The 71324-nt window shown below is 44.6% G+C and overlaps 2 protein-coding genes across 9 annotated transcripts in view; both read left to right on the top strand.

The window, feature by feature from the left end:
* The window catches only part of RCOR3 (REST corepressor 3), a 51641-nt gene extending 48382 nt beyond the window's left edge, over positions 1 to 3259 (top strand). For 2 of the 3 annotated variants that reach the window (XM_002917174.4, XM_011222258.3), the window contains 2 exons: positions 1 to 148; positions 617 to 3259. The exon at positions 1 to 148 is cut by the window's left edge and continues 94 nt beyond it. In XM_002917174.4, coding sequence (XP_002917220.1) covers positions 1 to 148; positions 617 to 961 — 493 coding nt within the window. In that variant the 3' untranslated portion in view covers positions 962 to 3259. The remainder of the gene's footprint in view (positions 149 to 616) is intronic. The other variant, XM_011222259.3, reaches the window with a different exon arrangement.
* A 10817-nt stretch (positions 3260 to 14076) lies between these two features.
* TRAF5 (TNF receptor associated factor 5) lies at positions 14077 to 59027 on the top strand. Of its 6 annotated transcripts, none has more exons than XM_019797428.2 (13): positions 20400 to 21882; positions 25426 to 25445; positions 36011 to 36078; positions 39225 to 39443; positions 40567 to 40624; positions 43248 to 43349; positions 45598 to 45762; positions 46384 to 46461; positions 46793 to 46867; positions 49755 to 49847; positions 54093 to 54233; positions 55764 to 55932; positions 56548 to 59027. In XM_019797428.2, exons 2-13 carry the CDS (start codon positions 25437 to 25439, stop codon positions 57123 to 57125), a joined length of 1755 nt encoding a protein of 584 aa, XP_019652987.1. In that variant the 5' UTR covers positions 20400 to 21882; positions 25426 to 25436; the 3' UTR covers positions 57126 to 59027. The 6 variants fall into 6 exon arrangements, with proteins under 6 accessions (XP_011220562.1, XP_011220564.1, XP_019652987.1 ...); XM_034666900.1 differs by lacking the exons at positions 20400 to 21882; positions 25426 to 25445 and adding exons at positions 26761 to 28301; positions 29867 to 30039; XM_011222260.3 differs by lacking the exons at positions 20400 to 21882; positions 25426 to 25445 and adding an exon at positions 14077 to 14225.
* Positions 59028 to 71324: the final 12297 nt, after the last annotated feature.

Genomic DNA, 71324 nt, shown 5'->3' with positions numbered 1-71324 from the left:
GCGTCGGTTTAACTTAGAGGAGGTATTGCAGGAGTGGGAAGCAGAACAAGGAACCCAGGCTTCTAATGGTGATGCTCCTACTTTAGGGGAGGAGACAAAAAGTGCTTCTAATGTGCCATCAGGGAAGAGCACTGATGAAGAAGAGGAGGTGTGTTTGTGTATGGAATTTGAGCTAATATGAGTTGAGGAATCATCATTTTGTGTGGTGTTCTGTAAGGTTAATTTTTCAGAGGACTAGCTAAATGAGCATGAAAGGTTGACAGTGCACTGACTCAGTGGTGCCTCTCTCGTGACTCTTAAGTCCTAATGACATGCTAAGTTCTGATCCTAGAAGAATGGAGAGTGTATTGTTCTTTCATAGTCTTATTTTTATTTCCAGTGTTAAGCTGTTACTAATAAAGATGCCTGTTTGGTAGCTTCGTTGCTTTTTCAGTTTTTGGTTTTTTGTTTTGTTTTGTTTAAAATAAAAGAAGCTTGTGCTTCCAAAAAACACTGGTGTTACGTTTTTGTTTTGTTTTGATTTGTTTTGTTTTTCCTGTGACAGCCCAAACTATATTGTATTAAGTTCATTAGGAACTCTCATCTCATACATGTATTTTTGTTTCCTCACCTCTAGGCACAGACCCCACAGGCTCCTCGGACTCTGGGTCCATCACCTCCTGCCCCATCATCCACTCCAACACCAACAGCCCCCATTGCCACTCTGAACCAGCCTCCACCACTTCTTCGTCCAACACTGCCTGCTGCCCCTGCTCTTCACCGGCAGCCTCCTCCACTCCAGCAGCAGGCCCGGTTCCTCCAGCCCCGGCCAACTTTAAATCAGCCTCCACCACCTCTCATTCGCCCTGCTAATTCTATGCCACCCCGTCTAAACCCAAGACCAGTGTTGTCCACAGTTGGTGGTCAACAGCCACCGTCACTTATCGGAATTCAGACAGATTCACAGTCCTCCCTGCACTAAAATTAAATTGGACAGAGCTACAGTAACTCTTCACCCCATCATTATACCAGTGCTCATCAGACTGATGCAAAAGAGGAGAGAACAGTCCCTCCTAGATACTGAGGCTGCGAACTAGGTCTGTGGCAGTGGGCTAGCATAAGTGGATGTCTAGGAAATTTTTTGGTTCGTGCAACCGAACTAAATGTTATACAACAAAAAGCCTACAGTTAGCCTCCTTTCTAGAGTATACGTTCAGCGACATGATCTCATAAAAGAAAAAAAAAAAAAGATTAAGTATTCTATATACCAAGGTTTTTTTTGTTTTGTTTTTACTGTATTTATTTTATTGAGATTCTTTATATTTCTGCCTCTTCATAGTCAAGGCTCTTAGTACAGAAATATTGACTTAGGAATTGTGAAAACTTCTTAAGTTTCTTAAGGATGTTTGACTTTTTTTCTTTCTTCCTTAATTTAATTTTTAACAACATTTTCCTATGTTAGGAGTGCAAGAATAAATAGCCTGCATTTCAGATTTTGACATATGTTCATTTAATGTATATTTAAGAAATTATAGTGCATATCCCTTTTTTCAAAAAATCTTGCTTTTTTTTCTAAAGGAATTTTAATATATTCCTTTAAAAGAAAGCAATTTAATCAATTGCAAAGCAATTATATGAAACCACAAAGAATGTACTGAACCTACTGACCATCTAACATACAGTTTAGGGTCCTAGTGCAAAGTCCTTGCTTAAAGGTCATTGACCTGTCATCTGTCAGTAATAAGAGGATCAGAATAATAATTTTACATACAAATGAGAACTCAATTTGTTGAAGTACATCGTCTTTAAGTTCCTTGAAAATGGAGTTAATTTCGATTTTTAAAAAAAAATGTTTCTAAATGCTATCTGCTTTTAACTAGTAGTTGCCTATATTTGGGGACTTTAGAAGAGAATTATATTTTGTCAGTTACGTGGAGATAGTGGTTATGGAAGCATTTATTTACAATACCCTTTTTGTGTTTAGGTTCTGATTTAAAATTGCCCTCATACTTATTAATATGGTCTGCATTTAATATAAAGGATGTTTTCTTGATAAATCTCTATTGTACTATTTGGATACATTTGTGTATTCCTTGCAGCCGACCTGTGCTTGTGGGTTTGGTTTAGGGTTAAATCATCAACAATATTTCATAAAATAAATTTAAGAATTTGTTCTGTGTTATCTAAAGATGTATCAGTATATTGTCACAATTGTGCTGTTAACTTAAAATGCTGAGACCCCTTTTTTATAAAGAAGCAAAAACATTTCAAGTCTTAATTGAACACATAAATCATTAAGCACCTACAAAGAATATTTTACAGGTAATAGTATTTCAACAATGTGTTACTAATATTTTTGATACAGTGATTTCATATTGGAATCATGACTTGTGCAAAGGGACAGATCATTTAGATAACTGTACTAGTGGAACTTAAGGCTAAATGTTTGCACATTTATATTCTCATCACTACTTTACGAAATAGTCAACATCTAAAGCCCTTGATTTATGTTTTGAGAAGTCATATATTCCCAATATTGGAAAAATAGCCCCTGCCATTGGCTCTAAAGCCTTAAGGAGCTATTAGATTTAAATTCATTGATTAGTTTTAATTTTGAAGTTTAGACCACTTCTCTTCATAAGGACCTTAAGTTCTCGCACAAACTTTTTTCAGGGTGTGTCTTGTCTTTCTCATTGGATCATCTTAAATAGTCCCTGCCCCTGGATTGTAACTAGATAAAAATCTGATTCAAAATTCTTAATATTCAAAAATTTATACTTATTTTTACTTTAAAAGCCACGGGGGATGGGGGTGGGCAGTTATATATCTTAAAAGAAAATATCTAAAGCATTTTTTTAAAGTACTTAGATTGTCTTGCATATGTGCATACTATACGGCTTTTATTGTCTTGTCTCTTGTCAGTAGACCTTCAGTATACAGTGTGTGGGACATGTCAGTCAAGTTGGTCAGCACCAGCATCTGTCCAGCTGTTAAGTATATTATGATTCATTTAAAAATGTGTTCTATCCCAGCCATGGGCCAAGATGCTGTATCTGAGGGATGTGCTGTGATTTGATTTACGTACACTAGAGCACACAGTAGAAAAATCTGAGCTTCATTAGTAATATGACACATGTATATAGTGAGATGTCTTATTGTGTGCTTTGCATATTTTGTAAATATTTTGCACGTCATTAATTTTCTTTTTTGTTTAAGCAGTGTTTGGCCTGGAAGAGTGATATGCTTGCTGCTTAATCAAAGGATTAAAGAGTTAAAGATGTCTATGTCTTCTATTTTTATATAATTTCATGTTGTATGAAGAATTTAGGACCTCTTCACTGTGAAATTCTAAATATTGATTTTTATAAAAAAGCAAAATCTAGAAATATTTTAATGACCATTTCATAATGTCAAGGTTATCATTTTTGAAAAATCTACACCCAAGTATTTTTTTCATTACATAACTAAAAATAAATCACGCTGTTGATACGCCTGGTAATATTAATGAAAAAATATTTTTTCTATATTCTTTAATTCCAGTGTAATATGGATGGAGGTAAAGGTAAGTTTTGATCAGAACTTTTCCTTAATCAATAATCCTACAATTGAGTAAAATACAATGTAGAATAAAGATGAAAGAATGTAAAATTCTGTCTTAATATAGGCCAGTGTTCTTTTTAGGAATAGATATAGGGAATAAGCAAAAAAAGTGTCAGTCATGATTTTTAAAAATATTAATATTGCCAAGTTTTTTGGTTAAAGTGCTGAGTTTAATTAGTAAATGTGTTGTACTATTTTAATATTTCTTCCTGCTATCAAAAGTAGATTTACTTAGACACATTAATTATGGCTGATCACTTAACACTAGGCTATGAAGGTCTTCTCAAAACAACTATTAATCTGACTTAGACCTCAAAGGAGGATCTGTCTTTCTCTTTGTGGTTCTACACAAAAAATGATGAATACATTCTAACTATAAGAAAACACAAGAAAAATTAACATGTTTGTTTTAGTTTTTTACCCTAGGCATTCATTATAGATATTCATAAGAAGATAACAGAGTAAGTGAATACAGAAAGAATCCAATAATCAAGCTTGAGAAACCATGTGGTATGAAATGTCTCTAAGAAACGACCTCATGTTCTGACAGCATTAATGGGAGTATGTAACCTGCCTTCTCTTAGGACAAAGTAGGTCACAAATGACCCCTCCCAATGTAAGTCTGTATCATAATTTTACCTTAATGAAGGAATGTTCTGTAGCAATAAATTTCAGTAGCAGTGGAGTTTGGGAGTAAAATATTAAAAGGAATGCTCCTGGATGTGTGAGTTTGTATCTGAAAGGCCATGTGGCTAGACTGTTGCTTATTGATAAGGAAATAGGTATTTACAATGTGGTAACTTAAACTTTAGAATCCTAAAACTAGAATTTGGGTGAGCAGAGTCTCTTGAGAAGAGGCTGGGAATGAGAACTAGAGAGATCTAGGAGCAGTCTTCACAATGTAAATGGCATAAAGGTTAACCTCCCAGAATGCTTCACATAATGTCTTTTTCCTCTGGATTATTTTAAGAAAGGTTAAATTTTTATTCTGTATTATTTAGTCTTATTTAAACATACAGGGTATAGTTACCGTAGCTAAGGAGGTCTTGAATAATATCACAACAAAAGTTTTATCTTTTTTTTTTTTTAAGATTTTTTATTTATTTATTTGACAGAGACAGCCAGCGAGAGAGGGAACACAAGCAGGGGGAGTGGGAGAGGAAGAAGCAGGCTCTTAGTGGAGGAGCGTGATGTGGGGCTCGATCCCAGAACACCGGGATCACGCCCTGAGCCGAAGGCAGACGCTTAACCACTGCGCCACCCAGGCGCCCCCAAAAGTTTTATCTCTTGAGCTATCTAGCTTACTGCCCAGAACAGCTTTCATGATTGGTAGAGTTTGGCTTCAAGAAGCCTTTATTCCTAACACATTTTTGTTCATATGTTGTTGCTTTTCCAAAACAGAGTTTGAAAACAGCTATTGAGGGGCTTGTCACTTGGCTTGTATATACAAAAGAGTCCTCCTTGTACTATGGTGACTCTTCCAACCCCATTCAACAAGTTACTTCACATCATGAGCCCCAGTTTATTTTTCTTCCCTTCCAAAATCTTACTGAAATGACAACAAAAAATGAAATAGCCCTTAGCGGTGTGGGAAGGCCAGGGGAGGTGCCACCAGCAGATGGAAACAGATTTATGACAAAACCTAACAATTGAAGAACCTCTCAACTCCATGAAAGCAAAAGCACAGGAAAACATCCTCAGAAGTGTCCCATAATAACCTCAGATTAGAGACAGAGATAGGGGGCAGGCCCCCCAAAATTCCTGCTTCCTGGTATTCATGCCCTTACCCTGACGTGTGGGCTGAATGTAGTGACTTGCTTCTGACCAATAGGATACGGCAAAGGTGATGATGTCACTTCTGTGGTTAGATTAAAAGATTGTGATTTCTGTTCTGTTAGTAGACTATTGCATTCTCTGGTTACACTGCAGCCTTTCTTTGAGAGACCGTGAAGCAGAGAACTCAGCCAAACTGTGCCCCTGATTTCTTACTACAGGACCTGAATTAATGAGTGTTGTTTTGAACTGCTGAATTTAGAAGTAGTACTCGTTATGCAGCAGTAGAAAACCAATACAATAGATGAATATATACCATCTTAACAAAAGAAAATTGGAGTGACTAGACAATATGTCAAAGATTTCAATGCAAAGAATGTTATCAAAGACACAGGTGGTCATTTAATAATGATAAAGGTTCCACATCATCGAGGATCCCTGAGAAATGCAAGAAGTAGGCAAATCCAACCGTTAAAGTCCATAATTTCAATACCCATGTCTCAAAAATTGATAGAACATGAAAACCAAAAATGAGTAAGAATATAGAAGACTTGAACAACACTATCAATCACCTTTACCTCTAATTGAAATTCAAAGATCATTCCACCCAACAACAGAATACACGTGAAATGTTTCCAAGATAGACCATATTCTGTGCCATGAACAAGTTTTAATAAGTGGAGAAGTATTCAAATCTTCTGGAGTTATGTCCTCTGAATACAATGGAATTAGGAATCAGCAACAGTAATCTGTCATTCCCAAATATTTGAAAATTAAACACATTTCTAAACTATGGGTCAGAAAATAAATTACAAGAGAAATTAGTATCTTGAACTGAAAATAAGTAAAAGCACAGTATATAAAAATCTGTTGGATGCTGCAAAGTTGTGCCTAGAAGGAAATTTCTAGCTTTAAATATATTAGGAAGAAAGATTTAAATCATCTAAGCTTTCCACTTTAAAAGCTAGGGGGAAGAAAGTAAACTCAAGCAGAAGAGAAGAAATAAAGATCATAGTTGAAAAATAAATGAAATAGATTAGAAAACAATAGAGGAAAATCTGAAACCAGCAGCAGCTTCCCAAAAAGATCAACAATTGAAAATCTATTAGAGGGGCGCCTGGGTGGCGCAGTCGTTGGGCGTCTGCCTTCGGCTCAGGGCATGATCTCGGTGTTCCGGGATGGAGTCCCACATCGGGCTCCTCCACTGGGAGCCTGCTTCTTCCTCTCCCACTCCCCTGCTGTGTTCCCCCTCTCACTGGCTGTCTCTCTGTCACATAAATAAATAAAATCTTTAAAAAAAAAAAATCTATTTGAAAATATTTTAGATCAAGAATAAAAAGCACATAAATTACCAAAAATCTAGACTGGAAGAGGGGTCATCATTGTGTAAACTGCAAAAATTAAAATAATTTGTAAAGGAATGTTATGACTACTTTATGCCAGCAAATTGGGTGATGCTTATGATATGGACAAATTCTTACGAAAACTGTCTCAAAAAGAAATAGAAAATCTGAATCAAGTAAAGAAACTGAATTTGTAACTTAAAATCTTCACACACACAGAAGTCTTGTCCCAGATAGCTTTACTGGTGAATTCTATTAAATCCTTAAATAAATAATACCAAACCTACACAAACTTGGAAAATACAGGAGGAAGGAACACTTTCCTACTCATTCCACGAGAGCATTATTACTCTGATTCAAAGCCAAATGAAGATAAGAAAACTTCAGATTAATATCTCTAGTGAACAGAGATGTAAAAATCCTTAGGAAGATAGCAGCATCCAGAAAGAATTGCACGGCATAACCCAGTGGTGTTTATCCCAGGAATGCAAATTTGGTTTAACTGTCAGAAATCAGTTAAGGTTGATTTCTTTCTGTCAATAGTGCGGGGTTTCTCAACCTCAGCACTATTGACATTTTGGGCTAGATAATTCTTTTTTATGCATTGTACGATGTATAGCAGAATCCTCAGCCTCTGCACGTGATGCCAGTAGCCTCCTCTCCCCCAACCCCAGTCTGACAATCATAAATGTCTCCAGCCATTAGCAAATGTTCCCCGGGAACAAAATCACCCTCTGATGAGAATCATTGCAGTATATCACATTAATAAAATAAAAGGAAAAGACAGTCATGTCAGTAGACACAGAAAAGACATTTGACAAAATCTACACCCATTCACGATAAAAACTCTCAGAAAACAGAAATATAAGGTAATTTCTTCAACCTGATAAAGGGCATCTACAGGAAGCCCATAAATAATGCCATACTTAACTGAATGCTTTTCCCAAGGATTGAAACCAAGGGAAGGGTGTCTGTTTTCACAACTTCAACATTTAACTGGGCATTCTAGCAAAGCAAAAAGGTGAGAAAAATAAAGGCATGCAGATGGGAAAGAACAAAAATTGTCTTCATGTGCAGATGACATGATCTTGCATGTAAAAAATAATAAACCTCCAAAAACCTACTAGAATAGTAAGTGAGTTTAAGAAGGTCACGGGATGCAAGATCAATCTAAAATCGACTGAATATATAGTAGGAATGAATTATCTGAAAATGGAATTGAGAAAACAATTTTATTCACAATAGTATCAAAAAGAATAAAATATTTAGGAATAAATTTAATAAAAATGTGAAAGACCAGTTCACTGAAATCTATAAAATACTGCTGAGGTAAATTAAAGAAGACCTAAACAAATGGAGGGGTATACCATGTTTATGGATTGGAAGCCTTAATATTGTTAAGATGGTAATTCTCAATTTATAGATTCAACCCAATCTCTATCAAAATCTTAGCAGGATTGTTTTGCACACATTGACAGGCTATTTCCAAAATTTATGTAGCAATGCTGAAGACCTAGACCAGGGGTCAGCAAACTTTTCTATAAATGGCCAGACAGTGAATATTTTAGGCTTTACAGTCCACACCTGTTGCAACTACGCATCTCTACCCACGTACTACAAAACAGCTATAGAAAATATATAGATCAACAGACATGGCTATATGTCAATAAAACTTCATTTACAAAAAACAAATGCCAACCTGAAACTTAGACTAACTAAAACAATTTTGAAAAAGAACAAAACCAGGGGTGCCTGGATGGCTCAGTGTGGTAAGCCTCTGCCTTCTGCTCAGGTCATGATCCTGGGGTCTTGGGATCGAGCCCTGCATTGGGCTCCCTGCCCAGGGGAGTGTCTGCTGGAGATTCTCTCTCTCTCTCTCTCTCAATCTCTCTCTCTCCCCCCCTCCCCCCCCACCCTTCACCTCACTCATGCTCTCTAACTCAAATAAATAAAATCTTTAAAAAACAAAACAAAACTGAGGACTTGCACTAACTGATTACTTGTTATAAAGGGTATAAAGATAGACATATAGACAGTGGAACAGAATAGAGTCCAGAAGTACACTCACACTACATGGTTAATTGGCTTTCAATGAATGTGCAACGGTAGTTCAATGGCAGAAAGGATAGGATATCTGTATGCCAAAAAGAACCCCCAAAACAAAAAACCTTGATCCTTACCTCACACTATCCACAAAAATCAACTTGAAATGGATCATAGGCCTGGAGGTCAGAACTGAAACTATGAATTCCTGGAATAAAATACATCATCAAAAGAATGATAAATAACAGGAAAAAATTGATAATTTGGATTTCTTCAAAGTTTAAAAACATCTTTTCAAAAGATGCAACTAAGAAAATAAAGCAAGTTATTGACAAGGGGGAAACATTTACAGATATATATCTGATTAAAGATTTGTATCCAGGAGCACCTGGATGGCTCAGTCGTTAAGCGTCTGCCTTCGGCTCAGGGTGCGATTCCAGTGTTCTGGGATTGAGCCCCACATCAGGCTTCTCCACTGGAAGCCTGCTTCTTCCTCTCCCACTCCCCCTGCTTGTGTTCCCTCTCTCGCTGGCTGTCTCTCTCTGTCAAATACATAAAAATAAAGTCATAGAAAAAAAAGATTTGTATCCAGACATATAATGAACTCTTAAGAATCTAGTAATAAGAACCCTTAACAAGTCAATAATAAGAGGACAAAAACAACAAAAAACAATTAGAATGGACAGAAAATTTGGACAGACATTTGGATAGAGAAGTCATGCAAATGACAAATGACAAAGGAGTATAAGGAAAATGTCACATCATTAGTCATAAGGAAAACGCAAAGTAAAGCCACAACGAGGCACCTATAACACCAACTAGAACGGCTACTATTAAAAAGATTGGCAATACCAACTGTTGCCGGGGTTGTGGAGAAACTGGGAACTTCTCATATGGCTGGTAGAAATGTAATATGCAGTGATACAGCCACTTTGGAAAACTGGCAATTTCCAACAGATTAAATGTTCATATACAACACGACCCAGTAATTTTCCTCCTAGGTATCTACCTAAAGAGAAGTGAAAATGTATGTCCATACAAAAATTTGTATTTTAATGTTCATGGCAGCATTATTCATAATAACCCAATACTGGAAATAATCCCAATGTCTATCAGCTGGTGAACAGGTAAACAAAATGCAGAGTATCCGTACAATGGTGTACCAATCAGCAATAAAAAGGGAGAAACTATTGATATATGCAACAAACTGAATGACCCTCAAAAACATTATGTCAACTGACACAAAATACTATGTAGTTATTCATATAAATATTTCAGAAAATGCACAACTATAGAAACAGAAAGCAGATCTGCTCTTGCCCGAGTCCAGGACTGGGTGTAGGGATGGACTGTAAAAGGACACACGGGGTGATGAGTTTGTTCTAAAGTTTTATTGTGGTTAAGGTTGCATAACTGTCTGCATTTACTAAAATTCATTGATTGGGTGGATTTTGTGGTATTGAGGGTATAACAGTAAATATGTTTAAAAGAGGGAAAAAATACGTAACTAAAGTGTGTGCAATGGATGCAGCAGCCACAGGACGGTGTATCATAATGAGAGGCCCTCGTTGTGCCTGCTGAGACTTGTGCGTGTTTCTCAGGATAAAGGAGCAAGGTCATAGACTACGTGTGGGAGTCAAGGACATCTGAACTTAGTCAGCTTTCCCAGGATAAGCCCTTTCCTGAGTTTATGCCTTTCCTTCTTAATGCTTCTGTCCTGTTTTCTGTGCAACAGAGGATGTGGCTAACCAAGGTTATAAGAGCTAAGAGCGTTGTTTAAAATCTCTCCATATTGGGGCGCCTGGGTGGCTCAGTCTGTCAAGCACCCAGCTCTTGGTTTCAGTTCACGTTGTGATCTCAGGGTCCTGAGATCGGGCTCCTCGCTCAGTGCTAGGTCTGCTTGAGTTTCTCTCCCTCTGCCCCTCCCCCTGCTCTCTCTCTCTCTCTCTCTCTCTCTCTCTTCCTAAAATAAATAAATAAATCTTTAACAAAATAAATACAATCTCTCCATATAGAGTAGGTACCATTCGCAAAAAGAAAGAGAGAGAGAGAGGAAGGAAGGAAGGAAGGAAAGAAGAAAGAAAGAGATAAAGAAAGAGAAAGAAAGAAATACTGAATAAATGGTTTCCTTGTTACTGACCAATTACAAAGTCTAACAAAACCAGATTGTGCCAATCCAACCCATGATCTTACTTCATGGTTCCTAAAGCTAAATAATAACCTTAAAATATAGTTTTTAATGCCTTACATTGACTATGCAGAGTCAACATGTTAAAATGTTTTTTTCCAAGCACTGATGGGAATTGCATGTGTGAATCTTATTAAAGGAACTGTCAAAATGGACAAAATCCACATTTAGCCAAACATACAGTGAAGACAGCAGGCCTACATTTAAAACAATAAAAATCTAATTTCTCCAAGCAAAAAGGCTGTTGATCACACAAACTATGAACAGAGAAGGGGAGGGTGGAACGTGTATATTGAGTGAAGGATCTTCTGGAACAAATACAGACTATATGGAGATGTATTTTCCGCCAAAACCAGCATACAAATTAATAGCAGCCTTATTCATAATTTCCAATTAATTCCAGTTCATAATTGGAAACAACCAAGATGTCCTTCATTAGGTGAATGTATATCCAGACAATGGATATACCTTTGGAAAAAAGAGTCTTTGGAAAACGAGTCTTTTTTTTTTTTTTAATTGCACCTGTCCTGGGAGAAGCTTCTTGCCTCCAGCACCCTATGCCTCTTTTCTTGTGGTGGTCAGCCTACTGACAGGCGGAGCTGGGTTAAAGATTATTTGATGAAAGCAAAGGGACCACATATCACTGGGTCAAGAATTTAAATACGGAAAACCCACAGATATTCATTCATTTATCGTCTCAGCGCAGAACATACTTAGTGAGCAAGTGAGCATTCTATGTCCTCAGCACTGGTAGGTTTTGCTGCTCTATCATACTTTCCACATGTGGTTCCATTACAGGCAAAGACTTTCCATTGTGACTTACAATGGAAGTTAAAGGTGCACGCTAAGGCCCAAGAAGAATATTTTTGCTTTTTGTCTGATCTCACTGACATCTAGGTGATGGAAGATGTGACATTTTACTGCGCTCCTAACTGCCTATATTAATTGCTCTTGTCACAGAAGGGCAGCATGAGTAAGGTAATACATCCATCTGCTTTTCCAGTAGGTGGCGCCCTCCCAGCTCCATCTGCACAATCTTCCTTTGACAGCCAGGGCTGCAATCTCTTCCCCTATTAATTTATTCAGCAAACGAAACAGCTGAAAGCCACGTCTCTTTGAAGTTTGAGGGTAAACTTAAGGTGTTTATAGGAGCCAGATAAAAAGTTGAGGCCTTTTCTGTTGTGTAAAAATTTAATGTATAGTCTAATCTTGCCCTTATTTTTATAGATGAATTTAGTTTGAAGACCATTCTGTTCATAACATTACAAATATTTTCAGAACACTAAAATTGCTAAAATTTGTCTCTTTCTTAAAGTTGTTTTGTTTGAATTTACACCAACCATTTCTTTGAGGGTCACAGTGGTGTGATGGCTAATAGCACCAGACTTCTCAGGTTGAAATCCCATCTTTCCAAACTAAGGATTTTGCAGTTTGGGGCAAATTGTTCAAGAGACAAGTTTTCTCATCTATAAAATAAGGCTGATGATTAAATGGGTTAATATGAAGAAAGCACTAAGCACAGTACCTGGTGTATAATAAGACAATAAATGTTAGCTATCCTCTGCAAGTATTTAATATTGATTTCATATGTACATTTACATCCTGTCCTTCCTATCCATCTTAAAGATGCTCAAGGAAAGGGATCATGTCTCTTCCATCAGACCTGTTTATTCCCAGGGTCTGTCTTCTCTATTCTCCCAGACACCTTGCCCAGGATTCTGCAATCAACATGAGGAGCTGAGAAATGTCCTTTAGTTTCAGCTAATACCTGTGGAAAATTCCTCTACCTCCTTAGATTCCTAGCCCTGAAGTCATGCAGCCCACGATTAAAGATTCACTATCTGTCCCAGAATCTGATTTCATTATCCTTAAAACTCTGAAATGATTCTAGGGACAAATTGGTTGCTTTATTCAGTTGATGGAGAGGAGGAGGGGGGAGAGGCCATTGAATCACAGTCAATGACAGTACCAGGAGCCCAGAGCATGTCTGATTCCTGCCTGGCTCCTATGCATATCTGGGTAGTGCATTTCACTAATTCTCCCCTTTTACTGATGAGTAATTAAAGCTCAAGGCAGTCAAATAACTTGCCCGAGTTTGCCTAACGGAAAGTGAGGAAGCTAGAATTGGAGTTCTGGTCTATTTCATTCCAAAGTCCATGCTCTTCATGCCCCATCAAACTTCACAGGAGATTTATATATACAGAGGACATATATATATATATATATATATATATATATATATCCTCTTCAGAGGAGATATATATATACACATATATATATGTGTGTATGTGTATATATATATATTTAAGATTTTATTTATTTGTCAGAGAGAGAGAGAGCACAAGCAGGGGGAGCAGCAAGCAGAGGGAGAAGTAGGCTTTCCGCTAAGCAAGGAGCTCCATGGGGGACCTGATCCCAGGACCCTGGGATCATGACCTGACCCGAAGGCAGATGCTTAACCAACTGAGCCCCCCAGTTGCCCCGCAGAGGAGATTTATTAGAGCACAAATATCATTCAGAGCACATGCTCATGGAGAGGGGTATTGTAAGGGAGTCCTGTGTTTCAGAGTCGGGAGAACCGGGTTCAAGTTGTAGCTACAGCACTTGCTGGGGGTCCAGCTTCCGGCACATCACTTCAGGTCACTTCTCTGGACCTCAAATAGCTCATAGGTGAAATGAGGAGGACCAGGCCTACTTCGCAAGGTTGTTTTGAAGATCCAAAGAGATGTTTGGGAAGCCCTTGGTCCAAGGGCAACCTCGACATCTCTAAGGGATTGCTAGACCAGCAGCAAGGAGGAGGGCTGGCAAATCTGCGCTCCTGCTAAGGAAGATGAGGAAGGACTGATTGGAACCAGACCTGAGACCTTGAGCTAATGGGGTCAAAGCATGAAAAAGGGTTGGCTGAGCTTGGCTGTCCCAGGTTGAAGGGTAAGACGTGTGCAGTTCAGAGGCATCTGAGGAAAATCCGAGATGCTTTTTGTTTGTAAATACTTGTGATTCTAGTGAGGGTGGGTTAGATTTCTAACTGCTCGGTAACTGTCGCTCAGCGTTCTACCCAGCACGTTACCGCGCGTCCGCCCTTCCCCCAGGCCTGCGCCCCTCGCCCTGACCGCTCGCGGGTCCCGCCCCAGGCCCCTCCCCTCCCGGTCCCGGGCCCGCCCTCCTTCCTTCCCTGGCCAGGATCAGCAGGCAGGGCTCTGGGGCTGAGAGCCTCGCCCCCGCCTAGCCGCCGGCCCCTGCCTGGAGTAGCCGCGCGCCTGCGGACCCCGCGCCGACGGACCCCCCGCGCGGAGCCACACGTGAGTCCCGGCAGGTCGCCGCCCCGGCGGTGGCAGCGGCGATCAGCCCCCCGGCTGCAGGGCTTGAGTGAGGGGACCGAGGAGCGCTTTTTGGCCTGTCCCGTTTGCTTTGAAACCGAAAGCGCCGCAGCGGCAAGAGACCCGCAGCCTCCTCCCCGCGCCCCGCGCCCCGCGCCCGGCTGCTGGGGCCCCGGGCCTCCCGCCCTGCTCGCGTTCAGCGAGTCCCCCGACTGGGGCTCCGACCAGCGCGGGGAGGGCGCGGGGGGTGGGTGCGACGCGGCCGGGCCAGCCCGCGGGGCAGGTGGCCGCTGCTGCGGGCGAGGGGGTGCGGTAGGGGGTTCGGGAGACAGCTGGGCTCCGCGGCTCGGAGCGGGTTTTCTTAGCAGGGGAAGGGTGTGGTGTGGACGCAACTGGGGGTCCCGAGCTGGGGAGCTGCTCCAGAGCGCGGCTGTGGATTGGATGGACCAGGTTCAGGTTGGGGGACGTAGCAGGCTGTGGGGCTGGGGTTTCAGGCGAGCCCGGTACACACGCACTGCAAACCCTAGGCTCTCCCTCCGTACTCTTAACCACCCCCTCCACTTCTGCAGAACTTCTCCAACCAGAGCCCTCCGGAATGAAACTGGAATATTGGAATGAATGGAAACCTCCCCAAACTGTTCGATGGAGCGTGCTCATTTAGAAATACAACACGAGACAAAACACAACACTGCGCACACACACCCTAAGCTGAGCTCAGAGGGGTCTTGGAGGAAACCAAGGTTTGGGGAGTTGAAGTGAGTTGCCCAGGGACACCCAGAGAATTGGTGGAATCTGGGTTTTCCAGACCAGATTGCCTCGCCCTTGTTCCTGCCCTGCAGGGTTTTGGCCCTTCTGAGAATTTTCAGTGAGCTCTGGGACCGCGCTCTTGTGGTTCACTGCGCTGCGCCGCTCCGCCGCTGCCGACTTTCTCGGCTGGTTCTGCCCCCTCCTGCAGAGTTTCCATATTTGGCTGTTTCAGATTTACTTTCTCCTAACTCACGTTATCTCGCTGTGGCTGGCAGGGCTGCTAGAGCTCGCGGAAGGAGGCGTGGCTCCCTGCCCAGGCTGTCCCTGCAGCCCCACCCTTCTCAGCCCTGCGCTCCGACCCGTGTCCTGTGAGGACAGGCCCCGCGTAACCAATTTAATTCAGTAAATATTTATCGGTCCCAGGTGCTGTGTGGCTGGGGCCAGCAGAATACGGTTTCTCCCTCCAGGGGCGTTTGCATTTTAAAAGGGCTCTGGAAGACAAAATGCAGACGCTGAAGTACTTCTGGGAATAGAACCTGTTCAGGGCGTGTGAGAGAGCTTGAGGCCGGGAAAGGCCAGGTGGGACCTTTCGAATCCAGAGTGCATCTGGCTGCTCTGCCCTCCTCACATGGCCAGCGAGACGGCGTTAGCACTGTGGATGGTCTGGGTGAAAACCTAGCATCTGAACACTTCTCCCCCCAGTTCTGCTGTTTGCACAGGACAGACATTGCTGCAGGAAAGATGGATATGAGACGGAAGCATAAAATACCAAGCCCCTGTCGACTCTTTCTTGTGTTTGTTATTTTTTGTTTTGAACCCTGAGGAATGGGTAGGCACTCAGATCCTGGACTCTCCCTCCCCCGGTCCTAGACAGAAGCCCAAGAAAGTCTCCTATCTGAGCCAGCCTCTGGATGTCCTGCTGGACAGGCCGTGATGGAGGAGCTGATTTTCTCAGGTCCTCTGGGCTGTGGGCTGAGGTCTGTGGCAGTGGGAGGAGGCTGGGCAGTGTTTCCATCTGTCAGCCAGCTATCACCTGGTACCCATTGGCCCTGGGTGGCAGGGCAATGGGAAGAATAGGGAAAGGAGAGGAGGCCCCATCCGCTGCAAGTACCAAGTGCAGTGAGTGGGATATTTCAGTGGGGGATGATTTGCAGAGTGAGGGAGCTGGGTGCCTCTGAGTCAGGCCTGTTAGGCTAGCCATGGGAAAGGCTCACCAGCGTTTACACAAACAGACCCTCTGGGATTATCTCAGCTTCACTGCAGAGGACCCTGAAGAAAAATAATTCCATGTTTATAAAGCTCTTTCCTTTTTAAAGCATTTTCTCATTGCCATTCTCATGTTGTCCTCCATGATATCCTAGTGAGTGAGGCCAACGCAGGATTATTGTCCACATTTCCCAGACGGTGAGGGCAAAGCACTAGTGTAGTAACCCTTTATTTAGGCTCCCGTGCTGGACCAGGTATCTGGTTCCAGGCCCCCACCCTGGTTTCTCAGAGAGCTAAGTCTGCCCACCTCCTCCTCAGCCTGGACTCTGATGATGCATGTCTGGTCTATTCCCAATGACACGGAGCAGGTTCTGGTGACTCTGCCTTGGCCACTGCGTGAACAGACGCCCGCCCCATTAGCTCTGCCCAGCCGAGTGAACTGGGGGGCAAGACCTGTGTCTATTCTTGTTTATGTCCAGGAATCTGGCATAGAGTAGGCTTAAGCAAATGTCTGTGCTGGATTCATTGGGGATGTGGCTCCCTCAGGCTCTGAGCTGCTAGGGGCTGATGGCTGGGGAACCTGTGCTGGGCGGGGCTCTAGACAGGCTGAGCCCTGGGCAGTTTGAAAATAGCCTTTCTCACCTGGTTAACCTCTCCCTGCCTCCCTGAGGGAAGGGAGAGGCAGGTGCTATTCCTTCCACTGAGCTGGTTGCAAAGCTGGGGCTCGGAAGTGACTGGGAAGCTCTCACGGGATGTAGGGACCAGCCAGGACCCCAGCCCAAGTCTTTGGCCTCCAAGTCCTGTGCTCTTGGGTTATTTCAGTGAGAGGAAGTCAGGATTCTGGGTGGGAGGAGCAGAAGGGAACCAGAAAGGCATTCGTCAAAGGCTGCCTGACACCTCTGTCACTGATCCGGGGTCTTTCAGAGCTAATAGACTGAGGGAAGGGGAAGCACTGGCAGACCCAGTCTCTGAAGAGCTTTTTCTGCCCGAGTGGTGGCTTTTACTGAGGCTCCTTTGGGGCAGGAGTCCTCCCCTCAGCAGAGCTATGTGGGTGTCTGTGTGTGTGTTGGGGGAAAGGAGAACATGTCACAGGGGCAGAAGTGATCCCCAGGGTTGGAGGTTCCCGCCACGGCTGAGGCCAGGGTTAGGCCCCACTGAATTTGTTGCTTTGCCCAGAGGAGAGCTTTATTTGGAGGGTCAGACAACAGTGGATCTGCATGGCCCCCGACAGGCCCTGTCTTGTGAGGAAGTGGGCTGGAGGATCGGAGAGGAAATAAAAGTGAAAATACTCATCAGTCCTGACAGAAAAATTCAAAATCCATTTGCAGCGACGGGGATGAATCTGCTTATTGTTATCAGGAGGCAGGTGGTGGTGCGCGCTCAGATCGGGTGGCAGCAAGAGCAGGGGACGTTCGCATGCACCTGCAGGGTCTGTGGCCCCGCGTTGAATCACGGAGCCCGGGTGCGCCCTTCCCGGGAGGCGTGAGCAGGGAAGGGGGACCCATCTCACTCTCAGCAGCTCCCCGTGCCTCATGGCTGGACACGCGCCTCACCAGCTTCTCTGCTCACCAGTTTAGAACACCCCTGGGATTTCCCCCGTGGCCTGTTTTCTCTCAGGGAAAAGGTACTCTCCTGACCCATGGGAGAACATCTTCTCCACCTACACCCCTGATTCAGCCCTCTGCTCCCTCTGACAGGTTCCCTCCGTTGTTCCCTGACCGCTGACTCCTTCCCCTGCTCCACGAGCTCAGCCTCTGTTAAACAGGAAAAACCCATGTTTCTGTACCCCGTCTTCTCTCCCTTTCACTGAGAAGCTTCTGGAAAGAGCAGCCAACACTCGTACTTAGGCTGTGTTCCTCACTCAGCGCCATGCACCTGCCCTGCTGCTCAGATTGCCTGAGGGTTTCTGGGGCCTGGTAATCCTCTGTCGCCAGCCTGCTGCAGCTGTTGCCCATCTCCTTGGAGGGTGCCCCCCTGTCCCCACTGACGCTCCCTTCCTTGACCTCAAGCTTCTCATCCTCCTTCCGCCCTGCAAGTGCTGGTATGAGGCCCAGGCTGTGTCCTCAGGCTGGCCCTCTATCCCCTGCGCTCCTCTCCCTCAAGCCCTCCTGACCTCCCAAGGCCTAAACCAGCTTCCTTGAGGAAAGGTTTCTGTCTCTCCCCCAGCTCTCTTCCTGGCCAGTTTGATTTGTGACACACAAAATCTTCACCATGATGTTTCGGGAGCCCCTTAGACACCTGTCCCAAGCCGTCTGAAGAGAAAGAAGCTCTGAGGTCTCCCTAACCCATGCAGACACCATTCTTCCACGGTAACGTCTGGCCTGTCTCCTCCAGCCGGTTCTGGGCACCAGGGCTGCTCCCTGAGTTCACATCCACTCGACCTCTTTCCTGTACTACCTCAATCGTGCATTTACTCGCGGCCCTGCCCTCCTCCTGTTTCCTCTCACGCCCGCTGCAGAGGGGCCGCCGTAATGCATAGTGGAAATCGTGTGGACTTGCAGAAGCTGGGAGGTCTGGGTTCTAATCTGAATGTATGGCTTGCTGGTTGTAGTTGTATGATCTGGGCAAGTTGCCCAACTTCCAGGAGCCTCAGTGTTTCCACAGAGAGATAGTAATGTCGCTCACTTGAGGCTGGTGGAAGGATTCAATGAGCCAGTATGTACACGGAGCCTGGCATCTGGTGGGTACTCAGTAAAGCTGGTTTTCTTGTTCCATGTGTGTCATAGCAGTAGGGAGTTGTGGGGTCTCTGAGGAGGTGCAAAATGTGTGTCTAGCCTAAAGGCATTCAAATTTAAATTAAAAACTGACAAACAAAAGAACTGCCAAGTGCCAGGGTGGACCATCTAGCCTGGTGCTGTCACTTTGCAATCTCTAGACCAGGCAGACCTCAGTCTCCCGGGGACAGGTGAGCTGGGACGGAGGAGGGCATGGTGGGGAGAAGCTGGGACAAGCCCTTGGCAGGCAGACGCCAGAGAGGAGGGCAGACAGCAGCAGATAATGGGGCCCGGCCCCAGGGAGTAGGTTTCAGGGGCAGGATTCCAGTCTTTAGAATAATCTGTGGGCAGAGCAGCTGCCATCTTGGAGGGAAAACAGTGCTGGGTAGGGAGGTGAACCAGGGACCCAGCAGAAGAAACAGAATGGATTTGGAAAGCAAAATACAGGCACTGGCTTGATTACCAGGAGCAGAGCCGTTCCTTTAGTGGGAGCCAGCTATGCGTCAGAGCAGGGTGTGGAGCGAAGGTGACTGGGTACAAAGCTACCAGCCAGAGCCCTTTCCATGACCCCCTACAAGGGGGGGTGGCTTGGAACAGCCAGGCTGTACACAGAGCCTTCCGTTAGAGGGGCCCTTGATGCTAGAGGATGGAGGCAAGTGGGTGGGGTGAAGCCAAACGGTCGTGAAAGTCCCTCTTCTGCCATCATGACATGAAGATTCTGAGGAAGAGGCTGGGCAGATACCTATGATCCAACCTAGGAAAACTTACCATGCTTCCCTGGGCTAAAGGCAAATAAGTTAACATAAAGTGAAGGCTTCAGTGCTATGGAGTTGCAGAATAAAAGAAGCGATTCGACAGTTGAGTGGGGTTATTCCAGGAAGCCCTCCTGAAGAGTGAGAAGTGGACAGGAGGGATGGGAGGGGATATTGGACTATGGGCAAAGGCATTTCAAAGGGATAAGGAAGGAGTGAATAGTTGCCCTTCATGGATGGGAAGTAGGTTATTCTGGAGCAGACCAACTTCCTCGTATTGAGGTGGTTTATTTGAAAAGCCAATAATTTAGGCTGTTGCTTCAACTGCTCAGTGGTACTTCTGGAGACCTTTCTGAGAAATGTCCGATTCCGTGGATATTAGCTGTGGACAGCCAGACACTAAATTCTTTCAGTCCTTCCTTGACAGTAATTCCGTCTGTGTGATTTCAAGTGGTTCCCTTCACTGATGCTGGATCGTTAGAACAAGTGTAACTTCTCTAGTGCCCGTCTCTTCCACCCCACAGCCGTAATGCTCGATTCTCTCAATGTCAGCTCTGCTTGGCTGTGTCATATGGCTGTAAGGTCTTCTCCATCTGACTTACCTGTTCCTAACTTTTTTTTTTTTTAGATTTTATTTATTTATTTGACAGAGATAGAGACAGCCAGCGAGAGAGGGAACACAAGCAGGGGAAGTGGGAGAGGAAGAAGCAGGCTCCCAACGGAGGAGCCTGATGTGGGGCTCGATCCCACAATGCCAGGATCACGCCCTGAGCTGAAGGCAGATGCTTAACGACTGCGCCACCCAGGCGCCCCTGTTCCTAACTTTCTTCACATCATTTCTTCTGCCTAGAATGCTTCCTGTTTTAATAGACTAATTCATGCCCCTTTTCAAAGAAAACTCAAATTCATCTCTTGTTAGGAATGCCTCCCCAAAACCATACCCAGGTTTAATGATATTCTCTGAGGACTCACAGGACTCAGCATATAGTCACACAGCTATGATTCGTTACAGTGGAAGGATGTAAAGTAAAATCAGTAAAAGAAAAAAGGCATGTGGGGAGAAGTCCAGAAGAAGCCCGGCACAGGCTCCAAGAGTCCTCCCCACCAACAGCGTCACATAGGATCACGTAATTCCTCCAGCACTGAATTGTGACAACGTGTGAAATGTTGTCTATCAGGGAACCTCGTTAGAGACTCAGTGCCCAGGGTATTTATTGAGGATGGGTCATGTAGGCATCCCCTGCCTAACTTATACCAAAATTCCGGACTTCCAGAAGAAAAACAAATGCTCAGCAACAACCGCACTGCTTGCAAAAACAGTTTGGGCCCAGTGCACCACCCAAACCAGTCAGAGAAACCTGCCACAAATCCACCCTCCAAGATGTTAACCAAGGGCCATCCTTAGAAGCAGAACTTTCTAAGGATGGCAGTCTCAAGCCTGCTATGTTACCTGTTTTCTGCATGGCTTCCCTGCATACTTCCACCCATCCGTGCCTAGCTATGGTCATGCTGTGGAGAAAATCACTCCAGAGAGAAGCCAGGAGACCTAGGACCAGTCCAGCATGGCCACCTACCTCTGGTGACCATCTGAACCCCTAGACTCCGTTTTCTTTCCTCATTTGGAAGAGGGGAATTATAATTCTTCTTTGTAGGCCTCAAGGGTGACTGTGAGGACCAAAGAGATGACATAGTGGGTGACTCCATCTGTCCCTCCTGGTCGAGCTCCTACCGTGTGTCCGGTGCTGAGTGAGCCCGTGGGAGCTCAGAGGGAAGCGTGGTGTAGTGGCTTTGAGGGGAGACCAGCCTGGGGTTTAGCCAGCACTTACCACCCATGTCACCTTGGACACGTTTCTATAATCCTAATCGGTAGAACGGGAGCACGGATACTAAGACTAGTGCCCATACCTCATTGGATTGCTGTGCAAAGTGGGAGCGACTCATGTAAAGCTTCTAGCACGTTGCAGGCACCCGAAGGGGCAGCTGTTCATTCACTCGGATACCAAGCGCTTGCTCTGTGCCAGCACCTTGACAAAGGCCCGGCCGAGGCCCTGCTTTCTGTTTGCTGGTGCAGCTTAATACCGAACCGGTAATTACGTAATAAACGAACTGCAGTCACGGGCAGTGCTGTGAAGGGTGAGGAGAAGCACAGGGTGGTGACTAGCACGCCCGGATGAAGAGGGGACCTAACCTGGCCGAGGAGGCTTGTGATGCCCTAGCTGGGTATGAGACACTTAAGCTGGGCCTCAGGAGGGGGTTCGCTCAGCGAGAGGGAGGCGAGGGCGGACAGGCTGTCCCCAGCAGAGGCGGCAGCTGGAGCAGAGGGAGAGAGCCTGCGGGGTGCGGGCTGCATGGGGCGGGTGTGCCGCGTGTAGGGGGAGCGGCGAGGGGGCCAGGGAGGATGGAGAGCAGGGGTGGGGAAGGAGGGGGCTCCCACATGACACTGGGGATGGGGGCAGGACCGTTGCAGCATGTGCTAGGGCTTGAGGACATTAAGAGGATTGGGAGGCCGCAAAAAAGATCGTGTGAGTGACGCAGCTTGGTGCTTTCAGAAGCTCAGCTCGGCTCTGTGTGAAAAATGCTCGCAGGAGCGAGTGGGTGAAGGAGACGAGCTGTCGGAGGCTGTGCGGGGGCCCAGCTGACGGGGTGGCAGCTTGAATCAGGGCGTTGGTTGTGAGGGTGGTGGAGGGAAGGAGGTGGAATGGACCCATCAGGTACACTCAGGGGGCCTCCGTGACTGATAGGATGGGGTGGGGGAGAGGGAAGGCATTGCCCGGACGATGCCAGTTGTCTGGTGACAGCAGGAAGATAAAGAAAGAGTGGGTCTTCACTACGAGGGAGCTCTGGAGACAGAGCAACTTAAGAGAGGGAATGTGCTGGCTTTGGAGTGCCTGCATGACAGTCAGAAGGAGGCGCTGGGTAGGCAGCCGGAATGTGAGTCTAGATGCAGTGGAGGTCCAGGGTGGGGAGAGAGAGACGGCTGGCCGCTGTTAGTTCATATATTGTCTCTGGTGTTGGACAGTGTGGTTTCAGGGAAGCTGAAGGGAGAATGTGTGTTTGGAGGAGGGATTGGGGGACAACAATGTCAGACATTGCTGAGAAGCCAGGAAGATGAGGACTGAAAATGGACCATTGGCATTAATGACCCAGCCATCGCTGCTTTGGGTGGCTTGATGAGGATGTGAGCCAGGCCGGAGTGGGCTGAGGACTGGAATGAAGAAAGGCCAGTGGAAACGGTCACTCCGCTGGGTGAGGGTAAATGAAGAAGTTGGGCTATGAGAGGAAGGAGAGAGCTAGAACTTTCAAGAAATACGAGAGTGAGGATTTTTAGTGTTGCTCTGATCTCTGGAGAGACCTGTGTGAGAGCTGATGGAAGGAGCCAACTGACAGGGAGAAGTTGGCAATGAAGAAGGTGGGGTGGGAGACAATGGATGTCAAGTCAAGTCCCCCAGAGAAGGCAGGAGTGGAGAGGTTGGCCTAATTCAGAGGTCACCTCTAACACATCCCCTGGGAAGGAGAGGGCAGAGCAAGGGGGCCCCTGTGCAGGGAGACACGCAAGTCTGGTGGCAGGAAGTGGAGGTCGTTCTGGTCTGAAGATTTCTATTTTTTTCTGTGCAGTAGGAAGTGGAGTTTCTGTGAGGGGGAGGGGGCCGGTGGTAGGGGGGCGTGGTCAAGGTCTGTGCAGAAGAGAAAGGTTTGAAATAGATACTGAAAACAAGAGAATGAGTTGAAAAGGAAAACCTGGCCTCAAACCCTGTTACCTGTCCGCATGATGAAGCCTCCAGAAAAGGACCCTGGCAAATGTGATGTCAGCTCTCTAGCACCTTGCGAGACACCTGGGTGAGGGCCCCATCCATGTTTATTGATTGAAATATTGGCCTGTCAACCTTTAAAAATCCTTCTTGGCATCTTCCCCTCCTTCCCCGGTACCTGGCTCCGGCTGTAACCCCTCACCAGGGGCTGGTTCACGTTAGTAGGAGTCAGGAGTAAGGCTCAAAGTCAGCTTTTCCAGCCCCGCCTGGCTGGACCCTCCCCTCCTGACCCTGACTGCCCCTCCCCAGGTCGGCCCGCATTATTAGCCAGCTTTGCCCTGTCTAGCTGGAACAGGTGGGATTTCAGGACTTGCAAACAGCTGAGATGAGAAGATTGAGGCCTTGGGAAGCAGGATAGGTGGGAGATGAAGCTCTCCTGTTCCCTGCAGAACACTGTGAGGGAGCCTTGTGGTCTTTCCATCAATGTCTGTGGTGTACCTATCACGTGCACTGTTCCAAGCGTCAGGGCCTCAGCAAACAGAAGAAACCCCTCTGCCCCCACGGAGCTTGTATTCTGGCTGGGAAAGCTCAGCAGTAGGGAAGTAAACCTGTAACACGCCTCATGGTTGTGAGCGCTTTGGAGAAAAATGCCTCAAGGGAGGGGGTGTGTAGTCAGGGAGGTGGGGTTTCCAAGCAGGGCGGTCGCGGGAGGTAGCATTTGAGCCGATACCTGAAGTGTGGGAACAAGCCATTCAGGCCATTCGGGGGGACAGCCAGCAAATAAAGCCTCTTGCACTGGTTAAGAAGCGAGGCCAGTGTGGCTCGAGTGTGTGAACAGGAGGAGAGTGCTAGAAACTGAGTAACAGGCCAGGTCATGCAGGACTCGAAGAACAGTGGCTTTCACCCTAAGAGCAGAGGAGTGGCATATCTGACTTCTGTTTTTAGACAGGTGGCTCTGGCTGCTGGGGTGTGACTGGGCTGTACAGGGAAGGGCAGAGGCAGGAGGCCAGCTAAGAGATTAATGCTGTTTCCAGTGGGGGGACGATGCCGGCTTAGAGCACAGTAGTTGTGCCGAAAGTGCGGAGCGGCAGTTTGAGGTGTTTGGAAGAAGAGCTGGGAGGATCTGTGTGGTGGGTGCAGAGTGAGAAGAGCCAAGGGCGACTCCAAAGTTTTGATCCAAGCAGTAGGGTGTTTGGTGGCACCATTTTCCTGAGGTGGACGAAGGCCGTGCAGGAGCAGGTCGGGTGGGCTCGGCTGTGTTACTACTGAGGTGTCTGGTGAACGAACGTGGAGGTGTGGACCAGGCAGCTGGAATGAGGAGAGGTCCAGGCTGCAGATAGAAATCGGGGCACTTGTCAGCCTCGGATGGCATCTAAGGCGGGAGCCAAGATGAGCTCACCAGGAAAAGGAGCGTAGAGAGAAGAGAAAGAGGTCCAGCACCAGCCTGGGTCCTCTGAGCGATACGGAAATGAGGAGCAGCCAGTGGGGAGGAGGAGGAATGGTCTAGGAGCTGGCCCAAGGGTCCAGCTCTGTGCAGCTCACATGGTAACCTGCTACAGAATCTAGCCCAGAAACTTGCTTAATTAGCAGACTTCTAGCTACTACTGAGAGATCCCAATTCTGAAATACATTATAGGGTAGGCTAAAATGTTGCGACAGGGAGGCTCCCCAAACAGAGTTCTGTTTCCCTGGGGTAAGCTGTCCAAGCCAGCATCTGTACCATGCTCTAGGGCGCGCTTTTAGGGCATACGGTGGTTGTACTTTGCATGTAGTGATGGTCCCCACCTGGACTGAACCGTCTGGGAGACGGGAACTGTCTGGTAATTTGGGGTCCTCCCCCACCCTCCTCCCTCCCCCTCCCACAGTAGAATGAGGCATGGGCCTCTGCATACAACAGGCACTGAATAAATGCTGACTAGGAGTGAAGGATGCTGCTTATTTATGCATCAGGCCCTGTGTGCTAGTGATTTACATGAATTAACATATTTAATCCTATTATTGTCTCATTTTCTAGATGAGGAAGAGATGACCCAGGTAAGTGGATGGCAGAAGGAATTGAACCCCAAGGTCTGATTCCAGAGCTGGTCTCCGGGCTGCGCTGCCTCTCACCCAGACCTCGGTCTTGGCGTCGGGTGGAATGTGATACATTTCCCTTTAGCCATGACACAGAGCAAGGAGCACTGGACTTGGAGTCGGGAAGCCTAGATTGAATTCCTGCTCCACCACATGCTAGCTGTGCAATTTGGGGCAAGTTGCTTGACAGCTCGGACCCCAGGTACAGACGCCATCAGAAACGTGACGATAATATTGCCACAGGGTTAGTGTGAGGACTGGGTGTGATGTGTGTGAACAAACTGCTAAGTGTGTGAGTGTTAGTGTTAGTATTATTATCTTGAAAAATCAAACTGTGGAACCCCTAAAACTACCCAAAAAAGTTGCCAGAGGGGGTATAGGTCGTAGGAAACCCAAACAGGCCTTGCTTCCACCAAAATAGTTCCTCCGTACACTTTTTTATTTACCGATGTCTCTGAGTGAGATTTGGTTTAATGAGTGTCACTGTTCTTTAAAAGCTGTGACACCCTTGGCTTGCTGATCTCTTAAGCCCTTGTACAACTGACTGGCTTAGTTGTTGCGGGGAAAGCCATTCTTTCAAATTCTTTCTCTTTCTCTTGCCCCACCCCCCGGGCTCCCTTCCTTCTGTCCCTCTTCTGCTCTCCTGATCCCAAGAACCCGACGTCCAGGGTTGTGTGAGGGGCTAGAGAGTTCTGTGACAACTCAAGGATGCCTACCCATGTGTGCGCTGGGCATCTGGGGTACACCTGGAGTAGCAGACCTCAGGAAGCTTCTAGGCTATACTGCCACAGTATAGAGCCAGGATGAGAGGGCCACCTCTAGTCCCATCCACTTTCTCCCTGGGCCCGGGCCAGAGCTGGCCTCGCCGCTGGTCAGGAGAGGATTGCTCCTTGCAGAACATCGACCCTACCCCAGCCACTGTCTCTCCCAGCTCTGAGGCACTGGCCAGTGTGTCACACGTCTGTGGTCAGCTTTAGAGATGTGACTTGGCCCAGCTGTGTACGAGTTCATGTGAGAGATGAGGCGCGGCTAGAATGATGTTGCCGGAAGGTCAGCCCAAGGCTTCTGAATCCACCTTGGCTTGTCTGTTGTACATCCGGTCTAGGGAGGTCTCAGGTCTCTCCCCTTTCCGCAGAGCCCCCGTAGGCCATGGACGGTGGGGCCGGGCAAAAGCTTCTGAATTCCAAGCCCAGTCTCAGCCTCTCAACCGTTGTCTGTTGGCTGTGTCTCCAAACTGCCACTGGCTCTGCTGGCCAGGCCCCTGGAGTCTTCATCTCCCTATGTATGTGAGAAGGTAGGGTGGTTGGGAAGGGAGAAGGTGAGAAAACCGTAAGGCTCAGATGACGCCCCAGGATGTGATGAAGTAGGGATTCCCCCCCCCACCACATTTGGAAAGAAATCTGGTTGGGATGAGGCAGCCTTTCCCATGAGGAGAGGTAGGAGTTTGGCAAGAATGAGGGACAGAGGCTGACCCAATCTCAGGGGAGTCCCGCAGGGAGCCCCACAGAAGTGTGGTCAGGGGTGGGAGAAGGCCACACAGCACAGTGTCCCCAGGACCCAGGGATCAGGGGGTTTCAAGGAGGAAGTACCAAATGCCACATAAAGGGCAGCAGGGCTATTATTTAGGACAGACTAATTGGTGAGTCTGATTGTGTGATTCAGTTTAGGTCATCAAACTAATATAATATGCTTTTCCAAACTACCTAGGGCACTCCCCTCGCCCGCTCAACACGAGATGATTCAGGCCCCCCAGCTTGTTCAAGGGTAGGGTACAGAGAACTGGGAGAGCAGGCCAGGCTGCAGGGAGGTGCCCATGGGTTCCTCGGAGGGACACAGGTCTACAGGCACTGCTCTGGAGCCGGCAATGAAAGGGCAGGGGAGGGCGGGAAGTGCCCAGTGCAGGTGCTGCTGGGCTGAAGCCCACTGCCCACTGCCTGTGGCGGGGTGGGGGCGGGGGTGTGAGGAATCCGGGCCCATGGTGCTGCATTCCTGTTTCCCCATCAGTGTCTGCGTGTGACAGGTCCTCAGCAGAGGAATGATTTACAAGAAGTGATTGAATGAATGAACCTTCAGTGGGAGATAGTCAGTGTAACCATGAATTCAGAATAATGCATTGGGTGAAGGGAGGAGGAGAATGTGTTTGGAGGAGGAGATAGAGAAATGAGAAAGGCAGGTCCCCGATGACGGGGAGCAGCACTTTGTGTTGGGGAGGGGCTGGTATCTGGGGAAATCATGGGAGTAGGTACAATTTATGCATCTGAGTGAAGATGAGTCAGCGAGGTGCTGTGCCCACCCACAAGGGAGTGGTGTGACTCGAGCCTTGATGGGGGTGCTGACTGTAGCAGAGGGGACAGTGGGCGGGCTCTCAGGACTCAATTCTGATCAGAACTCCCACTCATCGCTATCGCTTCTGGGCCCGGACAGGGGAGTGGGGGTAGGAATATAGGGATGCAGAAAAAGCAAAGTGCATGCATAGCAAACCAGTGAGTGAGGGAACATACACAAGCATGAAAAGAACATAGGAAGGAAAGGGAAATATTTAGGCAAGTCGCCCTGGGGTGGGGGTGGGGGGCTGAGGTCATTATCTCCTACCTGAAGGGGTGTCTTCAGGAAAAGGGACTAGGCTCTCTCCCTATGGTCCCAAATGACTCCAGACTTCCCTCCCTTTGCCTTCATTCTTCCCCATCTCAGGGAACAGCACCACCTCCACCAAGGTGTTGAGGCCCAATCCTGACATCAGCCTCCGGTCCTCCCTGCCTCCAAGCCTCATATTCAGTCACTGGACTGCTCCATTTCCCTGCCACCACCAGGGTCCAGGTCTGTGCTCTCCCCCCGACTGCCGCAGTGTCCCCACTCCATCAGCCTCCTGACTGCTCTCCCGCTGCCCTCACAGTCCGTTCTCCATGCAGCATCTGGAGTGGCTTTTTATGCTCCAAAGCAGACACTGCCATTAGTTCCTTAAAATACTCATGCTGCTTCCCGTTGCTTTGTTCTTAGAACGACCCGGACTCTTTCCTGTGGGCGAGCAGGCCCGTGTGATCTGGCTCCTGGCCTGTCTCCTGCTGTTCTACCTCTTGTCCCTGACATTAGGCAACGCAGGCCTCCTCGGTGTTTCTCAAATACAGCAAGGCCTTTCCCAGAACCGATTGTTACCCTTGCTGTCCCTCCACCTGCAGCGTCCGTCCTGCTACTCCTCACACTTGCTCCTTCTCATCCTCCCCTTGCCGTTCAAGTATCACCTCCTCCATGAGGCCTTCCTGTCAACAGTGGCTGCTTCTGTTTCTTATCTCAACATCCTGTTTATTTCCTTCAGAGGACTCATCAGAGTTTGTAACTGCCTCCTTTGTTGTTACTCCCTTGTCTCCTCCATTAAGTTGCAAGCCCCACCGGAGCAGACTTGGACCCTCTCTCTCTTCTTCTTCCCTGGCCTCCTGAGCCAGATACCATGCCCCACAGGGTTATCCTCAGAGTGGGGGACATCGATGGAGGGGCTCTGAGGCGAATGCTTCATCATCATCATCATAATCGTAGCCCTCATAGCAATTCCTGTGTACCGCCATTAGAAGCTCTTCATGCATGCGGGGGTCAGCAAACGTTTTCTGTAAAGAACCAGAAAGTAAATATTTTAGGCTCTGGGCCATAGGGTCTGTGGCACAACTGCTCAACTCAGCTGAGGTAGCAAAAAACAAAACCAAACAATACAAAACAACCATAGATGATATGTAAACAAATGAACGTGACTGTGTTCTGATAAAACTTTATTTACAAAAACAAGTGGTGGGTTGGCTGACCCTTGATGTATCATATTAACTTATATAATCTTCAAAGATTCTCTGAGGTAACTACTATTATCATTATCACTATTTTATAGATGAAGAAACTGAGAAGCATAGAGACTGAGCAACTTGCCTGAGATCATACAGCTATTCAGGGATAGAATCAGGATTTGTGCCAAGGCAGGTCAACTCCGGAGTCCATGGCGGTGGCCAACATCCCGCACTTCCTCTTGGCAGGCTTTGGAGAAGCAGAGAGGAACCCCAGCACCTCTTTCTCCCCTGAGGGCCTCCACTGCTTCCTGGCCATGGGAAATCTCCAAGTTTCCTCATTCAGCAAACTGGGGATACTAATGATGTATCCGTCATCAGGATTAGAACAAGACTGTGCATGTAAATTAGCTGGCTCTGAGCCTAGACATAGCCTCACTGAATGTAATCCTGACCCACATCCAATTCCAGCCCTTAGTTCCATTCACATCTTTTCATATCGTCCCCTTGCTGTCTGTCTGCCTCATTCATATTTGCCCTAGGTTGTCTTCGTGGCCCTCCTTCCAACAGCCCCTTTTCAGGAAGGCCTGACATTAATCCTAGAGTTCTCCTACATAGCGAACGCTGACTGAGTGCTCTGGGCCGGGCCTGAGGCTGGCTCTGAGGATCTGGAGACCAATGAGGACAGCCCCTCCCTGAGGAGCTCGCCAAGGAGCTGACCCCGGACAGCAGGGAGGACTGGGCCAGCTGAGGCTGGCAGCCGAAAGACTGGAGTTGAAGCTTCCCAAAGAGTAAGCTTTTGTGCGAGAAGATCAGTAGTGTTCTCTCTCTCTCTCTCTCTCTCTTTTTTTTTCCTCTTGGTCTTAAGTTCTGAGAGCCAATCTAAAAGGTCTGCTCCAGCATCACTTGGAGCCAGGTGGGCTCAAGATGGGCTCTGAGGTTTCCCCGTAGGAGAGATAGCTGTTGAGGGCACATGGGGGTGGCACATCACAAGGGGTGTAGGGATGCCCTTCAGCCCTGGAACCGTCTTCTCCTCACCAACAGTGCTTTGCTGCACTCCCAGGAAAATGGAGAACCAGGGGTTTCCTGACAGCTTGGAAAGAAATCACACTTCTCTTTAAAGGAATTAAAGTCTTACCCACATCATTCATCCTGTATCCAAGAAAACCCTTTCCTGGGAAAGTATAAGGAAAAGAAAAAAAGAAAATACACCCTTACCTCTGCCTCTGCAACACCAAAGCCAACCATCCCGTGGATAGGCAGTGGGTCATCGGTAGGCTGTCGTCACATACTGTCAGGCTGCATGGTCTCCCTCCCACATTACGCCTGATGGAAAATGGCCTCATTACTTCTGCGTTTCTCCAAGGCCCTTCCTCTTTGTCTAACCTACATGGCTAAAGGTTAGTGAAAATAAAACCAGTTTCTCCCAGAGGTCACATGGTAGTCATATTGTTGTTGTGTTAAAAGCTATGGAAACAGTAGAGAGGAAGAGAAGGTCAAGGGTCGGACCAGAGGCCTAGCAGTTGTCTTAAGGGGTTTCGTCTTCTAAGGAAAGATCTTTCTGGGCCATTGAAGACTGAGGTTTTGGTAACCACTTTAAATGTATCTCACTTCTCCCTCATGCCCTGCAGATAACGTACTAAATAGTCTTCTTCCTCTTCTGCTGTCTCCCCTCCCCTCCTCCTCCTCGTCCTCCTCCTTCTTCTTCTCCTTCTTCTCCTTCTTCTTCTTTTTTTCACTTTCCTGGTAGTAACTGTTCTTCCTGGAAGAGCGGAATCTCAGAATTCAAGGGCCAGGTGACTGAGAGCAGGAACTGCCTGTCCTTCTAGCAGATGGGCACCGGGCTGTCTGAGCCAGGGCACAGATTCCAGAGTCTCCTTGGGTCACTGCCTCTTGGGATTTGACATTTTAACTTTTCCTCATCACTCAGTACATCTCTCCTCCTTTAATTTCAGCCCAGGACCCTTTGTTGGCTTTCAGGTGGGTCTGGGGAAGAGCATTCTTGCACCTCCCCCTCCCTTTGCCAAATGCGAGCATCAGTCAGGGGTTGGCTCCTTATGCTTCTGGTGAGGCCTGAATGGAGCTGAGAAAAGGGCAGTTTGCCTTCTAGCAGCCCATCCTGGGATTGGTGGCTTTCATTGGCCAGTGCGGGGTTGCCCCTCCATTGCCCACAGCTCAAGGACCGTCCTGGGGCTCCTGGCCAGCCTTTGTGCCCCCTCCTTGTCACCTGACCCTGTCAGTCCCACCTGTCAGAGAAAGCAGCCTCTCTTGACTCTGCAGCTGTCAGGACCTTCCCTTACAAAGGAGCCTTGGGGGAATACTGTAAGCCTCTCAAACCCTTCCCAGGCACCTCTGTACACCTACCAACAGCCCCTGGACCCTAGAAGTCATTAGTAGGAGGGATCTTGGACCTAGAAAGGGGTAGAATGTCACACAAGGCTGAATGGCAGTTACTTTGGGGGAAGCAGCACCAGTTAAATCCCAAGTAGGGAGTAAACAAGGGCTGCTCTGTAGCCACAGGCATGAGTGGGAAGGGCAGACTTCAGTACTGGCTTCAATGAATTTTTCCATTGCTGTCTTTCTGGGATGTCTTCTGTCTCCAGATCTTACATTCCTGGCATAGATCTAAATCTATTACGTCAAATGCCGTCACTAAAATGACAACCGAATTATTTGTAAAGTCAAACAATTTTTTAATGCCTTGGGCAATTTTAAAACAGTTATTGATTAAAAAAAAAAGAAATATGGCCATTCCTAGAAATCATATCATTTATTCTGGAAGAGATGTTAGATGTCAGCTCGTCTGGCTCACCCCCACTCCCTTAAGACTGTCCCTAAGGGACCCCAACCTCGATATGTTCCCTACCCACACCCTTGCTTCTTTGCTTCTCTCCTTCATCCTCTCCCATTGGTGTCATCAATTACTCAGTCTTCCAAGCGAACCTGGGATTCATCCTCCACTGTCCACTCCTTCAGCCCTTCCACTGAACCCATTTCTAAATTCCTGCATTTTTACCTCTGAAATGCCTCACAAACATGGCTTCTCCCTGCCTCTGCCTTAGATCAGGCCACTGTCATCCTCCTTTGGTCTCTTGTATTAGCCTCTTCCCTAAACTCCGTGCCTGGGCCTGTCCTGTATGTTTAGCATCCCTAAAATCCTCGAAAACATGAGGTAAAATTTGGAGTTCCTGGCTGTGGCTTCATTCAGGTCTCTTCATGTGATGCTCCTCCCCTCTCTCTCCATATGTATATCTCACGGAGACCTTTTCAGTGGTTTCTGACAGGTTTTCAGTTACACAGGTATCAGCTTACGCAGGTGATGGCAAAGCTGGGAACTAAACATAAGACTCAGGATGAAGCAACTCAGAGATGAGTCCAAGCGGGAGGCTGCCCAACCCTCTAGAGCTTAGGAGCTGTGGACCATCCTTGGCCCACCTGGCGGGAGCTAGTCCACAGAGCCAGGGGCCATCTGTTGGCGACCAAAGCCGTAGAGGAGACCCAGTCACTGTGGAGATGCTACCCAGCACCAAGGGATGGGAGAGAAATATTCCTGCTTCTCCCTTCCTTCCACCCTTCAGTCTCTTAACAGTGTCTCTTATTGGCTGAACCTAGCCAGAAGCCAGGGAGCCCAGAAAACAGAGTTTGTGGGGGTCAACCCTCACCCCACCTCATGATGCAGGCCAGGGCAGGAGAGCAGGGAGTCTGAGAACAAACAGGCAAATGACTGGCATGTTCCCTTCATTCCCCTTGATCTACAGTTAATTATTAACCATTCCAGAACTTTTATGATATCCTATGGGAAATTCTTGTATCTCCTTCAATGGGAAAGGAGAAGGGATACTTTCTTCATGACCAGCTGAGACGTTCTCTTCTCTGTGAAATCCACACAGACACCTCAGAAAGTGTTAGCTACCCCTCACCTGGGCTCAGACAGGTTTTTTTTTTTTGTGGTACCTGCCACCAGGGAATTATAATGCATCATACTTGTGTCTAATTGCCTCTACTTGCTCTGGAGACCCTCCACAGCAGATGTAATATCACAGATCTCTGCACTCTTAGGACACATACATGCTGAGTCCATGAGGGATGGACAAATGACGGAGCTGTAGGGGGTGTCTTCTTCAAGGTTGCCTGGGTGGTGAGCAGCAGAGCAGGGATGGAGCCCAGGTCTCTGGCCCTGTGCCATTTTCACTCTGGCACTTCATCTGTAGTAATGAGTAACTCCCAAGAATCAGATCTTGAAAGCTCTGGAGACATAATTTCTGGGCTTATGTCTTACAAAGTATAAAATGATTGGGGTGCCTGGGTGGCTCAGTCAGTTGAGCTTCTGACTCTTGGTTTTTGGCTTGGGTTGGGATCTCAGGGTTGTGATCTCAGGTTTGTAGGGTTGGTCTCCATGCTCTGCAGGAAGTCTGCTTGAGATTCTCTCTCTCCCTCTGGCCCTTCCCCCCCAATCCCACACTCAAGCTCTCTCTCTCAAAATAAATAAATCTTTCAAAAAAAATAAACTCCCCACAAAGTATAAAATGATTTATAAAAACATTCCCAAGTTTTCCAAACCTTCGTTAATCTAAACAAGGTGTTTGGGATCCTATGGAAGGAGTATGGACAGACAGACAGACAAGGATCTACCTTTTTTTTAAACCTGAGACTGAATTCTACTAGATGTGTGCCTTTTTTATAGTAACTAAAACCTAAGCTCTTGTTGCTTCAGATGTTAGAGTGTTCATTATGTGTTCCCCAAAAATGAATCAGAAGAAATTTGTAAGTAAAGAACTTAAATCTTGACATCCACAGCTTTCCTTTGGAATTCTTAGAAAATTCTCAACAAGAAGAGGCAGCAATTTATGAAGTTAAAAAATGACGTTTATAAGAAACTCGATAAGAACCCTTGGGGAGCATATTGTAGGTCTCTTGTCTTTTCAGGATTGAGACAGTAACTTTTCAGCAGGAGAACCGCACTGTGAGTGCCATCAATGGCAGGAATAAGGCAGATATACAGGCTCTGATAATAATTTCAATGACTTTCTTTTCTTATTTGCAAGAACTGAACTCTTTTTACTCTTCCTGTTACATAAGCTATTATACCCAAAGGGGAAAGATTTTAATAAAATGGAACTCTTATTTATTTCCACTAAATAGCTGCCTAGGAATGACAGAGTACTAGCTGGAAATGTTCAATTAATTAAAGAAATACGTTTGTTAGACAAAGAAACAGCACCCTTTATGGTTGTATTATTGGGACTCTGTCATATCTGTGAATACATTGAATTGATTCCATTTTGGGGAAGGGTTCTTAGCTGAGACCTCTGTGATAAAAGACAGATTAGCAAGAGAAAAACAAACAAGTTTATTAACATCTATAACTTATGTATGCGTGGGAGATACCCAGGGGAAAATGAGTAGCTCTCTGAGGTGGCTTGGGATTCAGGCTTGAATACCATCCTAAGAGGGGAAGGGGAGAGGGAGTAGGCCTCTTAGGGAAGAGGGAATGATTTTTAGGGGAGATAAATGAGCCCTTAGAAGATTAGGTGGGAGATGTGATAGTTTGTGACCAAGTTTGTCAGGGTGTCACCTTCTAGTTTCTTCTGGCCACTCTTTCCTGGTTGATGAGACTCCTGGAGAGGTGGTTTATAATTATTGAGTTCCATTTGGAGGATCTGTCTTTAGGCAGATAAGGTGTTGCTTAGGACAAATGTATAATGACATGTATCTACCGTTATAGTATCATATCGAGTATTTTCACTGTCCTAAAAATCCTCCATGCGCCACCCATTCATCTCTCCCTACCTCCACCCTAACTCCTGGCAACCACTGATCTTTTTACTGCCTCCATCATTTTGCCTTTTTCAGAATGTCCTATAGCTAGACCTGTACAGTACGTAGGCTCTTCAGAGTGGCTTCTTTCACTAAGTAATATGCATTTAAGATTCCTCTACACCTTTTCATGGCTTGATAGCTCATTTCTTATTAGTGCTGAAGACTGTTCCGTTGTCAGGTTGTACAGTTTATCCATTCACCTGCTGTTGGACATCTCGATTGCTTCTAAGTTTTGGCTGTTATGAATAAAGCTCCTATAAACATCTGTGTGCAGGGTTTTATGTGGACAAAGGTTTGCAACTCCCATGGGTAAATACCAACGAGGGATTCCTGGATGGTAAGAAATGTTTAGTAAGAAACTGCCAGGCTGTCTTCCCAAGTGTTGCATTCCCACCCACAGTGAGTGAGGGTCCCTGTCCCTCCACATCCTCTCATATTTGGGATCATCAGTGTTGGGGATTTGGGCCATTCAAGTAGGTAAATAGTGGTATCTCATTTTTATTTGTATCTTCCTGACAACATAGGACGGGGAGCAGCTTTTCATATGCTTATTTGCCCTCTGCCTATCTTCTCTGATGGGGTGTATTTTGGGCAACTGTCCTTTATCAGATGTGTCTTTTGAAAATATTTCCTCCCAGTCTGTGGCTTGTGTTCCCATTCTCTTGACAGTGTCTTTTTGCAGAGCAAAATTTTTTAATTTTCATGAAGTCCAGTTTACGAATTCTTTCTTTCATGGTTTGTGCTGTGCCTTTGGTGCTGTCTGTGAAAAGTCATTGCCATACCCCAGGTCATCTAGAGTTTCTCCCATGTTGTCTTCTGGGAGTTTAATGGCTTTGCATTTTACATTTAGGTCTATGATCCATTTTGAGTTAGTTTTTTTAAGGGTGGAAAGTCTGGGTCTAGAGTCATCTTTTTTTTTTTTTTTTTTGCATGGATGTCCAGTTGTTCCAGCACCACTGGTGGAAAACCTGTCCTTGCTCCATTGTATCGCCTTTGCTTCTTTGTCAAAGGTCAGTCAACTGTATTGATGTGGGTCTACTTTGGGGTTCTCTATTCTGTTCCAGTCATCTGTTTGTCTGTTCTTTCACCACTACTACAGTATCTTGATTATTATTATTTTTTTAAAGATTTTATTTATTTATTTGACAGAGATAGAGAGAGCCAGCGAGAGAGGGAACACAAGCAGGGGGAGTGGGAGAGGAAGAAGCAGGCTCATAACAGAGGAGCCTGATGTGGGGCTCAATCCCATAACGCCAGGATCATGCCCTGAGCCGAAGGCAGACGCTTAACCGCTGTGCCACCCAGGCGCCCCACACTATCTTGATTATTATAGCTTTGTAGTAAGACTTGAAGTAGGGTTGTGTCAATCCTCCAATTTTGTTCTACTCCTTCAATATTGTGTTGGCTCTTCTGGGTCTCTGGATCCTCTTTTTTTTAAGAGTGTAAAGGGGCGGGGGTGTCCTGAGACCAAAAAGTTTGAGAACTGCTGTTGTAGAGAAAGATGGATACACAGATGAATGTATTAAATTCTTTTGTTAGGAAAGAGGATCGAATGTAGCAGAAGGGAACATTTTACTGCCCTGTTTTAGGAGCTGAGCAAGCCTGTTGCATTAGGGCATACATCTGAGAGTCCAAATTTAGATGCTGTGTGACAGAGACATGAGGCTGGTCTCAGAGAGAATCCTAGAGGGGCGTCGACATGAATTGTTGTCATCCCTTGGGACCAGAGAACCCAGGGCTGATGAAGGAGGTTTGGAGTTGGTGTTTCCGTTTCTCTGAGAGAAAGGTGAGTCTTAGGTATTAGGATTGGCGTGTGAGTCAAGTGCGGTGCCTCTTTATCTTCACAATTAAGACTCACTCACTCTCAAGAGTAAACCAGGTTAGAAGAGGAACAGGGGCGCCTGGGTGGCACAGCGGTTGAGCATCTGCCTTCGGCTCAGGGCGTGATCCCGGCGTTATGGGATCGAGCCCCACATCAGGCTCCTCTGCTATGAGCCTGCTTCTTCCTCTCCCACTCCCCCTGCTTGTGTTCCCTCTCTCCCTGGCTGTCTCTATCTCTGTCAAATAAATAAATAAAATCTTTAAAAAAAAAAAAAAAAAGAGGAACAATCACATCTTGTACTATTCACCTACCCACCTGGATGTTCTGCAGGAAACATATGCAGAGAGGAAAAGGTGGGGCTTCGGTCTCAAACCCTGGGATTTAAAAAAAAAAAAAAATCCCCTGTTCTGCGGGTCTCCTCCAGAGAGAAAGCTTTCTTTGCTGAAAGAGGCCAGTTGCTTTCTGTGCTCCAATCTTGCAGCCGCACCCCAGACTCAGCCCTCTCCAGCACTGGGGGAGGTCGGCAGCTGACTCGAGCGGGGCTGGGGGCTGGATGGCGCCCATCTCCCGCCTGCACTGTCAGGCCACGCAGCTGCTCTCAGGCCCAGCTGACCTCATCAGCTGCTGGAGATTCTTGAGGGATCCCAAGCGCAAGCCAAAGCAAGCAAGCCTCAAGGCCAAGGCTGCCTGTTCCCTGACCACGTGGAAGGATGTCACTGCCAGGGACCACACTTGATTGCCTCCCATCCTTTAGCCACTTGCCAGACACCCTGAAAACACCACTCCTGGCTGTGTGCCCAAAGCAACAGCATTCCTACTGGGGAGGCAGGGCTGTTAACCTGGGGAAACTTCAGAGAGTCTGGGGAGGTCCAGAGATCAGGTGTCTGTGCTGTTTTATGTGGAGAAGGTCTAGACTTTTCATCAGACTTCAAAGATGGGGAAAGTCCTTCCTTATAAGAAAATAAAGGATCACTGTGTTAACAGGCAACACTAGTTAGAGCCATCCTATTGCAGATTTGTCAGAGTCCATTCAATCAGATTAATTCAACAAATGGTTGATTTGTTCTCCATGCTTGGCTTGGAGCTGAGGGCTAGAGAAGCAACAATGAGTAAGACCAGATGGGATTTGTGTGTCACTGAAGCACACAGTTATAAATCAAATACTCAAACGCATGTCTGATTTAAAATCAGGGTTCAGAATCTGGTTCTATGATAGATATAACAGTGGATGTTTAGTTTTTGCTTTTGTGTACTTGTTTATTTTTGAATGGGTACTATATTCATGTTCAAAAATTCAAAAGGATTATATAGTGAGACACCACTCCATCCACCCAACCCCCACTCCTGCCACCCACCTGCCGTTATCCCTCAGCCACTCCCTGGAGGCCATGCATGCTTCATAGGCATGAGTGGGTGTTCTGCTGTTCAATGGGGTGGAGGAAGGGGAGTGGGGAAAAGAAAGCTTACCTGAGGATATGACATTTGAAATCCGAATCATGAATGTGAAATGAAGAAGACTGGAAGAGGCTAGGGGAAGCATTCTAGGTAAAGGCAATAGCTTATACAAAGGCCCTGTGGCAGGAGGCAGCTTGATGTATTAGAAGAATGAAAAGAAAGCCTTTATGGCTCGAGTGCAGAAAGCAAGGGGAGGAGAGCTCTGGGGTGCTGCTGGGTGGAGAGGATACAGTCTCATCGCTCTCTTAGCATTGTGGACTTTCCCCTAAGAGCCTGGGAAGCCACTGAACAATGAGAGGAGGTAACCTTCAATCACACTTGCATTTTGAAAATGTTGCCCTGGCTATACTATGGAGAATGGATTGGAGGGGAAAGCAGTTAACGTGCTTATTTAGTTCAGGTAAGAAATGATGGGGCGGTGATGTATCTATATATATATATTGCAAGAAGTGTATTGGTATACAAGGTGCTTCCATAAAAATGTTAACAAAACATTTGTTTCCATTCTCTCAACTGAGTGGAAGAAAATTGCATACTAGAGTCTGCTCAGAATGTAGTTAACACCTGGCTGTATTTGGTCCAAGCGTGTGGCCACACTGACAGGATAATTTAGCATCCTGTAAGAGGCTGATGGGCAAAGGTCCGAAGTCTCATAAAATCTCGCTAGAAGTGTTCTGGTCCAGCCTCCTGCCTGAGCACCCCAAAGACATCTCCCCTGTGCGGGAGCCCTCCAGTGGCCGGAGGTTGTTACTGTTTGTTACCAAGTCCTCACAAAATGACCACGGGGGTGATGTGCACTAATTAGGAAACAGTGGTTTTGGTCTCTGTACACTCAATTTTCCTTCTCTTCTCCTGACTCCCCTCCTCCCACCCCCGCAGAATGGCTTATTCTGAGGAGCAAGGAGGTGTCCCGTGTGGTTTCATCCGCCAGAATTCCGGCAACTCCATCTCCTTGGACTTTGAGCCCGACACAGAGTACCGGTTTGTGGACCCATTAGAAGAGCGCTACAAGTGTGCTTTCTGCCACTCCGTGCTGCACAACCCCCACCAGACGGGCTGCGGGCACCGCTTCTGCCAGCACTGCATCCTGTCCCTGAGGTGAGCGCGCAGGGCCTACAGTTCTGCTCACAAGCAGACGGGGGTGTTCCTGGGACCCAAGTGTCCAGAGCGGCCACTCGGCTTGGTAGCTTTGGAGTTGCTGTGGTTGGCCACAGAACCACGGACACGAGGAGGGGCTCTCCAGAACCCCTTCTCTGAGAGCCTGAGGAATCATGTTCTTTTTTTTTTTTTTTTTTTTTTTGCCACTCACTGATTGATAATCACCTCCCCCCCCCCTTTTTTTTTTTTTTTAAATCAAGTGTAATGAACATACAGTATTCTGTTAGTTTCAGGTGTGCAATGTAATGATTCAAGAATTCTATACATGACTTGGGGCTCACAACATCACCTTTTCTTAAAATGCAGACCATGCCTGCTTTGCACGGGAGCGCCAACCTTGACGCCCTGTCTGTATTGGGAAGGACCTGCATTTCGCAGGATCTTCGTGATAGTTGCTCTGACTTTTCCCTGCCTTAAGACAGAGGTGGTGTCACATCCGGAAAGGGACCTCACCTCAGTGGGTGCACTGTAAAACCTGGGTCCTGCCCTTTAGAAGGGGAGACCAGGAGAGATGTGGAAGCAGGCTTTGGGGGCTTATTTAGGTCAGTAAGCAAGCTGTCTCCTACCAAGTTTGGAAATGAGGTTATTACAGCACATTCTCATTTATTCATGGGTTTGTCCGTTCAGCACCTGTGTGTTCCAGACATCTTATTAAACTAAACTCTAGGGCACGGAGAGGAAGAGCTGGAGGTCCAGTGTGGAACAGGACCCAGTCTCTGCCCTCTAGAATGCTCCAGTCTAGTGAAGGAGACAGATTGTGGTACAGGGCGATAAGCCCTGGCAGAGGACATTGAACTCTGTCTGGGGAACTTAATATTTGACCTGCATTCTAGGGAATGAACAGGAGTTTTTCAGCAGACTGGGGAGGTGCTGAAGCTGCAGTGGGGGCATGGGGGAGAGATACAACCCTTCTTGGGGGAGGGAGCGGCAGAAGGGAAGACAGGGCCTGGCCTGTTCAGGGGGAGCTTGAAGGGATCAAGCATGGCTGGAGTGCTGGGTATGCTCTTGGAAGAGCTGTTGAGGTCAACTCTTAATTCTTCTCTATTTTTATTTTTCTCTCCAGAGAATTAAATGCAGTCCCACTCTGTCCTGTAGATAAGGAGGTTATCAGATCTCAGGAGGTAAGAAAATCCCCACTTTGGTTTAGTAGTTTGCTGGGTGATGGAGAAGCCAGTGTTCTGGGTTGAATTGGACAGAGAGGTTGGAGCAGTGGAGCGGGAGAGGGGGCCCTTTCTTAGAGTCCACATTCTTCTGCTGTGGGGTCAGGTCAAACCCGACTCCTATCATTGTTTCAGAGGCTTGTTTGGGGCTTTATTAACACCCCCCTCCCTGCCCAGTTTCTCCTCTGCTCTCTCCTTACCCCCTTCCTACCCCAGCTCCGGGTACATTGAGTTGCTTGGAGAAATGAAACATCCTGGTTATTGGAATTCACTTTCTCTTCACATCAATTTCTAAAACTTCCTTCTGTTATGATTATGTCTGACAGTAGCTTTATTGAGATATAATTCATCTGCCACTAAATTTGCCTTCAAAGTGTATGTGTTTCTTGGGTATACACTCAGGAGTGGAATCCCTGGGTCGTGTGGTAATTCTGTTTAGGGTCATAATGGTCACTGTATGTGTAACATTCTGAGCAACTGTCAGACTATTTTCCAAAGGAGCTGCACCATGTTACATTCTATCCAGCAGGGTGTGAGAGTTCTAATGTCTCTAGATTCTTGCCAAAAGTTGTTACTGTCCGTCTTTATTATTATTATTTTTTAAAGATTTTATTTATTTATTTGAAAGAGAGTAAGTGAGAGAGAGAGAGAGAGCATGAGCAGGGGCAGAGGGAGAGGGAGAAGCAGACTCCCCGCTGAGCAGGGAGCCCGGATGCAGGGCTCAATCCCAGGACCCTGGGATCATGACCCGAGCCAAAGGCAGACTTTTAACCGACTGAGCCACACAGGCACCCCTACCGTCCTGATTATTGTCTTTCCAGAGGGTACCTGTTTTGATTTGCATTTCTCTGATGATTAATGATATGGAACATCTTTTAATGTATTTGCCCATTTGTATATCTTCGGGTAGAAATGCCTATTTAATTTCTTTGCCCATTTTTAAGTGGATTAATTGTCTTTTATTGATGAGTTCTAAGAGCTCTTTAATATATTCTGGATACAAGGCTCTTATCAGATATATGAGTTGCAAATATTTTTCTCCCATTCTGTGGGTTTTCTCTTCACTCTCTTGGTGGTGTCCTTTGAAGCATGAAAGCTTTTCATTTTGATAAGGTCTTACTTGTCTTTTGTTTGTTTTGGTTGCTTTTCTTTTAGTGTTGCATCTAAGAAACTGTTACCTAATCCGAAGATTTTCTCCCTTAAAACTTCCTTTTGGTGGGGGAGAGGGGCGGAGAGAGAGAGAGAATCTTAGGCAGGCTCCACACTCAGTGCAGAGCCTGACCTGGAGCTCGATCTCACGACCCTGAGATTATGACCTGAGCTGAAATCGAGAATTGGATGCTTAACCAACAGAGCCACCCAGGCACCCCACCCTTAAAACTTCCTTTTAAGCTCAGTTTTCTTCCTTTACAATTCTGTAACAGGACGTATAAGCGCCATCCCCTCCAGGAATCTCCCTGAGCGCCTAGTCTGATGTATGTGCTCCTACTCTATGCTCTTTTTTTTTTTTTAAGACTTTTTATTTATTTATTTGTCAGAGAGAGAGCATGAGTGGGGGGACGGGGAGAGGGAGAAGCAGGCTCCCTGATGAGCAGGGCCATGGGACTCCATGCCAGGACCCTGGGATCATGACCTGAGCTGAAGGCAGACGCATAACCAACGAAGCCACCCAGGCACCCCTCCTTCTCTACGCTCTTGCTCTTACGTTGTGTTTTGCAAATGCCTAGCAGAGGACAGTGCTGTGTTTGTCTGGGCCTCACCCACTCGATCAGGGGTTGGCATACTACAACATGAGATTTGTTGGGACAAATCCAGCCTGCCACCTGTTTTTGTATGGCCTGTGAGCTAAGAATGGTTTTCCTGTATATCACTGAAAAAAATCCAAAGAAGGGTACACGGGAGTTCTGTACTATTTTTGCAACTTCTCTTGAGTCTTTGAGCAATTTCAAAACAAAAACTTATTTTAAAAATCAAAAGAAGAATAATGTTTTGTAACACATGAAAATTACACAAAATTTACATTTCAGTGTCCATTAATAATGCCTTATTGGAACACAGCCATATGTGTCAATTTAACTGTTGTGTACAGCAGAGCTGAATAGTTGCAAAAGAAAAGGTTGCATCGTGGCCTGCAAAGCTGAAAATACTATCTGACCCTTTATGGAGAAAGTTTGCCAACCCCTGGTGTGCACTGAAATAGCAAGTCAGCACAGCCTCAGTGACACTACCTGATGACTAATACAAACTTTTACACTATGACAGGAAGCTGAAAGCGTCACCCTCCTCCACAGCCCACCTTCTGACCTTTGAGCGTACGAGGTCAAGTCACCGTGAGATTCTCTTGCAGCCTACTGCATTGAGCATTGAATTTCCTGACTTGTATGTTTAGTGTCGCCTGTCGGAAAAATGTATCTGAGAAAGCCTCTTCTTTTATGGTGCTGAATCTGATATTTCCATTCCAACCATTGTCTGGAAGTTTCCACCTGACTTTTGAGATGTAGTTGAAGACCAAATTAATAATAGTTTCACTCACATTGCTCTGAAGCTTTGGAGTGTATGAGACCTATTATGTCTTTTCTCTTAGGTGTTCAAAGACAATTGCTGCAAAAGGGAAGTCCTCAATTTATATGTGTATTGCAAAAATGCTCCTGGATGTAACGCCAAGATTATTCTGGGACGATTCCAGGTCGGTATTACTCATGACCGATATTTGCCTTTGTCATTTTTTCCAGTGACATGTACTGAACACCTTTATGTGACAGTTCCTGGGCTAAGCGTGGTATGGGGTTCATTGGGTTGCTCTCAGAGAATTCCTGTCTAGCAATATAGCTGGCTACCATACAGCACCCCAAAGGCTACGGGGCGAGCGAAGAGGTCCATTTCGTTTGGAACACATGGAGCGCGTACTGTCTGTGCTAGACCTAAATTGTGGGTTAGGGGTCATTGATCCAAAAGAGAAGATGTGGGACATGTGGGGCAAAAGGACGTGTCATTTGTGGGGAACTGTGAAAGATTTGGGGTAGCCACAGTGGGAGCCATGGCAGTCTGCAGAAAGACGTGATTGCAAGGATCCCTGCCGGAAAGTATTGGCAGGTGGCGGGTGGGTGGTTCCCAGCAGCTGTGGGCTGTGGCCTGTTAGTTTATGATCTGAAGCATAGAATGCAGACCAGATCAGAGCTAGGATGTGGTTTAAAGGTGAAGCACTGGTATGAGCTGCAAACTCGTGAGGTGTAGGGGGAGAGGAGGGGAGTTACTTTCACATGAAACTGCCCTACCTGGCTCTTCCATCCAGCTGGGGAAGCAGGAAGCTTGGTACATGCCAAACTGGAAATAGGGCAGTGGGGCTCTGCCATGGCAGGCCCATATCAGGTTGATCACACTGTGCAGGAATAAGAAGCAGGCATCTCTAGCTTCCAGAGAATGGCTTGGAGGCTGCTGAAATTTTCCTCTCCCACCCACACATTTTGGAACACATTTCAGGTGATTCAGCCTCTTCTCCACCTTGCCTCCAAACCCTCCAGGCACTGAGCTTCTAAACGTGTAAACGCTTTCCCTGTTAACCCCAGGACTTTTCTGGAGGTTCACCAAACCTTCTAGAACTTTCTTATGTTTTTATAGCCAGGCCCTAGAGCAGAGCCTCTTTTCCAACTTTGTTGTCACGAAGCCTGAGCAGGAAATGAGGCTCAAATGGACCAGCCATCAGCTTTTGTGACCAGATCATCAGCTTCCAGAGAACAGTGGCTGGTTTCTTTTCACCTGTTTCTTCTGTGTTTCCCCTCGTTCCTGCCCCCCACCCGCACCCTGGCTTGCATGGTGAGGTGTAGGCTCTCCCCGGTAGCGGAATCGTGTTGAGTGTTGACTGTTTTGGTGAGAGTGGAGGTGTGGCATTAGCGAATTCTGGAGAAGATACGGATTTCAGTTATAACTAGAGGCAAAGGAGAGTAGCTATAATATTTATTTATCTCCTGCAGAAAAACTGGTTGCTTTTTCTTTCCTGTAGGAAAGGGCTCAGCAAACTGTTCTGTCAAGAGCCAATTAGTAAAATGTTTAGGCTTTGCGGGCCATACAGTCTCTGTATCTGCAGCTCAACTCAGCCCTTCCCTTTCAGAGGGAAACCAGCACCCCCGACCCCCCACAGTATGTAAACAAGTAGATGGATGGCTGTTCTCCAGAAAAAACTTATTTACAAAAACAAGTAACAGGCCAGCTGTGTTTTAGGGGATCTCGCAGGGGATGGACTTACTAGGGTTTTGATGACTTGTTAGCATTGCAATAACTTGCAGTGATCAGAGGTTTTATTAACGTATGCATCCTGCTTTTAAAAGTCTATACCTGGAAGATACTGGAACGAGCACTATCCATGTCATCATTGTCACATATTCTGGTGAAGCCCATTTTCTGACCACAGCCTGACCATTCCCAGCTTCTCTTGGGCCTGGGATCCTGTATTTCTTCCGTCTGCTTTTCTTGACCACTCTGGAACAGCTCCCACTCCCTCCCCCCATTTCTATCTCTTCAGTGCTTTCCCTTCCTTCCTGCACTTAGGACATGCCCTGCTTTTCTTCCCTCTTTCCCCTCCGTCCTGGCTTTTGCCATCTGCTGTGCAGAGATTAGTACTTGGTGCCAGGGGTGCAAAAAGAAATTAAAAATGTCTTTGAAGAACGGATAAATCATTTGCAAGCCTAAGAAAAATGTTCAGGAACTAACCTGAGAATCTGAGCTAATAGATAATCTGAAACAGACTCAAAGTGCTTCCTTCTCCAGCCATTTTCCCTGTCCTCCTAACTCCTATCAAACAAGGCTGCCTGGCACGGCCTCGGTCTGCCCTGCTGCCCCCCTCCCCCTGTGTCCTCTCTCTCTCTCCAGGCTTCCAGCTGGCTCCCCCTCCCACTGCCTCGGTCAGTGGGCCCACTGGCCTGTTTTTTCTGTTGCAGGACCACCTCCAACAGTGCCTGTTTCAAGCTGTGCAGTGTTCTAATGAGAACTGTCAGGAGCTAGTCCTTCGGAAAGATCTGAAAGAACATTTGAGTGCACGTTGCCATTTTCGAGAGGAAAAATGCCTTTATTGCAAAAAAGATGTGGTAGTAATCAATCTACAGGTAAAACAAACAAACAAACAAACAACGAATCGTCTTTATGGGACTAAATTCTACGTGAGCCGTCACACTGAATCAGGACATTCCTGAATTTATTTTTGTACAGAAATATGTCCAAAGAATTATCTGAAAGTTCTGTAAAAAGCTAAAAACCTTCTTGTTGGTAGGACTCTACTTATTTATCATTGGCAGATGCATTGTTTGAGCACCTACTGAGTGTGAGTGTGCAAGGAGTGATGCTGGGTGCTGGGTCACAAGGAGGCGACGATACTGTGTCCTCAGGGTGCTATGATCTAATTGGAGTGGCAGGTCGTAAGGAGAGAAAGAGAGCATGGGGTACCTTTTACATGTACCGGAGGAGCCATACTGCTGTCTCCCGGAATCTGCCCCCCGCGAGTCCTGTGCCTTCTGACCTTCTTTTGGAGTAGTTGGAAAATTGAATTGAATTCATGGGAAGGAAGTGGCCATCTTTAGTCCTTTTTGGAACGAGGCTGTAACTTCCTGTAGAGGGTAAGCCACACAACACAGACCCCCAGAGACATGTGCATCAGCACTCTGAGGCCATAGAAAGGAACCCTGGGAAGCAAAGATTGGCTCTGTTTCATCACCCTTTCTCTGTTTCAGAATCATGAGGAAAACTTGTGTCCCGAGTACCCAGTATCTTGTCCTAACAAGTGTTTGCAGATTATTCCAAGAACTGAGGTAACTGTAAATGATTCTCTGAGTAGATTTTATGTAAGATAAAGGTTTAGTAACCAATGTGGTGTGTGTTTGATCACATCCCACTGGCTGAGGCCCAGGGTTTAAAGAACACCCACGATAACCACGTCTCTGTGTCCCCTTCCCTTTTCCCTGAGAGTTTTTCTCCGTTTTTACCGTAGCTCTCTCTCCACCAGGCCTCAGCATGGCTTTTCCCATTCTGTTCCCTCCCTCTTTCCCAAGCCACCCTGGGGTTCCCTGCGTGCTACACTTCTCTCAGGGAGCTGGAGAACTGGTGATGAATTTCGGTAGCATGAGGCCGTCTGTTTCGTAGGTGGATGAACATCTTGCTGTGTGTCCTGAAGGTGAACAAGACTGTCCTTTTAAGCACTATGGCTGTGCTGTAAAGGTATGGATGCCTTTTTGTTTCTGCCTCTATATTCCACTGTGTAATTTATACAGCAGGTTTATTTTACTCTTTGATCCCATTCAGGATGCAGAAGGACATTCACTTTGGAAGAACTTTAAGACTGGCAATGCTATTAGTCAGGGTTCTCCAGAGAACAGAATCAATAGGAGATACATATCTACATGTAGATACATAGATAGAAATTTATTTTAAGAAATTAGCTTATGTGATTGAGGGGGCTGGCGAATTGGATTATTTGCAGGGTAGACCAGCAGGCTGGAGTTTCTGTGTGATAGTCTTGAGGAGAAGTGCTTCTTCTTCAGGAAACCTTATTTTTTGCTCGCTAGGCCTTCAGCTGGTTGAATGAGGCCCTACCACACGATGTGGGGTAATCTGCTTTACTTAAAGTCAACTGATCGTAAACGTTTAGCACATCTACAAAATACCTTCATGGCAACATCTAGATTAGTGTTGACCAAACCACTGGGCACCATAGCCCAGCTAAGCTGAGACATAAAATTAACCATCATGGTAATTTCTCTAATTCGGACTCCACTGCCTCTACCAGATTCTGAGACTTTCTGGAATGATTGCTCTGATGATTATAAATCTTGGTTTCCTGGTACCCCTGGTCTCTCACGAAGTATTTTGAAACAATTGATTTGAAATCATGTTTTAAAGTGTATTTTATTACCTATTAAAAACCTTAAAAAATATTAGTCAATAAATTGTATAAAATAAATTAAAAAGAGAAGAAAAGAAAGTTTGAGTCCTACCTCATTTTAATACATTTCAATGAATCAAAGTTTTTCGCATTAAGATATATCATGCGCTGTATTATTTCACACTTTATGTACAACTAAAATTACTCCAAATAAAAAGTTTATTTTAAAAAGATCATAAAAATACTAGAAGAAAAGTTGAGTGAATTTTTTTTTATTCTTGAAATAAAGGTCTTAGATGACTAACACAAAACCAGAAGCTATAACTTTGATGTTTAACCACAATTATTTGAAACTTTTATATGATTTTTTAAAATACCATAAATAAAGTCACATGGCAAACCACAAACTGGAAGTAAATATCTCCAATATATGACAAGGCAAAAAGGTATTTTCCTTAATATATAAAAACTGTTACATGTAAATAGTTTATCCAACTTAATAGAAAAAGAGGCAACGGAATATATGAGTAGTTCCAGAAAAAAATTCAATTAACTAATAGATGTAAAAAAAAAAAAAAGACATTCCGTCTCACTCCTAAATAAATGTAAATTATAACAAGAAATAAAACTTTCACCATCAAACTGACGAAGATTAATACAGTTTATAATACCCAAATTTTTTTAGGGCAGTTTGGTTATATTTATGAAAAGTGAGGGGTGTTTGGCTGGCTCAGTCAATGGAGCATATGACTCTTGATCTCAGGGTTGTGAGTTCAAGCCCCATCCATGTTGGGCATACAGCTTACTTAAAAAAATAAATAAATAAAATAAAAATGTCTTCATTAAAAAAAAAAGTGAATCCACGCATTGACCTTATAACTGTATTGCTAGGAGTTTCTCACTCTTTTATAAGTATGCAATGATTACACACATATACAAACACACTCACACAAAGAGGTTTATATAGCAAAATAAAACAAAAAGCTAAAAACCTGTAAGCCCATCACTAAAGTGCTGACTATATAATTGTATATATTTGTGTTTGGGAATACCATGCATCTGATAAAAAGAATAAGGTACATATTTTTAAAAATTGAATATGGTTATGACCTCATTGAGTTAAAAATGTGTATATATCTTTGCTGACTCTGGTGAGTGAGAGATTGGGGAATTGGGGGTGGTGATGGAGGGAAGGGGACTTTTGCTTTTCATTCTGTTTCTTGCTGTATTGTTTGACATAAGCATACATTTCTCTTATTTTAAAAACCTATCTGGAAAAAAATGTATATTGTGAGAAGCCTTTTAAAAAAATCAGTGAAGAGTCCATACATTTTCACGTATCAAGCCAGTGATTATCTTGGCTGTAAAACAGATAGGGTTTACCATTTTAGTGCATGAAATACAGAATTGCTTTCCAGCTCTGAGAGAAATCTTCTTCACAGTTGGGCTGTCCCCTAGAACTCTCCTCAGTACCAAAGCGGAGGATGAGATTTGTTTTCTGGAAGAGGGACCAATCCAAAACTGAAGGGAAATTGATGATAAATGTATGCTTAGGTCCACAGATCACCCAGAACACCTAACATTTGCTTTTACTGGTAATATAGGCAGTTTGCGATTCAGTATTTTAATGATTAGGGAAGAAGTGACCCTTTATTCTTGCAAACATATTATTTGCTTTTGAGGGCAACAAATTTGCGTGGGATGGAATTACCATCAGGTTGCGTACCTTTGGCCTTTGATAGAAGGCAGCATGGAATTGGGTGCTTGGTAGGAGAGAGAACTCAACTAGGCTTGACCCTGATCTAAAGCTAACCCACCAAGGAGATAGGTTTTATGTGGGACTAGTTGAGAAATGATAACTACACTTAACCCCACAGTCCTAGATTCCCAGTGCACAGAAGGAAATCCGCTTTGAGAATTTTGACAGTTTCTGTTTCTGCAAATTTAAAATGGTCGCATACTGTATGGTGACTGACATAATATAATAAAAAAACATTAAAAAAAAAGAAATTCAGAATGAAAAAAAATAAAATAAAATGGTCGCATGGGCACCTTAGAATCCTGGAACTGGAAAAGGGACCAGGAGGGGCTCTTTTTCCCTACAACCCACCTTTAGACCAGTAAAGAAAGTTGTTACAGCTCTGCGTTAGCAGAATATCCCACCACCACCTTCATTTTTTAAGCCTTTCAACAACCTGACTTCCTTTCCTCTTCCTTTTGAAGGATAAACGGGGGAACCTGCAGGAGCATGAGCATTCCGCCTTACGGGACCACATGCTTCTGGTTTTAGAAAAGAACTTTCAGTTAGAAGAACAGGTAAATATTCAAGGGTTCACGTGTAAAGGGAGGCGGCACCATTGTGGGATTGGTAACTGTTGGTATTTTTATATTCTCCTCTGTTTCAGTACAAGTCGACTGGAGGTAGATGTTTTTCTACTAAGTGGCCAGGCAGACTCATAGGATTATAGAACATTAGAACTGGAAGGTGCCTTTGAGGTCTTTGGGTCCAACCCTCTCATTCAACCGATGAAGTGACTAAGCTCAAAGAAATTCTGGTGTGTTTGTAAGTTGTAAGTGGCAGAATGGAACCTCAAACCCATGTCCCCTGATTCTCAGTCCAGTGCTCGGCACGAAATGCCATACTGCCTCTCTGCAGCCTAACCACACGCCTTCTGGTTAATATTTGGCACCTGGTAGGTGACAAGTAGGTGTTTGATGTTTTTGAATTAGACCAGTGTTACTCTGAAACGACAGTTGACTATCTGTTCTAGGCCTTATGGGTTTTATATATTTTGCAGTAAGTCTTAGAAGTAGGAGAAGCTTTGCTGCCTGATACATGCCTACATACCTCTTTATTTCACTGAGCTGGGATTATCAAGTGAAATTGTGTGTGCAAATGCCTGCCACATTCCCGGGATATTCATCACGGACCTCAATAAGTGCTGATTCTGTTGAGTAGTTATTATAAAAGTTAATTATTCTGTTAGAACACCTCAGAGGATCAGACTTCTCAAGCCCATTGTATGATGTCTGGTTCCATATTAAAGGAGGTGTATGAGTTTCAAGGTGAGATCCTGGAGAAAATTGGAAAGACCAGTTAAACTGTAACTTTGGTAGAGGGCACGCTGCCTGGTAACCATTCCCAAGCTCTTTCTGTACCACTCGCCTCATCCATCCATCCATTCATTCGTTCAACAAACACCTGCCATATGTCAGGTGTGACGTTAGTTGCTAGGGGCTCTGAGTGGAGGAGGACACGGCTTCTGCCCTTGAAGAACGCATGAAAATGCAAAGAGAGACGTTGCTGTGCCCTGGGACATGCTGGGGTTCAGTCTGGGGTACGGGGGCTGCAGCAGCTTCCTCGGCAGGGGTTGGGGAAGGCTCCTCAAGGTAGCACATCTGAGCTTCGCTTTGAAGGAAGAGAAGATTTGTCAGCCTGAATGTTGTAGCAAGAGGATGTTTCAGAAGAGGAGAGCTCCTGGTTCAAGAAACAGGGGTTTTAGGGTGGTGAGGCTGCTGAGTGCAAGACAGGGGAGAGCTGGAGACTGGTATGCTGGATCCACACTGCCACGGCCTTCCATGTAAGCTAAAAAGTTGTGGATACTATATATTCAATTATTTTTTTTTATTCATTCATATTCTGCCTTGTTTCAGAAAGGATTTAAAGGCCAAAGTTAGAACTAATGTTTGTCAGGAATAGGGAGCTAATAGTAGAGGTTTTTGAAATAGGAAAATACAGGTTTCCCCCACTATGGGAAAGTAGAGCGATCCTATGAAACCTTTCATAAGCTGAAGGGGCGTAAAGCAAAGAAGCAGTCACCATTTCATAAAAGTGAAAATCCTCTTGGACTTCTTTTGGTTAGTGGAAACAGGTACTAACATAGGTCTTTCATAAAAGCCAAGTGGCATTAGGTGAACTTTGGGATAGTGGGGTCAGGCGGGGACCAGTACGTGGCCAGCTAATGGTTTGTTGGGCTTTAAAAAGTAAGACAGCTGCAGGGCGCCTGGGTGACTCAGTCGGTTCAGCGTCTGCCTTCGGCTCAGGTCATGATCCCAGGTCCTGGGACTGAGCCCCACATCGGGCTCCCAGCATGGTGGGGAGTCTGCTTCTCCCTCTCCCTCTGCCCCTCCCCCTCCCCCTGCTCGTGCTCTCTCTCTCTCTCTCTCTCAAATAAATAAATAAAATTTAAAATCTTAAAAAAAAAAGACAGCTGGTGGAAGCATAGAAGACGGATAGATGGAGAGGAGAGCATGAGAGACAGGGGGACGAGGCAGAACAATGTTGTGCTAACCTAGACAATGCAGCCGGAGAGCCTGGCCATGGATGGCTGAGGGCTCCAGAGCCAGAAGGCCTGGTTTCGAGACCTGGCTCCACACTTGCCATGTATGGGTTTGGACAAGCTACTTCACCTCTCTTTTCCCCATTTCCTCATTCATAAATGGGGTTGCGGTGAGGCTTAAATGAGCGAAACTGTTTAAACTCTTAGCACAGCGCCAACATGACAAGCCGCTCAGTATTAGGGGAAGGCAAGATACTGGAGCCGGCGGTGCCAGCGGTGCTGGAGAAGGCCAGCCGAGGCTGTGTCTGTGGGGATGGAGAGGGCACTGAGAGAGGTTGGGACGGCAAGCTGTAAGTCGAGAAGGCAGAGGACATGGTAGTTACTGCCTGAGATGGGTACTAAGGAACAGGAGCAGGAGCAGAGGAGAGGGTGGGAAGAGGAGACACCGAGGTTTACTTTCGATCAGGGAGATAGGTCTGTCGTGTAGGTGGAAGTCAGCTCTCAGGGCCTAAATGGAAGATTCTGGGGCCAGAGAGCACATTTATAAAACATGTATCAAATGTCCCCTGGGTGCCAGGCTTTGGGGTTGGAGAAATGAGTGAGATGTTGATGCCTCAACAATGGAGTGGAGGAAAAAGACCAAAACAACCCCGGAAAGCAGTAAGAGTAATGAGGGCAAGTGAAATGCTAGAGCGAGGTCGGGGGTCTTGGAACTTGAGAGAGGACCTGCGTTGTTGGTACTGGTAAGGAGATATTTCTGAGAGAAAGCGCCCTTGAGTGGAGGCTGAAAAATTGTTGGTTTCTAGATGGAGAAGGAAGCATCTGAGAGAGCAGGACCCAAGGGACAATAGAAGAGTGTAGTCTTGCTGGGCACACGTGGGATGTGGATGGGCAGGAGGCTGAGAAGGTAGCCAGGGGCAGATCACATAGGGCCCTGTAGGGTCTGTAAAAGAAGGCCACTGAGGATGGTTAAGGAAGGGGCGAGGTGACAAGACCAGATTTGTCTCTTCATGTTACTCTGGTTACAGCCTGGAGGATAAATTAGAGGAAAACAGGGGCGCCTGGGTGGCACAGCGGTTGCGCGTCTGCCTTCGGCTCAGGGCGTGATCCCGGCGTTGTGGGATCGAGCCCCACATCAGGCTCCTCCGCTGTGAGCCTGCTTCTTCCTCTCCCCCCTCCCCCTGCTTGTGTTCCCTCTCTCGCTGGCTGTCTCTATCTCTGTCGAATAAAGAAATTAAAAAATCTAAAAAAAAAAAAATTAGAGGAAAACAAGACTAAAGAAAGGGAGAGCGTCATTCATTCATGCAGTCACTCAACAAGTATTTATCACACACCTGCTGATGCCAGACACCAGACCAGTTCTGGGGTTACTGTGAATTGTGGGATCCGCGTCCCAGTTCCCATAGAGCTTCCCTTCTGGCGGGAGTGCGAGGGATGGTGTAGGACCAGTTGGGAAGCTGTGGTCCCAGCCCGAGTGAGAAATAATGAAGGCTAAAACAGGTGTTGAGATGAAATGAGAAGTGGATGTAAGAGTCGTGTTTGTTTTGTTGTGTGTCAGGAGTTAAAGTTGCTAAGTATGGATGATTGAACGGATGGGGGGATAAGAGAAGAGCTATCCAGGCTCACACGAAGGCTTTTGGTTACTTCCCTCAAATACATTACAGATTCGAAGAGCATAACGTGTTTTGCCTACCACTTGCTAAGCTAGCTGTGTTCTGGGCAGGTGACTTAAACTTTCTGCCTCTGTTTCTTTGTGAAATGGGACTGATAATCACACCCAACTCATGGGGTTCTTTGAGGATTAAAAGAGCTAATGAATATAAGGGTATGACAGATATTCAGCAAATTTCAGCTGTTACTACTGATACTGTGCAGATAGCATCTATGATGGTATGGTGATAGTACTTTGCGGTTGTTACTCAGTGCGTGCTGAATGAATGAAGAGATCCTGTTCAGTAAATTTAGTCAAGTGATATCACTATCGTTAGATGGACCCTCATAGCAGGTTAAGTATAGAAAAGGCTGACAAAAAATCTGTGGATCTGGTTTTTTTGAAGTATCTGCAAATATTATATAGGAACCTACTGGTAAATATTTTCCTAGAAATGTGTGTGTGTGTGTATATATATATATATATATATATATATATATATGTATATATATATGTATATATTTTTCTAGAAATGCTTTCTTACCTGCGATATTTTCCTAGAGCTATATTTACGTTATTTTAACTTGTATACATGCATTTAAATGATCTCATTCACATTCCTGTTACTAGATTTCTGATTTATATAAGAGCCTAGAGCAGAAAGAAAGTAAAATCCAGCAGCTAGCAGAAACTGTAAAGAAATTCGAAAAGGAGTTCAAGCAGTTTGCACAGCTGTTTGGCAAAAATGGAAGCTTCCTCTCAAACATCCAGGTGAGAAATGGCCTCTTTACTCATAGCCAAGATTTAGCCTTCAACTGGCAGTCCAGGTTTTCCTTATAACTTCTTAAGTGGAGAGAATTTCAAATGTAAAGGAAAGCTCCAAGAATAAGATAGTGCTTAAAAATACCTGTGTATTCACCCAGATTCACCCATTGTCAGTATTTTGTCCCATCTCTCTCTCCGTCTCACTGTTTGTTGCTATACGTGTGGGTGTGTGTTCTTTCCGAACCATTTGAGAGTAAGCTGTATATATTAGGCCCCTTTACCCCTACAAACTTCAGTATGTATTTCATAAGAATAAAGATCTTCTTTTACATAACCCCAATATTTAACAATGTCAATAAATTTAACATTGATACTTTTATACAGTATATGGCAATTGGGGTTGTAATTAATGTTGGGCCAATATTAGTCCCTTGATGTCTGCTTCATTGAGAGTATCTATAGTTCTGCATTTTGCAGTCAACAAAGTGAAACTATTAATTCCCTTGGGAAGAAAATGCGTTAAACAACACTAAACTATAGCAAAACTTACTTTGCAAGTCATGAATGTTGAATAACCAGAAACACATTTCTAATGAATTATGTCTTTATTGTAATTACAAAATTTATAGTGAAAAAGATTTTAAGACCTGTGGCACGGGTAGTATTTTTGAAATGTAGACTCTCCCAGAAAAATGCAGGCCATATAATTTCCATACTTTGTCAGCATACTGTGTGTGTGTGTGTGTGTGTGTAGACAAAAAGGACATCAAAAAAAAAAAAAGGAAGGAAAGAAGGAAGGAAGGAAAGAAGGAAGGAAGGAAGGAAGGAAGGAAGGAAGGAAGGAAGGAAGGAAGAAATAGAAAGAAAGAAAAAGAAAGAAAGAAAGAAAGAAAGAAAGAAAGAAAGAAAGAAAGAAAAAGAAAAAAAGGAAATCCATCATATGTACTATCTCAGTTTTGACCTTTTTCTAACAGAAACCTGTCAGAGGTAAGGTACTGAGGGGTAAAGGTGAGGAGTAATATAGGTCTAGGTTTATTTAATCTCTTCCATCTAAGGCGAGTAATCAAAAGTTCAGGCCTTACCTCAGGGCACTTCTGTACCACCTTAGTGCTCAGGCCAGAGCGGTGGGTCAACTCCCAGCTCATTCTCGGTCTTCTACCAGAGCAGGAGTGGATCGGGAGAGTAGCCCCTGAGAAGGAAGTTGTAAGGCAAGAGGAGAGACAACAGCAGAACAGAAATATAAAGATAGGTTAGAGAACCAAATGGAGAGAAATTGAGGGAGGAGTAAAAGTCAGATGAAGAGAAGTTCAAAGACTTGGAACAGGAGCTGGGATCGGGAGGAGGAGGAAGATATTATTAGGTGGCTCATCTCTCTGTGATCCTTACTGAATTTTCTCTTCTGGACTGTCCCTTTTCCATCTCATTAATTGTTTAATTAAATGTGAAATGTTTGAGTTGAAAAAATTCGATCTCAGTGAATTACTAAGATAGTAACAAAATATATTTTTTTGACGTCATGATCCATGTTGATGAAAGGTTCTCGCCAGTCACATTGACAAATCTGCTTGGCTAGAAGCTCAAGTGCGCCAGTTGTTACAAATGGCCAACCAGCAGCAAAGTAAATTTGATCTGAGGCCTTTGGTGGAAGCGATTGATACAGTGAAACAGAAAATTACTCTGCTAGAAACCAATGATCAAAGACTGGGTATGTCTCGTATTTTACTTCTCTTTTGATGATTCTGTTGTCTGGCCAAATGGAGAGTAGCAGCTGTCCAGGATAAACAATGGTCGAATCTGGTATTTGTGAAACAGAACAGCATGAGATTCTGGCCACTCGGGGGGAGAAGTGATGGAGGGCGATGAACAAGGGCTGGAACAGGCAAGGGGTGGAAATGGGCCAGGAAATTCCAGAAACAGGGAGTGGTGGTTTTTAAGGAGAGTGGAAGATAATGAGAAAGCGAAGAGAGAGAAGTGGCATAAACATTGTTTTAAGTATAGAAAAATATAAAAGGTTTGGCTCTTTAAAAGCATTCCAGTTATTAAATAATGGGGCTCACCTTGCTACAATGCGTGTGTCTTCTCTGCACTCTGATCAGTTTCAGTTCAAGAGTTTGCATTTGGGTTTCCTCGGTGCTACTCTTGCCAAGACATGAGATTCAGTAATTATTAATACAAATGGTCCATTGGTGGACATTGAATTCAGTTCATTTTTAGGATGTCAGAATTTTATTGGTTCTCTTCCGATACCAAATTCCACTTTGGGCAAATTCTAAAGATAGCTCTAAGGCCTATGGAATCTTTTTTTTTTTTTTCTTTGCAGTTGTTCTGGAAGGGGAGACTAACAAACACGATGCCCACATTAATATCCATAAAGCCCAACTGAATAAAAATGAAGAGCGATTTAAGCTGCTGGAAGGGGCCTGCTATAACGGAAAGCTCATCTGGAAGGTGACAGACTATAAGATGAAGAAGAGGGAGGCGCTGGACGGGCACACGCTGTCCATCTTCAGCCAGCCTTTCTATACCAGCCGGTGTGGCTACCGGCTCTGTGCTAGAGCGTACCTGAACGGGGACGGGTCCGGGAAGGGGACCCACCTGTCGCTGTACTTCGTGGTGATGCGAGGGGAGTTTGACTCCCTGTTGCAGTGGCCGTTCAGGCAGAGGGTGACCCTGATGCTTTTGGACCAGAGTGGTAAAAAGAACCACATCATGGAGACCTTCAAGGCTGACCCCAGCAGCAGCAGCTTTAAAAGACCTGATGGGGAGATGAACATTGCGTCTGGCTGCCCCCGTTTCGTGGCCCACTCCACTTTGGAGAATGCCAAGAACACCTACATTAAAGATGACACCGTGTTCCTGAAAGTGGCTGTGGATTTAACTGACCTAGAGGACCTCTAGTCCCTGTGTCTGGGTGATGAAGGGCTTGTTGGGTCCAGAACCATGGAGGAGGACACCTGTGATTAGCATACGGACTGACTTTGAGCTCAGTACACATTTGTAGCTGGCGTTTTGCCCCTAATGTTTGAAGTCAGTGTAAAACTTCTCAAGTGCTATCTTCTTTTTACATTTTACTCTGTCTCAGCTTCAAACTTATAACACTTAGACTATCCTCTCATTATTTATATTTTTATATCTCTTAAAAGATGTCAAGTTTCTTGAAAGCAAGGTCTGGGGCCTATCTCTTTTACTGGTGCTTGGCATAGTGTCTCAGGGTAGGCACTGTGTGAAATGTTATTGAGGACACACAGGAAGAATTGAAAACGCTTCAGCATTTTAGTATTTGGCCTGCTGATTCTAGACCTAACCATAAGCCTGCAAAAGCCATCTTTCAAGATAGGCTGTCCCAGTTACATAGCTGGGTGCTGTAATTTCAAAGACAGTATGCCCAGTTTGGACCAGACTTTTTTTGGTCAAATGCTAAATTTGTGGAAATTACTATACCTCTAAATATTTTCATTAAAAATCACTAGTGGTCAGCAAGCACAGTTTTGCAAGGCTGCATTAGAACTGGTATATTGAGAAAGATTTTCATTCTTCCCGTTGAAGTAAACAGGAAATATTGTGTTTGTGTGTGTGTGTGTGTGTGTGTGTGTGTGTGTGTGTGTGGAGAGATAAAGTATATACATATATATATATGTATATATAAGGGGATATAGCCATCCAACTAAAGTTCGTTTTTTATTAGGTTCAACCCCTGTGAAAAAAACTATTTTCATACATCAGGGAAGGTTACATAGTAACAATTTCATGAGTCAATTTGGTAAATATATACGTACCTGTATACGTATACATCTAGTTTTAAGGTATTTGGTAATAATAGTAAGTTAATGTGAGGATGGGCAGAATTTAGCATATGACGGAGAAAAGGTCATTCATGGATAAGAGACATTTAAAACCTAGGGAGAACACCATTTTTAGTCCTATGGTATCAAAAGTATTCCCATCCCAAACTGATTATGAAAAGCAGTATCTCCTATTCTTTTTGAGAGAACTTTTGAATTCACAAATTGTTATGAAAATGGGCATTTATATAAACTTGTGACTTTTCTTACCGAAGTTGTAAGTACTTTGTGAAAACAGAAATGATTATATCCTTATGCCTCTCTTTGTGGGTCTCTGTACAAGGATGTTTATATAAGTCAAAATGAGTCCTTCTGATTGTTGTTAAGCCTGAGCTGATCAAAAAAAGTACCCAGTTTTCCAAGCCCTCCTTCCTTGTTATGCAACTGTTCACTCACACTCAAGCTGGCTCCCTTGAGTGTGTAAGGGCAAAGTGCCATGGGCTGAGAGCCACTTAATGCAGCTCCCTCAGGTGACGACCATTAACCGTACAAATTTGAACAGCTGAATCTGATAGAAGAGACATGATTTTCATACCAGTGGCTTCTGGAATAATGGGAACTTCCTTAATCTCTTCGGTGAAAATTTTCAAGATGCTGAAGACTCATAGTGCAGAAATCATGCCAAAGGCTTAAAGTCAAAGAAGTAAGTTCACAATGGACACATACTAAAGAACCACACTGTAGCCCCTGGTGAACGCGGGTACAACCGATGGTCGACAGACTGACCTCACGCCAATGCAGATCACACAGCCAGACCGCCTGGTTCTGCGTGTTTGTTTTCAGTGTTTTTAACCCGGTCCAACTCCTTGGGAGTCAAAGTTCATATTGTTGTCACTAGTTTGAAGGAGCTTGTATGGAAAACATTTTAAAGTGAATTTATCAAAATACTGGTTTGGTTTTGTGTTCTAACCAGCTTCTCTACATAAAAAGCTTCAGTCATGGCGTGGTTTGCTTACGAGCTCAGAGTCCCTTCATCATTGAAACAGTGATCATGGAACAAGGTATTCCAGAGGAAAAAGCACTCCTTTCTCCAAAATAAGAATTGTGATTTTTGTTTTAAAGAAGTGGATCCATGTAAACTATTTTTCCTCTTTTATGATCAGAGTAGGTATTTTTATTCTATATCAGAAATATTTAAAGATTTTATTTTTTAAGTAGTCTCTCCACCCAACATGGGGCTCGAACTCACAACCCCAAGATCAAGAGTCGCATGCTCTACAACTAAGCCAGCCAGGCACCCCTGTATCAGAAATATTTAAATTTTTATCTCTATCTTGGTCTGATTTAAATTCCTAATGAAAACAATACACTAGGCATAAAAGGGGAGTTAAGAACCTCGAGAAAGGTATGTACAGGATTAAAGTAGGGTGGAAAGGTGGGGTACATATCAATGCATATGAACAGATCTGAATTCTGAGCCCTAATGTCCAAGTTTGGTTTTTCAGAGACACAAGAGATAGTTAAAGCCAGTTTCCAGGTCACAGTGCCAGTCTTGTATGCAAGCAAACAGAACGGAGAGCCACATGCCCTTTGTGTGGTCCCTTGGACACTCAGTCTGACTACCTCTTTTCTCTTAGAAAGTGGTTGAAGACATGGGTCTTAACTCTACGTAAGAATTCTGGACCGGAGAGAAAGCTTTGATGGACGCACAGTAGGGAGCCCAGGTGGGGAAATCACCTGGGAACACCACATTTTAGGAAAGGAGGAAGAGGAGCCAGCAAAGCATTGGAAAAGGAATGGTTGGAGGGAAAAGACGTACCAAGAGAGGTGGGAAGGCAAAAGAATGTCAGGAGGGCCAGATGCCCCCCTGAAAACAGCAGTCCCTCCCAGTGCATGCCACAGCCAACTCTTAAACTCAGGGTCCCCTCCGTCCGTGCTGCTCCCTTCCCAGGAGCATTCTGTGCCTGTCTCTGCCCCTGACCTTTGCCGTAAGCTGCAGCCTCAAATATCCAAGTACCTGCTGCACGTCTCATCTTCGAAGTCCCAAAGGTACTTTAAAGTCCACCTCAGAACTGGCGATCTTCTGGCTCTCCCCACCACTGCCAATCCATGGCTCTTCCCATTTATTCTACCCCAGCTGATGACCTCATCCTCCAAGCCAGAAGTCTGGAGACTATTCTAGATTCCTCCCTCCCCTTCACCATCCAGTCACCCACCCAGTACTGCCAATTTGACCTCCAAGTAATTTCTTGATCCCTGCAAACTATCTCTACTCCCCACTACTGCCCTGTTTGAAGGCCTACGTTTTTTGCTACACAACTTGTTTTATTTTTTTTTCTTTCGCTGCTGTCACCTCTAACCTCACACTGCCACCCAGTAATCTCTCTAAAATGAAAATCTGAGAACGATTCCTCACTCTACCCACTGCGGCTGCATCACCCATAGGACAAAGCCCAGCCTCCTTGTCATGGCATATAAGGCCCGCCATGCCTGCCTCCTGCCGGTCCCCCTACGTCACCTTTAGCGGTATCCCTGCAAGCTGATTGGCATTTCTCTGTGCTGGTGCTGCACTTCTAACTAGAATGCTCTTCTCCATCCTTACCTCTTTCTTTCCATGGTGAATTCTTTCTGTTTAAGATTCTGCCCTGGCCTCCTCTTCTCCAGGATGCCTTCCCAAACTCCTCACTCACTTCTCCTCCCTCCTCCCTGCTGCCGGCCCTTCACTAAGCCAAGCGCTCCTGCTCTGTACTGTGTACTTCCTTCTCTGTACTTCAGTTGCTGGACTTTTCTTTTTTCGAGAAAACAGATGTTAATTGGCTATGTGTTTGTCAGATTTTTCCGTTAGGCACAAATAGAACAGATATTGTTCCTGTCTTTGTAAAATGTATAATCTGGAGGTCGTCTGACACGTGGTGAGCCAGTGAGCCTCAATGTGTAAATGTTCTCAGCCTCCTCGGTCTCTCAACTTCTTCCCCCTGTTCTGTGAGAAAGATGGATGTCTCAGACCAGTTCTGAATGTCTGTGATGCAGGATAAGGGAACAGGCAGAAAACACTTGAAGAGAGAGCCCTAGGGGCAAAATTTATGAAGAAATGCTAAATCAATGCACCGGAGGGTTGGGGGGAATGAACAAAGAGAGAAAAGGGAACGCGAACCAATGAGAACAGTTGGAAATTCTGACTGGAGCCCCTGTAATAATTTTTTCTTCCAAGAGACCCATGTTAAAGGCTGAAATACATTTTAAAATTATTTTTGGCTGCTTGAGTGACACTTATTTGAATGCACCTCCACATGGAGACTAGACTCTGGTGCCAGGATTTATAAGGCATTTGAACCAATGGACAACAATAGAAGTTGCGGCAAATGCCTTGAAGATGACGGAGCCCAAAGAATACGGGGCTGGGATGGGGAGAGTATGTGTATACTTAGGGCTGTCAGGGAAGGCCTTTTGCTGAGGTGACATGATATTTAGTGTTCACGTGACAGGTTCTCTGAATGTGCAGCACTTTTGAACACCCCTCCAATACCTGAGGAATTTCGTGTGAGAAGACTTGCGCCCTGGACCCCCTTTGCAGCACAGGCAGGGGTGACCTAGGCATGGTCACACACCACTTCAACTTGAAAGAAGAAGTTGGAGAGATTCAACTCTTTTGTTGTAAGAAAGATTTGCAAGAGGAGAAGAAAACATGCCGAACTCTGCCTACCCAGTGGGGAGGGAGCCGAGCGTCCCAGAGGGAGAGCCCTGAGTTTTGAAGCGTGTGTTTGTGGAAGTTGTGTTGGTGTCAAGCGTTGGCAGGAGCAGTGGGTTCTCACTAGAGCTGCTGGCGTGTTTGGGTGTTGCGGCACCTACATCTGGCTTCTGGTCTTCCTGGAGACTCTGTGGGCTATGCAATGTTGATAAAGTCCCTTTCTCAGCCGGAGTGGATTCTGTTGTCTGTAACTAAGAACCTGACTGAGTCAAGATGAGACCTGAAAGATGAGTCAGCCGTGATGAGTCAGCGCAGGTGGGATGAAAATTCTAGGCAGAGGGCACCGAGGAATGAGAGTTGGTTTAAGGAACCAAGGGTAGCCAGTGTGGTTAGAGTCACCAGAAGAGGGGAGACTGGCACTTGATGAGAGTAGAAGGGGAGGCAGGGCCCAGAGTGTAGTGCTAAAGTCATAGTCAGGAGACTGTGGTTTGTGTAAAGTGTAATGGAAGTGGAAATCATTTTGGCAGGAGAATACATGATCTGTTTAATGTGTTCTAAAACTGCTCTGTGTGGAACATGGGTAAGAAGGTGACAAGAGAGGAGATGGGAACAGTATTAAAGCTATATCATACTGCAATTGTGTTTCTGTGTCTGGGTCCTTACTAAATCATGAATCCTTGAAGCCAAAACCCATGCTAATTCAAGTGCATAGAAGGTGTTTATTTTATTAAACTGAATAGTATAGATACAATAATGCATTATCTTTATAACAAATCTGCTAGGCAGGTAGTATGTCCATTTCATAGATGAAAAAACGTGATTAGAGAGATCTATGTGCTGTGTGCTAGGCAGTATCCTAAGAATGTTACATACTAATTATACACTAACACACTAATCCTCACAATAATCTTATCAGGTATATGCTATTTTATCCCCATTTTACAGATACGGCAACTGAGGCACAGAGAGGTTATATAATAAGCTCTATCCAGGCAATCTGTCTCCAGAGTCTCTACTCTTAACCACTAGATAAGACTGCCTCATAAAAATGCTGATAAGCTCCATACGTTTACATAAAAAAAGAAATTTAAATGAGCTAAAATATAATGAGTAACCACTAGATAAAAATTGAATATATAACTTCCAAACTACTAAAGAAAAAAAAATCTGGAAACTGAAACTTTATCAAATCAAAGACAGAAAAGAAGAAAACAACAGGAAGCACAATATATAGAAAAAAACAAGTCAGAATTAAATCCAAGCACATACATATGAAAGGGTTAAATTTTACTATTAAAGGAGGAAATATCTCCAATGTGGGGGCACATGTATATGCTATTTAAACACATATCTAAAACAAAATAGCGGGGCTCCTGAGTGGCTCAGTCAGTTAAGCGTCTGCCTTCGGCTCAGGTCATGATCCTGGGGTCCTGGGATTGAGTCCTGCATCAGGCTCCCTGCTTGGCAGGGAGCCTGCTTCTCCCTCTCCCTCTGCCACTATCCCTGTTGTGCTCTCTCTGTCAGATAAATAAATAAAATCTTTAAACAAAATAAGGAAGAAATTAATGAAGGCATACATTAACGAAAGAGAAAAAAACTTCTAGATAAATGTTATCAATAACAAAATCAATCAAAATTAATCGAAAATCAAAAGGTGGTTCAACAAAACTGATCAAGAAAATGGACTCCAACAGAATATATATGAATGAGTAAGAACAATATGAGATTAAAAAAAAAAAAAGTTAATACCAGAGCATAGACAGCAAGATGGAATCTCTGATGTCCAGCAGGGGCCTATGTCAAGCAATGACACCAGCAGTTAAGGGCATTGCAGCCATGAGATATCACAGAGACCAGCACCAGCTGACGACACCCCAGAACTGATCACAAGCAGAGGCAGAAGAGGTCTGCAGGACCTCAAACCGATTCAATCCATTTAAAAAGGGGAGGATTTTTGCAGGAAACTGTCAGACTCTCCAGACACTGACCCCTCTACGTCTGACCACTTAAAAGAGGCAGCTGACGCTGAAGGCTCTCCCCATTGACCTCCAAACAGAACTGAGACCCTTCACTGCCTACGCATAGTAAGATGCAAGTGCCAAGAGCTGACTTGGACCTGACCAAGGCCTTATCTCAACCGCGCGCCCACAGACTGACTTTGCGTTTGGTTTTTTAACTTCCTACCCCCTGTGTTATCTTGTTTTCTGGGTGACTTGTGTTCTGTTTTGTGTGCCACGGAAAAAGTCAAGTTAACCACTGGTGAAATGTCATTGAGTTTGGAATCCTGAACCTGCTTTATAATTACATTAACCTTGATTTATGACAGAATAAACCTGACATAGTGGAAGACACAACTCCTGCATGTACCCTGACAGCGTGCTCATGACACAGAGACAATTTAATACCCAAAAATTTGAAAATGTAAATGAAATTGATACTTTTCAGGAAGAAAATATATTTATCTCTTAAAAAGTCACCACACCCAGATGGCTTTAAAGATGAGTTTTTCAAGCCTAAGGCATAGATCATTCATACGGTAGGTCTATTCCAGGTCACATAAAAAGAAATTAATCTGAGTCATTTTGACCTTCCATAAACTAATATCAAAACTGGACAAGGACAACTAAAGAAAGAAAACCGTAAGCCAATTTCACTTATGAACATATGTTACAGGATCCAGGGTTCTTGTCTCACAGTCAAAGAATGAATCTCGTGGACACAAAAGGGTGAAGTGAATTGAAAGTTTATTAAATGAAGGGAAGAAAGGAAAGGAAAGAGGAAAGAAGCAGCTCTTTGAAGTGAGGGGGTCCCAAATTGGTGGCCACCGAGAGCTTTTAGTGGCAGTCTTTTATTAAAAACTGACTGGCAAGCTTGTGGCCTTGAGATTCTTTGCCATCTTGGTTTGAGTAAGGACCATTGATAACACCCTCAGTGACATAATTCTTTGAGGTCTGGTCATTTTCTGTGATACACTATAGCTGCCAAAGAAAAATACTCCGGACCATCCAAGGCCCTGCGGTCTGTTTCCTTATCTTTTGTTCACTGTCTTAACGCTTCTGCCTGCCAGGAAGAGTCTCAGAGCCTAGCCAGGGGCCCCCTATCTCTCCTTGTCTATACCTTAACCCTTTCCTTATTCACTTGGACACAAAAATCCTATATGAAATACACAGCAATTTTCATCCAGCAATGTACTGGAAGAATACATACCAGGACTGTAAGGATGGCTCAACATTAGAAAATCTATTATCGTAGTCCTATTATTACAGGGTAATGGAGAAAAGCTGTATGATCATCTGTGAGACTGATACAGTATTTGATAATAAATTCCCATTTCTGGTTTTAAGAAAATAAAAACGAATTGGTAAACTAGAAAAAGAACAAAGTGCAGTTAATTTTTTAAAAAAAGGAACTGCCAGAAACCTTCAGAAAACATCATGAAGGCTAAGGTAAAATGCAATCCAAGTAACTTCTGGAAAGAAGGGAGAAAGTCCTGAGGCTAGTGAAGTGTTGTGTTCGATTCTTGGGAAAAGCCGAAATTGTTATTTACAGATGAATTCTTACCTACAAAAACCAAGAAAACTATTAGAAAACAAAGGTTCAGTCAAGTGACCACACAGATCCACACCAAAACCCACATTATCCTAGCGTACAATAAAAGTCCACTAGGAAGAACAAACAAACCAAAATAGCAATAAAAACTGCCAGGGAAAAAAACCTAAAAAGAAATGTGCAAACCGCCAAGAAGATTGCAAGGCTTCAGCTGAACAACGAGGGAAGACTCGGATAAACGGAGAAATATCCTCAGTGCTGGACAGGAACTCTCAATATTGTACTGATACCAAATCTGGGCAAACGAATCTACGGGAAACCAAAGCCCAGGAAACCTTTGCCATTTGGCGACAACGCATTATTGAATTTGAAATAGAATCCCAAACAAATGCCGGAAAACCGCTGCCATTTGGCGACCATCTGTTACAGAACTCGGCCTTAAAGCTCCAGGTTCCCGACGTCGCCTGGGGAAACGCCCGGCGAAGAGCGTGACAGCCCGCGCAGACGCGCCCTCACGCCCTCGCGCGCGCAGCCCGGACCGCTGACCGCGCGGCCGGAAGAGGTCCCTGGCCCCGCCCCTCCCTGCGTCGTGGGCGGGGCGTTTCCCGCCGGCTGACCTCCCCGCGCGCCCCTGCCGCGCTACGGGGAGCGGTCCCACGTCCTGCTCCGCGGTGGGTTCCTGAGCAGCCGCGGGCTGGGGCAGTGGAGCTCGCCCCAAATGGTCGTTTCCCCTGTAGTTTCCAGTAAGTGATAGTCGCAGTGGGAGCTGTGGCTGGAAGGGGCCGGCGTTGCCCCTTTCTTCCCACCTTCCCCTTCCCTCAAGCACCGTTATCATGTCTCCCGACCTCCCGGTCACCCCCTAGGCCGTCCTCCCCCTCTCCCCAAATGAGGCCGTTTCCAGCGCTCCAGGTTTCCCCAGAAGGTGAGACCTTTCTCGTAAGCTTCATTCATCTTACCCGGTTGCGGGCCTCTCGTGTATGTACTGTGGAGGGTGTGTTCTTGGTCTCACACTGCCAGCTCTTCCCCTCGCTGCCCTGTGATGGGTCCTGCAGGTGCGCACCGTGGAAATGTGACCCCTACCCCCAGCTTCTTCGAATATACGTCATCTGTCTGCTACAGAATCTCCCATCTTCCGACGAAAATCTCTACCAAGGATCATCTCTCAGCACAGCACCTCCTCCCTTCCCAAACCCCCTCTTCTCATTAAATAATAGCAGCAATTAAAGAAGGAATGCCTTAAGAATAAGACACGGACCTAAGCACTCCACAGGCATTATTTTATTGACATTGCTACAATCCTTAGGTAAAAACAAATGACAAAATGGAAGCACAGAAAAGTTAAATAATTTGCTCAGGTGATGAGTAAGGGACAGGTGAGGCTGGGTAGGGAGCTACATAACCAGCCTCACAGAAATTCCAGATGTGGAGAAATGTTATAGACAAGATATTAACCAGAGAGAAGGGAACATAACAAATCCACCTTGTTTTTTCTAAATATAGTCGAGATATTTTTATAATATTTACAAATCTACCTTGTTTGTCCTAAATGTTATAAATGAGATATTTACCAAGTTCCCTGGTCAGTTTTCTATAAAAGACCGGCCATAAAACCCCTCAGTGACAACGCATTCAGAACCCCTCTCACTTTAGAGAGCTCTTTTCTTTCTGTTCTCACCTTCACTTAACAAGCTTTTACTTCACCCTTTTTTCCTTGAGATTCATTCTTCTACTCTGTGAGACAAGAACCCTGTAACTGCAACAGTGACATAGCTTGGATGTGGCGTTGACATTTGAATCCATGGTGTAGCTCACTCCAAAGCAGGTGCTATTATCCTTTCTCTTTACCAAACACCTGGGCATCCCCCTTTTATTTGCTTCTGAGGAATTTTTTTCTGAATGCTGTCTAGGAACCCTCAAAGCTCTCCTTATTGCAGACCCCTGAGAGTTACATTTTATAAGTTCTCTAAGCTCTGGGCTTACTATGTTGCATCCCCCAAATGTGCTTATGCTTCCTTAAAAATGTGCTTCTAACCCAGTACTTACTAACCAGCCCTTTTCCTTTGCCCCAGTATGACTGTCTTATCTTCATCACTGTTCTCAGCAAACATTTGAGCAGCTAGTTTATTTAAGACAGTAAAGATAATTGGAGTTTCAAAGAATTCTTGAGGTTTAGTTCCTGACTGCAAGGAGAAATATGGAATTTATTCATAAAAAGACCAACCAAACAGCACATCAGCACTCAGTTGCACAGAAAAGTTCTACTGGAGCCACTTTAGACAAATTTGTTAAGTGCTAGATTGTGTCCTTATCTGTAAAATGTTAAGTTTAGGCTAGATCATTGAAGTTATGTGAATCTTAAGTTCAGAGAATGGAGTGATCGCTACTGATGTGGGAACTGCTGGCGAGGCTATATAGTGAATTTTTTAATGTGTATTCTTGACACATTATAGAAACAAAGATTAGTTTGAAGGCTTTTCTTAGCACATTTTTTTTTCACTTTGAATATCTGATAATGGTTGTAGTTTTCCTCTAGAAATAAAGTTCCTATTCATATAACATTTTATACTCAAATTTTAGGAGATTCATGACCCACCCCTCCCTTCCAAAGCCTGCATATTAAAGACCCTTGATTTAGGAAAATAAAATGAACCGCAACTCAAAAGGCAAGACTAAACCAGATATGGAGGGTCCTTATCTTGCAGGCAGAGTGGAGCCGTTGAAAGTTAAGTAGTAAAATCTGGCAGGAGTGCGAAGGATGAATTACAGTGGGCAATGACAGTGAGACCGGTTAGGCAGCCAGTGGAATAATTTAGGTAGATAGTGGAGGCGATACTACAGGGCTATGCCAAGCAGTATAGAGAATGGGGGGAAACTGCAAGAAATTTTGGCAAGGACAAATGAAAAGGATGGATATAGAATTGAAAGACAGGAAGGAGTCAATGATAACAAGGTTTGAGGTCTGTACAGCTGCAATTATATACCTTTTCTACTTTGTCTTCAGTTTTTTATTGCACTAGGTCATTCCTATAGTATACATGCTCTAAGAGGAGATGTCACTACTGACCCAATGGATATTAAAAGAGATACAATTATATACTCATAAATTCAACAACTCAGATGAATGAGACCACTATCACAGCTACCAAAATGTACCTAAGAAGAAACAGATAAGCTGAATAGTACTGTAACTATTAAAAAATTGAATTTGTATTTAAAAATCTAGGAGCACCTGAGGGGATCAGTCAGTTAAACATCCAACTCTTGATCTTGGTTCAGGTCTTGATCTCAGGGTCATGAGTTCAAGCCCCGTGTCAGCCTCCATGTTGGGTGTGGAGCCTACTTAAAAAAATAAAATCTATAAAAGGGTGAAGTCCAGGCCCAGATAACTTCGCTGGTGAGTTTCACCAAACATTTAAAGATAAAATGATAGTTCTGCACAAGCTCTTCTAGAAGATAGAAGAAGGAAGGCTCCCAACTCATTTTATGAAGCCAAAATTACCTGATACCAAAACCAGATAAAAACAATATAGAAAAGAAAACCACATCAGTATCTCTAATGAACAAAGATGCAAGAATCCTCAACAAAATTGGCATATTGAATCCAGCAGCACGTAAGAAGAAAAATACTTTGTGATCATGTGACATTTACCCCAGGAATTCAAGGCTGGTTCAACATTTGAAAATCAGTTAGTATAATCTATCACATTAACAAACTAAACAAGAAAAACTACACGATCCTATGAATAGATGCAAAAAAAAAAAAAAGCACTTAACAAGATTCAACATCTGTGATTTTTTAAAACTCAGCATCACAAACCCAAGATGTTTCATCTGTGTTCTTAAAAAAAAGTAAAATTTGGTTCAACCAAGTTGAGGAAAAATAAACATTTTGAGCCCAAAAAAGAATCAAATCCATAATTGTCTATGTAGTAAATCTCAAGAAATCTACAAGAAGGTCTTAATACTAAGAAGTGAATTTATGCAGGATAAAAGGTTAACGTACGATAATCATATTTCTACACTAGAAATGAACAATTGGAAGGTGACCCACTCCTCTCGTCCACAAATGAAATACTTAGGTGTAAATCTAACAAAGTATGTGCAGGATCTTTATGCTGAGAAGTACAAAATGCTGATAAAAGAAATCAACACCCATACTATGTTCAAGGATGAAAAGATTCAGTATAGTTAAGATGTCAGTTCTCCCCAAATTGATTTATACACTTAATATAATTGCAATAAAAATCCCAGCAGGATTTTTATACATACAGATTAGTTGATTCTAAAGTTATAAGGAAAATAAAGGAACTAGAATAGCAATACAATTTTGCAAATGAAGAGCAAATTTGAAGAATCCACACAATCTGCTTTTAAGACATCCTATGAAGCTGTAGTAATCAGGACAATGTGGTACTGGTGAAAGGATAGACACATAGACCAATGGAATAGAACAGAGTCCAGAAATAGACCCACAGTTTTGACCAACTAGAATAGCAATACAATTTTGCAAATGAAGAGCAAATTTGTGAAGAATCCACACAATCTGCTTTTAAGACATCCTGTGAAGCTGTAGTAATCAGGACAATGTGGTACTGGTGAAAGGATAGACACATAGACCAATGGAATAGAACAGAGTCCAGAAATAGACCCACAGAGTTTTGACCAACTAGAATAGCAATACAATTTTGCAAATGAAGAGCAAATTTGTGAAGAATCCACACAATCTGCTTTTAAGACATCCTGTGAAGCTGTAGTAATCAGGACAATGTGGTACTGGTGAAAGGATAGACACATAGACCAATGGAATAGAACAGAGTCCAGAAATAGACCCACAGAGTTTTGACCAACTAGAATAGCAATACAATTTTGCAAATGAAGAGCAAATTTGTGAAGAATCCACACAATCTGCTTTTAAGACATCCTGTGAAGCTGTAGTAATCAGGACAATGTGGTACTGGTGAAAGGATAGACACATAGACCAATGGAATAGAACAGAGTCCAGAAATAGACCCACAGAGTTTGACCAACTGATTTTTGAGAGAGGTGCAAATGCAACTCAATGAAGAAAGGACAGCCCTTTCAGTCAGTACATGGTGCTGGAAAAACTGGATATCCACATGTGGAAAATAAATCTTGGCCTACATCCCATACCACATATAAAAATTAACTCAAAGCGAATCATAGACCTAAAAGAGCAAAAAATATGAAATGAGGAAAACAGGAGAAAATTTTTTGAAACCTTGGATTAGGCAAAGAGTTCTTAGTTACAACACCAAAACCACTTCATAAAGGGGAAAATTGATAAATTGGACTTTATCAAAATTAAAATATTTTGCTACATGAAGGATATTACAAAGAGAATGAAAGACAAGGCATATACATAATAAAAGACTTGTATCTGGAATATTTAGAGACTTTTTCAAAACCTAACTAGAAAACAACTCAAAAAATGGGCAAAGTTTGAACAGACACTTCACTAAAGAGATACACAGATGGCAAATGAGCACATGAAAGATATTCAACATAATTAATCATTAGGGAAATGAAAATTAAAACCACAAAAAATATTGCATACCTATTAGAATGAATAAAAAAAACCACCAAGTACCAGCAAAGATGTGGAGAAACTGGAACATTCATACATTGCTATGGAGACGCAAAATAGCACAGGCTCTCTGGAGAACAGCTGTTCAGTTTCTTATAATAAAGTTCAACATACATTTACCATATAATACAGAAATTCCATTTTTATATGTTTATCTCAGAGAAATGAAAACAAACATTAACACAACAATGTGTATATAAATGTTTATAGCAACATTATTAATTGTCTCAAATGTCCCAAAGCAAAGTTGATTCAACATTTGAAAATCAATCAGTGTAATTCACTATATTAGCAGACTAAACAAGAAAATCTACATGAACTAAATGCCCTTCAGTGAGTGAATGGATAAACACACTGTGGTTCATCCATATGATGGAATAGTATTCAGAAATAAAAAGAGGGTCCATTAAGCATCAGACTTGTGATTTTGACTCAGGTCATGGTCTTAGGGTTATGAGATCAAGCCCCATGCC

Source organism: Ailuropoda melanoleuca, chromosome 8 (genome assembly GCF_002007445.2).
Source record: "Ailuropoda melanoleuca isolate Jingjing chromosome 8, ASM200744v2, whole genome shotgun sequence".
Taxonomy (NCBI): domain Eukaryota; kingdom Metazoa; phylum Chordata; class Mammalia; order Carnivora; family Ursidae; genus Ailuropoda; species Ailuropoda melanoleuca.
The sequence above is the reverse complement of the archived record's forward strand: the minus strand, read 5'-3'. Positions and strand labels throughout refer to the sequence as shown.

Excerpts from the sequence above, each read along its gene's own strand:
- TRAF5 (XM_019797428.2), top strand. Across the intron at positions 39,444-40,566 it reads CACTGCATCCTGTCCCTGAG|AGAATTAAATGCAGTCCCAC; the intron begins GTGAGCGCGCAG and ends TTTTCTCTCCAG. Across the intron at positions 55,933-56,547 it reads AACCAATGATCAAAGACTGG|TTGTTCTGGAAGGGGAGACT; the intron begins GTATGTCTCGTA and ends TTTTCTTTGCAG.